The 60996-nt window shown below is 35.6% G+C and overlaps 5 protein-coding genes across 5 annotated transcripts; 3 read left to right on the top strand and 2 right to left on the bottom strand.

Moving 5' to 3' along the window:
* The first annotated feature begins 3450 nt into the window (after positions 1-3450).
* On the top strand, positions 3451-7797 carry LOC141667035 (AT-rich interactive domain-containing protein 1-like). The gene is made up of 3 exons (XM_074473341.1): positions 3451-3624; positions 4041-5210; positions 6621-7797. Exons 2-3 carry the CDS (start codon positions 4059-4061, stop codon positions 7467-7469), a joined length of 2001 nt encoding a protein of 666 aa, XP_074329442.1. The 5' UTR covers positions 3451-3624; positions 4041-4058; the 3' UTR covers positions 7470-7797.
* Positions 7798-11298: 3501 nt separating this feature from the next.
* LOC141667670 (ubiquitin-conjugating enzyme E2 5-like) lies at positions 11299-15695 on the top strand. The gene is made up of 6 exons (XM_074474244.1): positions 11299-11456; positions 11559-11638; positions 12434-12548; positions 12663-12715; positions 12805-12933; positions 15349-15695. The coding sequence occupies exons 1-6, from the start codon at positions 11413-11415 to the stop codon at positions 15480-15482; spliced, it is 555 nt and encodes a 184-aa protein (XP_074330345.1). The 5' UTR covers positions 11299-11412; the 3' UTR covers positions 15483-15695.
* Positions 15696-38949: 23254 nt separating this feature from the next.
* Positions 38950-41066, top strand: LOC141667123 (cytochrome P450 86A8). Its single transcript, XM_074473493.1, has one exon. It carries the CDS (start codon positions 39077-39079, stop codon positions 40688-40690), a length of 1614 nt encoding a protein of 537 aa, XP_074329594.1. The 5' UTR covers positions 38950-39076; the 3' UTR covers positions 40691-41066.
* A 1805-nt stretch (positions 41067-42871) lies between these two features.
* Positions 42872-45415, bottom strand: LOC141667326 (transcription factor MYB17-like). The gene is made up of 3 exons (XM_074473768.1): positions 45050-45415; positions 44761-44890; positions 42872-44407 (listed from the first exon to the last, which is right to left on the bottom strand). The coding sequence occupies exons 1-3, from the start codon at positions 45180-45182 to the stop codon at positions 43726-43728; spliced, it is 945 nt and encodes a 314-aa protein (XP_074329869.1). The 5' UTR covers positions 45183-45415; the 3' UTR covers positions 42872-43725.
* A 2400-nt stretch (positions 45416-47815) lies between these two features.
* LOC141664371 (U-box domain-containing protein 33-like) lies at positions 47816-54218 on the bottom strand. Its single transcript, XM_074470310.1, has 8 exons — positions 53234-54218; positions 52661-52782; positions 52219-52340; positions 51612-51716; positions 51030-51450; positions 50006-50536; positions 48736-49497; positions 47816-48555 (listed from the first exon to the last, which is right to left on the bottom strand). The coding sequence occupies exons 1-8, from the start codon at positions 53403-53405 to the stop codon at positions 48373-48375; spliced, it is 2418 nt and encodes an 805-aa protein (XP_074326411.1). The 5' UTR covers positions 53406-54218; the 3' UTR covers positions 47816-48372.
* Between the last annotated feature and the right edge of the window lie 6778 nt (positions 54219-60996).

Genomic DNA, 60996 nt, shown 5'->3' with positions numbered 1-60996 from the left:
CTACTAATTTTTTTTATTTAAACAGAGAAAATGTCTTCAAAATTAAAAATAAATAGTAGACAAATTTTTAAAATCTTACTATATTATCTAAAATACTAGAATTCATATATTTTTATCTTGGTTGTAATATTTGTTCAAGAAATATATATGGAACTCCATAAAATAATTTTTAATTTTCTTTTTTAAGTCTAAAACACAAGGTTGGTGCTATAATACTTCTCTCCGATTCAGGAAAAAGTATAAAATGGAATCGCCCTTCAAAAATAGGGTAAAAAAACAAAATATCCACTATTTGGGAAGATTTGTCCAAAATACCCACCGGCGGGAAAACCGCCCAAAATACTCACTGAATACGCATTACCATCATGCGTATTCTATTTTTTAAAAAAAATACAAAGAATACGCATGTGAGACATGCGTATTTACTCATAGAATACGCATGTCCCACATGCGTATTCTTTGCGTATTCTTTGTATTTAAAAATAAAATAAAATACGTATCTGTAACATGCGTATTCAGTGGGTATTCTGGGCGGTTTTTCCGCCGGTGGGTATTTTGAGCACTTGAAGCTGGAAAGTGGTGTATTTTAGCCATTATTTCTCAAAAATACAATGGAATCTGAAACATGAAATAAATTAAAGATTATGATATCAAATATTTACAGTTGTCCTTAACAATATTATATATTAAATTTAATAAGTACACTATTTTTTACTTCTGAGAACTTTGTCGTGGGCCAAATATAGAGCTGGGTTAAACAATAAAATTTCAAAGGGCCTTTTTACTTTGATTTTTTTAAAGAAATTTAAGTAATGAGTGAATATTCAGTTTTTTTTAAAAAGAGAGTGAATATTCATTATTAACCAAAGTTTAACATCTTTCAAATTAATAGGACCAAATGACCAATAGTGGCTTAGCAAAAAAGTGAACGATCAATAGTGTTAACAAAGTATTAGCGTAGTGATCGAGCATGTATCGTCTCTGCAGGAAGTGACCAGTTCGATTATGCGTGTGTGATTAATTATATAAAAGAAAAGAATAACAAAAAAAAGTAGGACCAATAGTACTTAGCGAACAAAAAGACCAATAGAGATGGAATTTTGAGCCCCGCTTATTGGGCCCAACTTTTACAAGTAAGGCTCGAATCAGGGTTGAATAATTACTAAAAAGGCCCGTTTAGGTTACTTTCTTATCGGAGGCCCATGAGAAATTTCCAATTGTTAGACACTACTGTATTTTTAATTTTCCGTAAACTTTATTCAAATTAGTTATGATTTTGACATTAAATTTTTATGGGATATTCTCTAGGCTACCCGTAGAATTGGCTTCTCCTATTGATACCATCAATTTATTGGTTTCTATTCGAGTAACTTTTTAGATTTGTTTTTTATCACTTCGGATACCCGGTGTTAAGTAAAATGTAATTGAATTGATTTCTGACCGGAAAACAAATTGTTTAATTGAAATCTTTGCAAAAGACCTTTAAATCATGTAAAACAAAGTTAAAATGAGTGATATATATTTAACTTCGTAACAAAACTTTGACCATTAATATTCCAATCATATTGATTCCATTTTACATGATTGAAAAATATATTTTACGTATTTTTTCATAAAGAATTCAAATCGATAAATTGTTTTCCAAATCGAGAACAATTCTATTACATTAATACAGGGGCGTCCAAAGTAAAAAACCAAATATATAGGAATACCACGGGTAGAAGCCAATAAATTGATTGTATAAACAGGAAAAGTCAATTTTACGATGGTACTATAGAGAATATCTCAACTTCTTTCGATACAATTTTTTTTCTAAAAATTGTAAAATAATATTTATATACAGTTTTTGAATATAAACTTTTTGTTTTAATTATTATTATACAATGAAAAAATTATCAAAATACATTAATTTTAAATTTCAACTGCCCAGAATATTTATAAGCATGAATAACCGTCCGAAATATCCACGAAACCGGGGATTGAACGGGTTATATAGGTTCTATTTCAGTCTCAGATCGGTATAAGGTTGTAAAATGATTCGGGTAGTACCGGGCACCCTTTGCTAAAGTAAAATATTGTTCTATTTGTAGTGTATCTAGATTTGGACCCAGAATTATATTATTAAGATATAAACTAATCTCGTGTATATGAAGACCGGATCTAAACCGAATATGAGCCGGTATCGTATTTTCATTTTTAACCGGATAGTTTATAATTCACAGGATACGAGTCAAGTCAGGTATGATCCACCGACAGTAAGCATCATTTTTATTTCAACTTTTCATATGATTACCAATTAATATAAAATAAATATAATATTATAAAAATTATAACAATATTCGTCAAAAATTATATAAAATATTAAAATTTATAAAATAATTATTTACCTACAAAGGTAATGGGTTAAAAATATATTTTACATATGAGGTCGATCGAATATGAGACATGGATCATATTTGAATATTCAGATATGATTATTTTATTAAAAAATAATATGAGGCCTTATTTGAGCGTATATGAGTGTTATCATATTTTATCCGAGTTTAATTTTTCCGTCAAATATTAAATATTTATAAATAAATATAAAATATATATCATATTCTCGAATCAAATATAAAACGGGATACCGAATAATCCGAATCAAATTACAAACCCCAGGTAAACCTGCTTGATCTAGTTCACAAGGAAGAAGAAGAATCACCTCTCAACATCCTAGTTTTGTTGTTCCAAAGAACAAACCATTCTTTCAATAGATTACTCCATTTATCAAGATTCAATTCAAATTACCCTTCATCCAACTTCACATGGCCAACCCAACATCATAGTTAAGCAAACCATGGTTAAACACAATACCATATTAACCATGGTTAAACACAATACTATATCATCTTCATTCGAAAAGAACTTCTAATTGCGAAGAAGATCTATTCAATCTCAATCTTCAAATTTCAACCCAACTTTGAGTCCCAAAACATGTACTATATTTTAATTCATTTTTTTGCGAGCGTTTTAATTAATTTAAAATAAAAAAGAAAAGAATTAATATTTCAACAAAATCAACATGAATTCCTCAACATCAACTTCTTTATCATTGAACTCGATACCGATTTTCACCATCAGCTTCTTTATCTTCAATCTCGATGATTACATATATTCTTCGTGTTAAATTTATAATTGAATTACATAAAACTTAATTCATCCAAAATTTCATTTTCATAAAATCTTAATATTTGAGATTTTCACCTCATAGATCTACCAATTATTAATCACACAATTTCAAAACCCAAAAAAACCATACCCCAAATATCAAAATTTTTTAAATTCCCAAAATACCCTTATCTTTATTTCACACAAACTCAAACTCACTACCATGGTTAAAAACAAACCATAGTTAAACCACCCCAAAATTCCCAATATAAAAAAATTGTAAATATCGAAAACCCTAAAATCTAAATCCACATACATACCATAATCTTCAGATCTCTCTCTCTCTCCACCCATCATATTCTACACAAATCCCAAGAAAATATATAAATACACTCGAAAATAAAATTACAATTACAATTACAAAAAAGAGGCAAAAACTCAAGGGGGTCTGGTTCATTTCCAAGTCTTCAATTACTGGTAAGACTTTCCTTGTTTTTCATGGTCACAAATTTAAATTATTTTCAAGATTTTTTTATTTTCAAGATTTATTTTTTCCCGATTTTCAAGAATTGGGTCTCTGTATCTTCTGTTCATTAACTTAACTCACATAAATATGTTTCTATGTGTATCTCTTTTTTCACTATCTGGGTTTTTTATTTCTTGAATAATGGTGGCCTAATTTAATTTAATTTAATTATTTTTTAATTTTAGTTTAATTTAATTTTGGCCTTGATCAATGTTTTCCCGCCAGAATTGTGGTAGCCCATGAGAACCCAGAAGTTGGATTTTAGTGATTAGTGTTTGATTTTGTGTTGTTATGTTTAGTGTGTGTTTTAGTGTGTGTTTTTTTCTTTTTTGAATTTTGGGTGTGAATGAAGTGATTTTGGTTTTAGGGTTTGAAATTGCATTACATGGCAGGGTTTTCAAAGATAGCTGATGGGTTTTCTTTAGATTCTCCTGAAAATGTCGAAAATGGTGATTTTTCAGAAGATTTAGGGGTGTGTTTAAAAGGGTGTTTTGAGGGTGGTGATAGAAAGGAGGGTGTTGAGTGTATGTTTAATCAGATTGTTTCGGCTTTTTTAAGTGGAAGTTGTGGGAGTGAGTGTTTTAGGCCTTTGCCACCTATGCTCGGAAATGGGCAGGCGGTTGATTTGTATAAATTGTACTTGGTAGTGAGGGATAAGGGTGGTTATGAGGTTGTTTCGGAGAATGGGATGTGGGGTTGTGTTGCGAAGGAGTGTGGTTTGAGTTTGGAGTTTGGTTCGTGTTTGAAGTTGGTTTATGTTAAGTACTTGGATTCGATTGGTGAGTGGATGGAAAGGACTGTTAATGGTAAGGATTTGAAAAATAAGTTAGGAGGTAGTGAAGAGGTTTATGGTGTTAATGTGATGGACTCGGAATCGGAGAAAGACGGGGAGCGAGTGCATTTGGATTTGGAGGAGAGTAAAGTAGGAGATAGTGAAGCGATTCAGAGTGTGCGCGTGAGGGACTTTGAATCGGATACTAGAGGTTTTGTTTTTGAAAATTCTGTTAAGGATGAGAAAGACGGGGAGCAAATGCATTTAGATTTGGAGGAGACTAAATCGAATTTTACTAGTGGTGAAATGTTGTGTGAAGGTAGCAAGTTTTGGAGGTTTGCTGATTTGGATGAAGCCAGGAGAAGTGTCATTAACATGCTCTTTGAGTCTAGTGAAGAAGGTGAGGTGGATGAGAATAAGTGCCAGAATGATGAGGTTCAGAGTATTGTACAATTGCATGAAAATGAAAGAATCAAAAATGACAAAATGACTGGTGATGCCAAAACATGTGATGTAAACTTCAATGGTAACAGGACTGAAGATGTTCACGATCGGAAGAGAAAACGTGAGGGTATTCTGGGAATACTTAATTGGGTCGGAAAAGTTGCCAAGGATCCCTGTAGTCCAGTCACTGGGTCTTTACCAGAAAGGTCTAAATGGAAGTATTTTGGGAACGATCACCGGTGGAAGCAGATTCTGTTGGTTCGTCAAGGGATGATGGTGAAAAGGACTGCTAGCTCAAGTGTTGAACAGTCTATCTGGCAGGTATATCTGACAATCATCTATATTTCACAAATACATAATGGTGTTCATATTTTCTTAGCTTTAATTTGCTATCTTATAAGTTTGGCATCATTTTGTTGTAAAAGTACTTAGTCTTTATGGATTGAATCAGGTATTGGATTCTCTGTTTCTGATCATTTTCCTCTTTTGTTCCAAAAGGAAAATTATTTAATTCTAAAATGCTGTGTTTTGTTAATGTGGTAAAAAGAATGTCTACATTGACAAGTGACAGTAAAAATGAGAAAGTAACAGTAAGATGAGCCAGATGATAATAATTGAGCGCCAACAAAGTCTCAGATCAATTGTAAGATATAAGCTAGTAATATTGGATATATCTGGTTTGATACCTTGATAATTTGAAAACCTTCAAATTATCTTTTGAGTTCTAATATCAAGTCCCCATTCCTTTCCATTGTATTTGTACTCAGCTTCAAAGTCTAAATAAAATTATACTTCCTTATTGTTTGTAATTAGTTTTATGTATTAACATTTTAATTTCTTCAACATAAAATTGTAGGGTGCTGTATTTATTTGACTGGGTGTGAATTTTAAATTACTGTCAATCCTAATTCTTCATTTTTCCTTGATATCGTCGTGTCTAATTAAATGTGTTACCGTAACACAACCTCTTATTGGACCCGTAATCTGGTGGATCGATAAATGTCAAACGCCGTGGTCCATGAAACCATATATTAGGTGTGTTAAAACATAAATGGCTCAAAATCTTACAGAAAATAATTTGCGCAACCAAAAAGGGAAAAATGAATCTGAATCAGACAGCTTCCTCTAACTAGATTCAATCCCCCCGTCCCCTGCTATTATCTCTAATTCTTTTATTGCATAATTTTATAAATTCCTGTTTTTACTATTTGAAATGTTTTTGTTTTTTTACTCAAAATGCCAGATTTTCTTATGCTGATATTTTCTCTTTGTTCACTTTTCACTGTATTTTTTGTGTCAATGTGTATTTACTCACATTAATTACCAAACAATACCATAGTTTTCAAAACTTATTATAATATACTTTGAGGATATAAAGTGATCCTAATAAAGTAATAATTTTGAATATTGGATTATGCGCCTTGTTCATTCTATGATGCATAAGTATAAATATTTGGCAATTCTTGTTTTGGGTTATTTTAGAAACTAAACACTTATATTTATAAAATAAAGTACCAATAACTCGCAGTTTTTATTGGAAAGATAGGTGTTTCTATATTGAAATTGGTCTAAAACAAAGATTTCCGATATTTTATGAATTGCGATAGTTTGGTATACTTTTAGAATGCAAGTATGATGCCATTCTGTTTTGTTAATAGAAAATTGTGTTGAGAATATGGTGTAAACTACACTGGCAAATTACTAAAGTTAATTGACTCTTACATTATATAGAAGAAGCAAAAGATGCATCCGTCAATGTATGAAGATCATTCAGTTTCTGCAAGAATATCTAGAGGACTGTCCTTTAAGAAGTCACAAGCACAATCATGTTCTGAGACCGCATATCCAGGCATGCAGGGTGACTTGGAGGATACCTTTGGTAGACAGAATTTACGGTTGGCTGAATCAATTTCTGGCTTATGGATTAAGAATTTTAATCGCAAGCGAGTTCCAGTGGGGGAATATTTTCAAGTAGAAGTTCCAGAATGGGATGGGAAGCCCTGTGAAAGCGATTCTAAGTGGTTAGGTACACGTGTTTGGCCACAGGAAACAGAACTGAGTTGTAACAGTTTGATCGAAAGGCAATGCCCTGGATTTGGGAGACATGATTCGTGTGGTTGCCAGTTCCAAGGTTCCTTTGAATGTGTCAGATTTCATGTTTCTGAGAAAAAGATTAGGCTAAAGCTTGAATTGGGCATGGCCTTTTACCATTGGCACATTGACAAGATGGGTGAGGAAGTTGCATTCTCTTGGAACAAAGTAGACGAAATAAAGTTTGAGGCTATAATAAAGTTAAATCCTCCTTCTCAAGGCAAGTGTTTCTGGGAAGAAATACATAAATTGTTCCCTTACAAAAAGAGAGAACAGTTAGTGAGTTACTACTTCAATGTCTTTCTTCTCCGACGAAGAGGTCAGCAAAACAGGTCAATACCAATCGATATTAGCAGTGACGATGATGACTTGGAGTTTGAAACAACAACAAATTGCAGTGGACAAAGGGCAGTGAAGTCTCTTAAACCCAATTATTGTTCCCCAAAGAAGACTCATTTGAACTTTAGAGGAAATTCAAAGACGGGCTAGTGTCAAACTCTGACTTCAGCTGTAAATTGCAGCATTTTACAGGCACACAAGTTACAAGGTATCTGAAAGTTACAAATCTAGATTTTTATTTTTTTTCATTATCAGTAGTATAGACAGATGGATAAATAGTTTATAGGCGATGGTGCAATTGTTTCTGGTTGCAAAATTTTCTAGATTTGACCGATATGCTTCATTCTGCCCATTTATCATGCATACGGAACCTAGTTCAAGTGTTTTTTTTAAAGTCATGTAGCTCATTTATTGTTAGACAAATACAAAAATGTGCAGACCAGTTTATGATGATGAAAAAACATATATTTTACTTTTATGCTCCTTGGGTTATATTGTCTGTCTTGAAGTTGGCCTTTGTCTTCAACTTATTCTGTTGCTTCACTTGAGCTATTGATATACAACAGTCTAGCTATTGACATGTGAAATTGTGAACTAGTTACCCAGACCGACACTGTTTTATAGACCAGCACTTTGTAAGCATGTGTTTGATTAGATTAAAAATGAGGTTATATCTCTGCTATTGAGATCTCTACTCTGGTGAGTCCTATGTACATATTACTCTCCTGGTTTCGCAGGGATACACCGAGTATATTTGGTTTATTTGTTCTGCGTTAGATAAAAGGACAACTACTAGCCGGTGTGCTCGAGGCACATTGTTTCTGCATGTGTCAGTAAATTTGCAAAAGAACTTTCAGCTTGTATATAATTTCAATTTTCTGATGTAGTTCTTTAATCTGATCTGATTGTTTAACTTTGTTGATTGGAGGGGTTGTTGTTCAATAATTATTAACATAATTATAAATTATTTATTTTATCAGATATGTGTCGATGGATGGTTGTCTAGAGTATAATCTATGATGCAAAATAGAATAACAAATATAATTATAAATAATTTGCAAACTAATATATCTTAGTTTTCAACGTAATTAGTGAGAATGAGATTTTAATACAATTTTACATGTAAAATAGATTTCCATTTCGATTTAAGTAATTGAAATCTCACGATTCAAACAACTATCGAAAATATATGTATCTTCTTCTCTTTTTGTTTGTCCGGCCCGGACTCTTAGGCGTGCGAACATGGTGCGTTTATTTACATTGAAGCAATACTCTTATGGAAGCAATACTTTTATAGCCGAACATGTTATAACAATTGCATGATCATGTAAACAAGAATTGTTATCGTTTCAGAGCCCTTGTTTGTACGGACTTATAAGTTACTTATAGCTTATAAATCCGCAAGTACTTATCTCGAACTGTTTGTCGACCCAACTTATAAGTCGAATTTAGAACTTATAAGCGGATAAGTTGAATGTTAGTAACGATGTATTTTTTCTTAACTTATTTTGTTTTTTCACTTTTTTATTAATTTTAGTTTTTAAATATATGTTTTCAAATGTTAAGTTAATTTACAATTTATGAATTAAGATAATAACATTTAAAAATTATTTATTTTAATTCATTTAAGTTAAAAAAATCTGGCTTATAAGTAAAATTAACCAAACACTTACATAACTTATAGGTATTCATCTACTTATCACTTTTAAGTTACTTATTAATTTTAAGTTATAAATTACTTATTTTAAAATTTCCCAAACGGGTACTAAAGTTACAATTCTCTGAAATTTTTAATAGGTACGAAATAGGAAATATCAAATATTGTTCCCTTACGTATTCTCTTATGAAATGGTACCTAATTATAATATGTTTAGTCGTTGAATGTTGTACTGAATTTTCTGTCATTACAACAACACTTACAACACTTTGCTTACCACAATATATAAAATTTTTAGAATATTCTAACCCATAATTCAATAAGTTATGGAGGAGAAGCTAGATGAGTAACTTTAATGAGAATACAAATTTTTAAAAAAGTTTAACTTTCCTTATTTTTATTAAGTTATGGAGGAGAAGCTAGATGAGTAACTTTAATGAGAATACAAATTTTTAAAAAAGTTTAACTTTCCTTATTTTTATTAATCAAACAAATCAATTATACGACACTTTTTCGGTATTTCGAGTATTTGCTTATTTTATTATCAACCAAACTACCTCGAAGATTTAACGGATTGAACACAGTGAAACCTAATTGAACAACAATAATTGGGGTCACCCACTTGTGGGGGATATTAAGCTACCATCATCACCGTCATCACCACCAAAGAATTTGGACTGGTTTGGTCAGTTTGATTCATTGCCTCAACATGGAATATTTCCCGGTCTTTTTCAATACAACCCCAACCCACTAGTTTACAAACTAAGCACTCAAATATGTTAATTGGGTTGTGCTTGGCTGAACGGTAATTTCTCCTTCCCAATTTATCTGTCCTGTTTGGGTTTTTTATCGTGGGTAATCTGCAGCTGCTACCTTTCGGGTGCACACGGGGTAAACCCACGGACTCATGCAATAGGCTGCAAATTACGCGAATCAAGGTAAACCGCATTTAAGCGACATGCTCTGGCTCATGAGCCATAATCATAAATTCTCCTCCCGTGGGATTCGAACATGTGATCAAGAGCATAGTTTAAATTTTAACTACGAATTTCATATAGTATATAATTGAAAATATTTATAAAAATTATATCACTATAAAGTAAATTTAATTTTCTGTAATATGTAATTTTTAGTTTTTTTTAAAATAATGAAATAATGAGTTTTTATTTACAGTAAAAGTTGAACAAATTTGACCTTAAAAATATAAATAAGATAGATAAATTGGGACAAAGTGAGTATATAGTGTATGCAAAGGAATCGAGGAGAATTTGGACAAATAAATTGTAGCTAATGAAGCTGAAATAAATTGATAAAAAAAAGTTAGTTTTGTTGCTGGTCAGATTTTATTAGGGTTAAATATTAAACTGGTCATGAATATCATATGTAGTATTAATTTATTCACTAATTTTACCAGAATATTATTTTGATCTTTAAAATCATATAAATATCGCTTGATAAATTTATTAATTTGTAAGTAAATTTGTTTAGCTGCACAAAAATCAATACTCACGATGAGATAACTCAAAATAAATTAGAATCCGTCAGCAAGGGTTGGCTACGGAGAATTTATGATTATACCTTCTGAGTCAGAGTCTGTCCCTTAAATGAGTGGCTACGGATTAACTACGATAAAAAAAAAATTAGAATACGTAAGATAACTCAGAATTTATTATATATATTATCTTAAACTTTTGATTCGATTCTCGCTTATCATGGAATTTATCGGAAAATGAATACTAGATAGGGCTTACAAGTCATAGTCAACAAATACCATGTACACCAACTCGATGCAGTAATTTTCGCAGGTATATTAAATACATAATTAATCCCAGTCAACAAAACTTACGTGCAGAATCAATTAAAGTTTGAAGATTAAACAAGGAGATCATATAATTAAGTTTATTAAAATACTAATCTATGGTTAGACAAGGATTGTGCTGTGGTTTATCCAGATTCATTGTGCACAGAATCTTCAAATGGAAGGTCCCCATTAAAATGAGTTGTATTCCATTTTCACCAACAAGATGACGATAATGCAAACAAACCTTTGATGTTGATATTTACACGAGTATCCGAATCCGTTCTCATAATCTTCGATAATATTATATTTGTTATATTTTAATTTGTGAAGACATGTTGATAAACTTAATTAAATATTATTTTTAACTTTCTATTTTATGATGTAATAAAATTATATGTATGATAAATTATAATTCTGTCATTTATAATTTGTACCGTTTTCGTGAATCGTTCGGAATCTTGAATAGAAACAAACTGATCTAAATCAACAAGGAATATTTTATACTTATAGGGTCTAATCAAATTGTGTTGCCTACCTAGTTCCACTCATTGCTGTCCTAACACATATTTCAATCTCTTTTAGTCTCTCAAGCAACTCTCTCTCTCTCTCTCTCTCTGTTCATCTAAAGAAGGATCATGTCATCACCAAGCAAACGCAGAGAAATGGACCTAATGAAACTGTTAATCCTCTAAACTTATCTTCTTTGTTGTTCTTTTGATCAGTTCATATTAGTTGCTTTTTAAATTTTATATATTTGATTGTTATTTGTTGGTTGTTTTAGGATGATGAGTGATTACAAGGTAGAGATGATGAATGATGGCATGCAGGAGTTCTATGTACATTTCCATGGACCAAGTGACAGTAATTTCTCATACCCTTCTCTCAATTTTTGATTTTTATGAATCTTTTTAAGAAAAAGATTGGATTACTTGTATATTTTTATATGTTCTTGATTGTTAATATGTGTATTGATTGTTCTTGATTTAACTGTGTTTGAGTGTTTGACTATGTATGCAGCTTTTGAAATTGTAACTTAGCTTTGAATTGTATATTTGTAAGCTTTTTCTGCAAATTACTTTGAATAGAAAGAAGCAATCTATATTGGATTTCCACCATCAACTAATTTTTTTATCAAGAATAGAAAGTTTTAAAACCAATTTGTTTTTTGCTAATTGATAACACGCACACGCAATGTCGAACTCTTGACCTCCCGCAAGAGGTACAAGAGCGGGAGGTACAAGAGCTCAACCACTGCACCAATAACAGAGTTCTCAAGGTTTTCCTTTTTCTGGAACTTAAGGTGAGTTCTGGAATTTTCCAGTATGTATATCATATATCCCTCTTCTGTTGGTAAAATTAGTTTAGACGGTTTGACCCTTGTGGGTGCGAGTGCTTTTATCTTCTTTTTTTTGCGATCTTGGTGCTTTAATGTCCCGAGTCTAGAGCTGAATTTGGGTCAAAATTAACTGTAAAACAGAAAAAAGGTTTCTAGCTGTTTTTGTGTCTGACTGGTTGTTTTTTTTGTTACGTTGTGTCGACTATACAAGTAATGAAGTCTTGCGATGGATTGGTAAAATGGATATTTCAATTCTTGAAGGATTTTACACCTATTAAAGTTTAGCTTTTGTTCTTTATTGTTTATTTTCATCTTGTTAGGTCCTTACCATGGTGGTGTGTGGAGGATAAGAGTTGAGCTACCAGACGCTTATCCTTATAAATCTCCTTCCATAGGATTTATTAATAAGATCTATCACCCGAATGTAGATGAAATGTGAGTATTAAATTACTACTTTTTTTAATATATTTCATAATTGGCAATTCAAAAATCAAAATGTTCTTATAATGGTACTTCAAAACTGATATTTTGTTTCCTATATTATTTCAGGTCTGGCTCTGTTTGCTTAGATGTTATTAATCAGACTTGGAGTCCCATGTTTGGTAAAGTATCATTCGGACAATTAAATAGGCTTGCATCCAGTTACACTGCTGAACTTTGTTACAACTGATGTTGAATTCTATCCCTGCAGATCTGGTAAATGTGTTTGAAGTGTTCCTTCCGCAGCTTCTCTTGTATCCAAATCCATCAGACCCTCTCAATGGTGAGGCAGCTGCTCTGATGATGCGTGACCGAACTTCCTATGAACAAAGAGTTAAAGGTAATGAATTTCCTCGTATATTTTGCATCTATCAAATCATTTTTTCACTTTAGTTTAGCAAGTCATTTGATTCTCATAATGGCAGTTGTGGTAACGAAGGAACTTTGCTAAGCATAAATAAGTGATGTCCAATTTCTACCGAAAAATAGTAGGATCGCAGGGGAATTTTGTTAAAAATAACTAATCGGTATCCAAATTCTAGCTAAAAATGTCGGAATCACAGGGCTACATCCTTAGGACCTTGCCTTATGAGATTCCAACAAAAATAATGGTCTTGGAGTGAATTGAACTTGTAAACCCTTAGACTTGTGCTCTGAGCTAGGTGCATAATAATAGTTGATAATGGTTAAATGCGAAATTTCTCTTAAATTCTAACCAGTGCATATAACTGATGTTTAACCATCATACCTTGATCGGTACAAAGTACCGGATCAATATGTCTGGCCAGTTAGATGCCAAGACCATAACTAGTTTGTTGAAAGCACAGCTGGTAAAGGAAAAAGGAAAAACATTGATACATTGTTGGCTGTTGCTTAACTCAAAAGAGCTCTTGCATCTATATGCATCAGGATCCCGATTCATGGATCTCTCGGTTCGAGAAATCAAAATAAGAGGATCGAACCATCTCTTCTGACTCTTTTTCAAAAGTGATTCTGAGAAATACTAGGAGCTATAGGTCTAGTTTTGCCGGGCGATTAAATCCGTCTCCGATTTACTCACTAAAGTCTTCCGACCTAAGCTTTCGATTGGGGCTAGCTACGTGACCGCACTCTCTTCTTTCGTGTAATCCCTTGCCAGACGCAGCGAATAAAAGCAAGAACGGGCTTGCCTTTCAACAAGCTTACTTCTCGGTGGCAGGATTTGAACCTACGATCCTCAGATCATGAGTCTGATGAGTTAACCATTCCTCTACTCCGATGGACAAGTTCTACGAATAGAATCAGAGAGGAGAAGAGCTTGAGAATTTCTTTATTTCTTACGATATTTTCTTTTTGCACCTTAGCCTGCATTAGCTACACTTGCCGTAGGGCTACAATAGCTACTTTAGGGCTCTAGAGGCATTGAGTGAATGTGAATCAACCGTAGAACTGCTCTTGCGGAAGGCCATTTGTGTACCTAATTAGGGGATGTCGTTGTAGCACTCTTTACCAGGAAACCAACCAAGTACCGCATTCGGGGAATCGAATCTCGTAGTAAGTATGCCTATCAAAGGTATACCAGCGATAAAAGAAATAGCGTATATAATGCAATGGTGTTAGGTAGTTTCCTCCCTTAGTGCTTGCATTATGCTAGTTTACCGCGTATATGATGTTGTCTACGGATCATCTAGGTCTTTGATCCGCTTAAAAGGTTCTGAAAGAGCATCGTCACTCAAAACAAAAGACGAGACTTGGATCGAGGATCTACGCCTTCCCATCCTCATTCCGAAACAAAGAGAGTAAGGCCACTTGTGACCTATCTTCTTGGTCCAACCCCTACTTTAAGAGGAAAGCACAAATCCCTTTTCGTTTAGCCGATATCTCTTGAAGTATTTGTTTTGAAAAGCCTGCGGTAAGCCACTCTTCCTTATTTTGCTGCCTAGTTTCAAGCTTCTTAGATCTACCTCGCTTCATTCCCTGTCGGAATGGTGACTGGGAAGGGAAGCACAGCAATAACGCCTTTTTCCTTTTTTCTCCCGATTAGACGAAAGTATCATGCCGGGCAAGAAAGGGGACAAGAACTAACAACTGAACGAGTGAAACGGAGTTCACAACGGAAGAGTGATGGCATGCCATGCCGGGCAGGTGAGATCAAATAGATGATAAGTACTAAAACAACTGGGAACCCCCATCTCCAACCGATGGAAGAGGGGCAGCGGCCCAAAGGCAAGAGACGGCATAGCTCGAGTAGAGCTAATAGTTCCGGAACTTCATCATTATTAATCCTAGCCGGGTTAGAGCCATACATAGGTAATAGCATGTCCCAATGCTATCTCCCTCGAAGTTGTTGTTCAATATGATCTTGTTTTTGGGGGAGGATCCACTAAATGGACCAACGTAGCACTGTCGGGTCGATAGCCCTTGATCCGAGTTTTCGCTTGAAAGAAGCGCAACTTTTAGGATTTACTATTCTAATTTATAAAGGTGAAGGGAGCCAAACATGTAGTCTCATTGTGTAAGTTGGCACCCCCTTACTTCGTTCTCTGCTTGAAACAGTATTACGCAATGCTAATTATTAGTGATGCAAATTCCATGTCAGTTCCTATTAACTTGCTATACTTTATACTAGGATTATCAAGAAAGCTCAAGAAATGTAGTAAAACGTTACTAAAACCGTATCTAATTGATACTTTAGTATGAAATTAAACTCAACTTTTGTTTGCTGTCCTTTTCCTGCATAACTTTTAGCATTATATGATGGCAAATACTTTTTCAGAATATTGCGAGAAATATGCCAAAGCAGAAGATGCTGGAGAAGCTCCAGAAGAAAGTTCAAGTGACGACGAAATGAGCGAAGCCGAATATGACTCTAGCGACGAGGTACTGGCTGCTGGTCCAGTGGATCCATAGCGTCATGTCACGTATATTTATGTACATCCTGCTCAATGATATCATGACTCTAATTAGAAAGACAATTTATCCGGAGGGAGCACATAAGAAGACTCCCATCCATGCAATCTATCAATGTAAATATGTTTTAAATAACCAGTCGGACGATGTTGTAAATCTTGCTCGTTTCACCGTTATTTTAATGCAAAGTATGTAATTTGTAATCTTGCAGAAGCTGCATACTTTGCTTTCCTCTTCATATTTCAGCAAGTATAAGAAGTTAGAACATATTATAACAAATAGCAGGTGCATATTAAGTACTAGTAATTTATGAAATGTTTGTTTTTTATAAGGTTCGAACCTCAGATGTAGTAATTCTGGTGCCGGGCTTTTGAAAATTTATTATTGACACTATTATCAAGTCGGCCCAACTCTAGCCCAATAGCTGCAGGTATATGTTCGGCCCAAAATATGGGCCTCATTGCTTGAAAGTTCAAACTGAGGTTGGTCTGGTCTCCTCTATCTTTTCTAAATCATAATCGGTCTTATTAATTTTTTCTAATTATTTTGTTTTAGTTTTGGTAAAATGTTTGGCTCTTACATTTTGGAGAAATGGACAAAATGTTGCTATTTCAATAAAAAAATTGCCTAAAATGTCACTTTCCTAAATTATGGTCTAAAATATCATTTTATAACGGGATATCGTGTAACGTTTTGAAAATTGGACAAAACGCTACACGAAGTAGCGTTATGCCACCTTCTATTTTTTTTGCAAAAGTAGACCACACGCTGCTTGAAGTAGCGTTAAGTTTTTTTTTTTGATTTTTTTGTTTATTTTACTTTTTAAGCTTTTATTGTGTATCGTCTGGGCTGGAAACAACACTTAATATTATATTTTTAATAGTCATTTTCAAATTAATATTTTTAAATTTAAAGATGTACCCTAATTTAACAATTTTTAAGTTTTTAGGGCTCAATAATCCCCTTTTTGTTTTAGAAAATTAAAAAATTGAATAAAAACACACTTAATTTAACAATTTTTAACATATTAGGGTTCACCAATCCCCGTTTGGGTTTTAGAATTATTTAAAAAAAGAAATTAATAAAACGTACACCGATTTAGGATTTAGTGTTTAGTGGGTAAGGTCCTAAACTCTAGAGCCTAAACCCTAATTTAATCTAGGGTTTAGGGCCTTTAGGATTTAGTAATTTTTTATTTGGGTTTAACATCAACTTTTTCTGGTTTACAACCTTCAAAATATTCCTTTCTGGTGTGCTTGTAGTATAATACCTAAGTTCTAACACCAATGTAGATCACTTCCTCTCCAGAAATGAGTTCAAACCTGCAGCATTTCAGTCGCAGTGGTTGCGAAAATTCGGTTACAAGCTCCCTTACACGTGCCTGCACTAGTCCTCGTGATCTAAATTCCGAAAAATTCTACTTGCACAAGAGCTGTGCAGAGCTTCCTACACAAATAAATCACCATAAGCTCCTACCATGCCCTCATTGCTATTGAAATGATTGTCAATTCTACGTGTGCGCGATTTGTGCATTTGAACAGAGAGTGCTTCGTCATGAAGGCCACCAGGAACACGCGCTGACATTGATGCAGAAGACGGCCTTGTTGGTCTGTGATGCGTGTGTAAGGACAGCTGAAGAATCTTCAGACATATGCGCCACCTGTGAGTTCTGGATCCACATGGAATGTGCTTTGTCGGAATCTGTTATTGCAGATCCTACTTATCACCATCACCCTCTCAAACATTGTCTTCTCTGTTCCTGACATGCATCGCTATTTTGATCAACCTAGAGAAACTCTTCATTCTTGGAGGGAGTATTCTACTGTGAAATATGTGAAGAACAAGCCAACAATCAGTGGCGGATCTATCATTGAGGTGAATGTGATCATTCTTTTCACCACGACTGCCTTCAAATTTACGAAAGCATTAGGTTAACTATCCTGAGGATACTTGCAGTGATTAGTGTTAATGTGTTAATATTCTTTTTAGCAGAAACTTCGTTGATAAAATTTATGCTTCTTCTAAGAGATCGAGCAAATAAGAACTGGTATCTCGATGTAGCTAGCCTTGATCATCAGACACAAAACGAGGTTGTGTCGAGCTGCACAGAATATATTGTTAGAAAATTAGGATTTTAGAGCTTAATTTAATTATGTTCTTGATGTTAATCCTAAAATCTAATGATTGGAAATTGTTCAATGATATTTGAACTTAAATTTTCATGTATGGTTTTAAGAATTTTCTTAATGAAATCCATATGAAATGAGAGTTGAAAGTAGCTTGGAAAAGTTTGGAAAATTTGAGAATGTTTGTCCCACATTGAAATTAATAAAGGGGGTTGTGTGCTTTATATGGTATTACCCACATGAGTAGTATACAACTACTAAGGTGTGTGATGGTCCATTGTGTTGTTGTGTGCTTCACGCCCGCCCCGCCCCGCCACGCACCGGACCGGGTCGGGTAGGGTCGAAGGGCGATTTGGGCGAATGTCCTCGGCGTCTCGCGTACGCGAGGCGACCTGGGCGAGGATTTTATTTATTTGAGAATTATTTTAATTCGAATTTATTTATCGGTGATTGGATTATTGGGCTGGGTTCTGTAACAAGTTCTGATATTAGAATCAGAACTTAAGAACTGATGAATAAAATCAGAACTTAACAAGTTCTGATATCAGAATCAGAACTTAAGTACTGATGAGTCGAATCAGAACTTAAGTACTGATGAGTTAAATCAGAACTTAACTTAAGTTCTGATAATAATGTGGGTGTTAATGTGAAAAGCTGTTATAAATAATTTAAATTCAAAAGCTGATCAATTTTGATTTTTTCATTAATGAATTCAAAATCTGATCAGTTTTTATTTTTTATTAATGAAGCAGTTTAATTCAGACATTAAGTGTGTTGACAGTTTCATTTTTCCTCTCCTATAAATAGAGGCTAAACTGAATGAATAAATAATACAATACACTACATTCTCATCTCTTCTCTTCAACCTCTCTGCATTTCTCTCCCACAAGAACTGAAGTGCTGATATTTTCCGGCGACTGAGGTGCTGGTCGAAGTGGAGGTTTTGTTGCTGCTGTTAACATAAACTCCGAGCTGTTTTATCCTGGTGGAGATATTGCGCACATCCCAAACGCAGCAGGTAGGGGGCAATAATCTCTTCAAGAGCAGCCAGGACTTCAAGCAAGGCCTGGTGACTCAGCTGTAATCATTTTCTTGGCGTTTTGTATCTGTAAACCTTTATTTCAGTCACTGTTGAAAGCTATGGTTTCGGGTACATCTTTCTTTCTCTCTACGTTATTTCAGTTACTGATTTTGTTTACCTGCATGTTTTGTTTTGTTAACTGTGGTCTTGGCCTAAACTTGTTAAATTCTTTATACACTTGCCTCTATGTTGCTATACTTGTTAGTGAGATTCTCAACATTCTTGAAGAGATTATTAGTTATTTAGAATTTAGCATAATGGTTAACGAAAGTGAGGTTATCGTTGGTGGTGGTAGCAGTTCGGGTGTAACTGCTGGGGCCATTGATTGGACCACCTATAGTTTCCCACAGGCTGTTGAACTAACCGGTTTACCGGAGAAATTCAACGGTGGCATTGGCTTTTCTCGCTGGCAGAAAAGGATGAAGCTGTGGTTGACTATAAAGGGTCTGTGGCCGGTTGTGGAATATGAGAAACCAGTAGTGGATCAAGAGAAGGCTGACACAGTTAAGGCTTTTGCGAAGTGGGCTGAGAAGGATGGAGTGGCTAGAGCGGCCATTCTTGCGGCACTAACAAACACTTTGTTTGATGTCTATTCTTCTGATGCCTACTCTGCAAAACTCTTATGGGAGAAGCTGGACCAGACACATAATACTGACTCACAAGGTCTAGAAAAGTATTATGTGGCAAGGTTCCTCGAGTTCAAGCTGGTGGACAATAAGTCCATGACTGAGCAGGTGCATGAGTTCGAGATGATAGTGCATGCTTTGAAGGAGTCTGGAATGAATCTCCCGGAGAAGTTCAAGGTGATGAGTGTGATTGAAAAACTCCCGAAGTCTTGGGAAGAGTTCTCTCTCTCCCTGAAAAGACAGAAAGGAGAGATCACCTGGACCAACCTTATGCTGGACATCTCGGTACACGAACAACACAAGTCCAAACAGGGACATGTGATGCCAACTGAACACGGTACCTCGAAGGTAAACATAGCAACTGTAGGACAAAAGAGGAAGGCTTTTGCTAAGAAAGCTAATAGTAATAAACCTAAGAGTGACAAGGACAAGGCCAAGAAACCCAAGGCAAACAAACCATGCTGGTCTTGTGGGCAGGTTGGGCACTGGAGTAAGGACTGCCCTACGAAGAAAGCGAAGAAAACCGAGGTAGCACAAGCAAATGTTGTGCTTGGAACCGCAAGTGGGCCTGTAGTGAACATGGTTGTTGGTGAGGCTACGGCTTCTGAAACCAACGTTGACCGGTATGTATCCTACAACCCTGTGATATTTTCTACCTATCTGTCAAATGAATGGTTGATAGATACTGGAGCTAATGTACATATTTGTGCTGATTTGTATCTTATCAACAGAGTCATAGCCTGACTGTGAAGATGGGGAATGCTAGTGCTGCTCAAGTACATGGAGTTGGAAACGTGGATCTGAAGTTCCCTTCAGGACGTATTCTATCTCTGACGAGAGTGCATCATGTTTCCGACATGCGTAGAAATATAATAAGTGGAAGCTGTTTAGTTTCTAGTGGTTTTGAAATTTCGTTCAAGTGTAATAAAGTAGTTCTTATTCACACTGGTACATTCTTTGGCAAGGGTTACTTGTCAAATGGTTTATTTGTTATTAATGCGGATCCCGTTTTGGGAAGTTTGAATAATAATGTTATTCCTACTGTTAATTGTATTGAATCCTCAAATATATGGCATGCTAGACTAGGTCATTTCAACTTTGGTGCTCTTAAGAACATGATGAACTTAGAGTTGATTCCAAAATATACCATAGAAAAGAATTCTAAATGTCAAGTATGTGTGTCTGCTAAACAGATAAGGAAACCTTTTCATAACGTTGTTAGGGATTCAGACTTGTTAGATTTAGTACACACTGATATTTGTGAATTTGGTGGTGTGTTGACCAAGGACCAGTTTAGATACTTCATTACTTTTATAGATGATAGTAGTAGATATTGTTATGTTTATTTACTTAGACATAAGGATGAAGCACTTAGTAAATTCATTATATATAAAACTGAAGTAGAAAAACAAACTAGTAAGTTACTTAAAAGATTGAGATCTGATAGAGGTGGTGAGTATACGAGTAATGCTTTTAATGAATTTTGTGCAAACAATGGTATAGTTCATGAAGTTACTCCACCATACACACCTGAGTCTAATGGGGTTGCTGAGCGAAAGAACAGAACATTTAAAGATATGATTAATAGTATGCTTATTAACTCTGGGTTGCCTAAATACATGTGGGGAGAGGCTCTAAATACGGCTTGCCATATTTTGAATAGAGTCCCTCTGAAACACATGGATAAAACACCCTTGGAGTTATGGAAAGGCAGGATGACTAGTCTTAAGTATCTTCGTGTGTGGGGGTGCCTTGCTAAGGTGCTTGTTCCTGAACACAAGAGAAAGAAACTAGGTCCAAAGACTGTTGACTGTATCTTTCTGGGCTATCTTGAAACCACTACAGCTATGAGATTTTTAGTGTTAAAATCTGACATAGATGGTATAGTGGCAAATACGATAGTTGAATTTCGAGATGCAACATTCTTTGAGGATGTCTACCCTATGAAGACTGGAATACCTGAAACGACTTCTGAGGAAGATCCTACTCACACATCAAGTTCTATTCCTGATCATGTGGAAAAGATGACAAATGTGGGGGCGGAACCTAATAGTAGCTCTATTCCTAAGGAATTAGAGGAACCAAGGAGAAGTAAGCGTGCAAAAATAGTCAAGGATTTTGGAGGTGATTTCATCACTTACAATATCGAGAACGAACCTTTAACTTTCCGGCAAGCTATGGATTCTTCTGAGTCAAGGCACTGGAAGGGCGCTGTCAAGAGTGAAATTGACTCTATTGTTTCCAATGGAACATGGGAGTTGGTTGATCTCCCTCCTGGGTGTTCTACTATTGGGTGCAAATGGGTCTTTAAAAGGAAGTTGAACCCTGACGGCTCAATAGATGAGTACAAAGCTAGACTGGTAGCTAAGGGTTTTAAGCAAAAGGAAGGAATTGATTATTTTGATACATACTCTCCGGTTGCAAGAATAGTAACAATCCGAATGCTTATAGCATTGGCTTCAGTCCATGGTCTTATCATTCATCAGATGGATGTAAAGACGGCTTTTCTTCATGGTGAACTTGAGGAAGAGATTTATATGGATCAGCCTGATGGATTTGTTGCATCAGGCAATGAAAGGAAAGTATGTAAGTTGATCAAGTCCATCTATGGCTTGAAACAAGCTCCCAGAGATTGGCATAAAAAGTTTGATGAAACTATATTGCCTTTCAGTTATAAGATTAATGAAAGTGATAAGTGTGTCTACACTAAAGTTAAAGGTAATGAGTGTGTTATCTTGTGCCTATATGTGGATGATATTTTATTGTTTGGAACCAATATTGAGATTATTAACGAGACTAAAGAATTCTTGAAAAGGCATTTTGAAATGAAGGATATGGGTGAGGCAAGTGTGATTCTTGGAATCAAATTGATTCAGTCCACTGAAGGAATAACCTTGACTCAATCTCATTATATAGAGAAATCTATACTTGAGAAATATGGTTATTCACAGTGTAGAATCGCTAGTACACCTTATGATTCGAAAGTTGCCCTTGTCAAGAATACTTCAGGAGTGCATGTGTCTCAGTTAAGGTATTCTCAGATTATTGGGAGCTTGCAGTATCTTGCTAACTGTACTAGACCAGATATTTCATATTCTGTGTCTAAATTGGCGAGATATACAAGCTGTCCAAACAGAACTCATTGGGATGCTCTTGATAGAGTACTTAGATATCTAAAAGGCACAATGTACCTTAGTTTACACTACAGGAGATTTCCTGGTGTGCTTGAAGGGTACAGTGATGCAAGTTGGATAGCTAAGAAGTCTGGTTCCAATGGAGTGACTGGATACGTGTTCACCTTGGCTGGTGGAGCAATATCCTGGAAGTCAAGCAGACAGACTATTGTTACTCGATCTACTTTTGAGGCTGAGTTGTGTGCACTTGATGCCACAGGGACGGAGGCTGAATGGTTACACGGACTTATGTCTGCAATACCTGTAGTAAGCAGACCGCTCCCTGCTATTGCTATTCACTGTGATAGTCGAACAACTATCGACAAGATTAGCAGTAAAAAGCATAATGCTAAAACTAAGAGACACATCCAAGTTAGACTCAAGTCTATAAGGGGTTTAGTGACTGATAGGATCATAGCTATAGAGTTCATAGGAACTCAGAATAATATAGCTGATCCTCTTACTAAAGGACTGGAACCTGCAGTGGTCCTTAAGTCAAGGTTGGGGATGAGATTGTCAACCCATCATAATTCATCAACAGTGGGAACCCAATACACATGAGAGGAGATCCCTCAAAGTGTATTCAATGGGTAATAACAAGCTGTAAGGATGAGTTGGTAGTACCTTTGCTACATAGATGATACTATAGTATCTGAGTCTATCCCCTGTAAACCTAGAAGGTACTGACACTGCCAGAAAAGCAAGAGTGTTAAAACTCTGAATGGGATCAAGTCATTTGACGATATAGAGGCAGTATATCTCTGGAGATGCCCAGCTAAGCGAATGTAATTGTGTGGTCGCAATTAGAGGATAGGGTTAATCCTTGAAGCATTCGACGAACATGATCGAGACATGACCATTAATGTCTCAAAGCCGTAGATTGGCACCATAACCTTTGACTTGTCGTCGTCTATGGAATATGGTTATACTAAACGGATTAAGATTCAAGGTGAAACATTCCATCTGAGTCCGATAGCCATTGAAGTAGAGGAATTAGGAGAGTTCAAACCCGGAAGGGTACCGACTATGAAAAATAAGTCATGATGGGAAATTGATCACATTTCTGTATGGATTTGTGGGGGATTGTTAGAAAATTAGGATTTTAGAGCTTAATTTAATTATGTTCTTGATGTTAATCCTAAAATCTAATGATTGGAAATTGTTCAATGATATTTGAACTTAAATTTTCATGTATGGTTTTAAGAATTTTCTTAATGAAATCCATATGAAATGAGAGTTGAAAGTAGCTTGGAAAAGCTTGGAAAATTTGAGAATGTTTGTCCCACATTGAAATAAATAAAGGGGGTTGTGTGCTTTATATGGTATTACCCACATGAGTAGTATACAACTACTAAGGTGTGTGATGGTCCATTGTGTTGTTGTGTGCTTCACGCGCACACACGCACACACACACGCGCGCCCGCCCCGCCACGCACCGGACCGGACCGGGCCGGGTCGGGTCGAAGGGCGATTTGGGCGAATGTCTCGGCGTCTCGCGTACGCGAGGCGACCTGGGCGAGGATTTTATTTATTTGAGAATTATTTTAATTCGAATTTATTTATCGGTGATTGGATTATTGGGCTGGGTTCTGAAATAGGCTAAGTAGTCTAAATATATTGAACCTGCAAATAATCTGATCTGTAACAAGTTCTGATATTAGAATCAGAACTTAAGAACTGATGAATAAAATCAGAACTTAACAAGTTCTGATATCAGAATCAGAACTTAAGTACTGATGAGTCGAATCAGAACTTAAGTACTGATGAGTTAAATCAGAACTTAACTTAAGTTCTGATAATAATGTGGGTGTTAATGTGAAAAGCTGTTATAAATAATTTAAATTCAAAAGCTGATCAGTTTTGATTTTTTCATTAATGAATTCAAAATCTGATCAGTTTTTATTTTTTATTAATGAAGCAGTTTAATTCAGACATTAAGTGTGTTGACAATTTCATTTTTCCTCTCCTATAAATAGAGGCTAAACTGAATGAATAAATAATACAATACACTACATTCTCATCTCTTCTCTTCAACCTCTCTGCATTTCTCTCCCACAAGAACTGAAGTGCTGATATTTTCCGGCGACTGAGGTGCTGGTCGAAGTGGAGGTTTTGTTGCTGCTGTTAACATAAACTCCGAGCTGTTTTATCCTGGTGGAGATATTGCGCACATCCCAAACGCAGCAGGTAGGGGGCAATAATCTCTTCAAGAGCAGCCAGGACTTCAAGCAAGGCCTGGTGACTCAGCTGTAATCATTTTCTTGGCGTTTTGTATCTGTAAACCTTTATTTCAGTCACTGTTGAAAGCTATGGTTTCGGGTACATCTTTCTTTCTCTCTACGTTATTTCAGTTACTGATTTTGTTTACCTGCATGTTTTGTTTTGTTAACTGTGGTCTTGGCCTAAACTTGTTAAATTCTTTATACACTTGCCTCTATGTTGCTATACTTGTTAGTGAGATTCTCAACATTCTTGAAGAGATTATTAGTTATTTAGAATTTAGCATAATGGTTAACGAAAGTGAGGTTATCGTTGGTGGTGGTAGCAGTTCGGGTGTAACTGCTGGGGCCATTGATTGGACCACCTATAGTTTCCCACAGGCTGTTGAACTAACCGGTTTACCGGAGAAATTCAACGGTGGTATTGGCTTTTCTCGCTGGCAGAAAAGGATGAAGCTGTGGTTGACTATAAAGGGTCTGTGGCCGGTTGTGGAATATGAGAAACCAGTAGTGGATCAAGAGAAGGCTGACACAGTTAAGGCTTTTGCGAAGTGGGCTGAGAAGGATGGAGTGGCTAGAGCGGCCATTCTTGAGGCACTAACAAACACTTTGTTTGATGTCTATTCTTCTGATGCCTACTCTGCAAAACTCTTATGGGAGAAGCTGGACCAGACACATAATACTGACTCACAAGGTCTAGAAAAGTATTATGTGGCAAGGTTCCTCGAGTTCAAGCTGGTGGACAATAAGTCCATGACTGAGCAGGTGCATGAGTTCGAGATGATAGTGCATGCTTTGAAGGAGTCTGGAATGAATCTCCCGGAGAAGTTCAAGGTGATGAGTGTGATTGAAAAACTCCCGAAGTCTTGGGAAGAGTTCTCTCTCTCCCTGAAAAGACAGAAAGGAGAGATCACCTGGACCAACCTTATGCTGGACATCTCGGTACACGAACAACACAAGTCCAAACAGGGACATGTGATGCCAACTGAACACGGTACCTCGAAGGTAAACATAGCAACTGTAGGACAAAAGAGGAAGGCTTTTGCTAAGAAAGCTAATAGTAATAAACCTAAGAGTGACAAGGACAAGGCCAAGAAACCCAAGGCAAACAAACCATGCTGGTCTTGTGGGCAGGTTGGGCACTGGAGTAAGGACTGCCCTACGAAGAAAGCGAAGAAAACCGAGGTAGCACAAGCAAATGTTGTGCTTGGAACCGCAAGTGGGCCTGTAGTGAACATGGTTGTTGGTGAGGCTACGGCTTCTGAAACCAACGTTGACCGGTATGTATCCTACAACCCTGTGATATTTTCTACCTATCTGTCAAATGAATGGTTGATAGATACTGGAGCTAATGTACATATTTGTGCTGATTTGTATCTTATCAACAGAGTCATAGCCTGACTGTGAAGATGGGGAATGCTAGTGCTGCTCAAGTACATGGAGTTGGAAACGTGGATCTGAAGTTCCCTTCAGGACGTATTCTATCTCTGACGAGAGTGCATCATGTTTCCGACATGCGTAGAAATATAATAAGTGGAAGCTGTTTAGTTTCTAGTGGTTTTGAAATTTCGTTCAAGTGTAATAAAGTAGTTCTTATTCACACTGGTACATTCTTTGGCAAGGGTTACTTGTCAAATGGTTTATTTGTTATTAATGCGGATCCCGTTTTGGGAAGTTTGAATAATAATGTTATTCCTACTGTTAATTGTATTGAATCCTCAAATATATGGCATGCTAGACTAGGTCATTTCAACTTTGGTGCTCTTAAGAACATGATGAACTTAGAGTTGATTCCAAAATATACCATAGAAAAGAATTCTAAATGTCAAGTATGTGTGTCTGCTAAACAGATAAGGAAACCTTTTCATAACGTTGTTAGGGATTCAGACTTGTTAGATTTAGTACACACTGATATTTGTGAATTTGGTGGTGTGTTGACCAAGGACCAGTTTAGATACTTCATTACTTTTATAGATGATAGTAGTAGATATTGTTATGTTTATTTACTTAGACATAAGGATGAAGCACTTAGTAAATTCATTATATATAAAACTGAAGTAGAAAAACAAACTAGTAAGTTACTTAAAAGATTGAGATCTGATAGAGGTGGTGAGTATACGAGTAATGCTTTTAATGAATTTTGTGCAAACAATGGTATAGTTCATGAAGTTACTCCACCATACACACCTGAGTCTAATGGGGTTGCTGAGCGAAAGAACAGAACATTTAAAGATATGATTAATAGTATGCTTATTAACTCTGGGTTGCCTAAATACATGTGGGGAGAGGCTCTAAATACGGCTTGCCATATTTTGAATAGAGTCCCTCTGAAACACATGGATAAAACACCCTTGGAGTTATGGAAAGGCAGGATGACTAGTCTTAAGTATCTTCGTGTGTGGGGGTGCCTTGCTAAGGTGCTTGTTCCTGAACACAAGAGAAAGAAACTAGGTCCAAAGACTGTTGACTGTATCTTTCTGGGCTATCTTGAAACCACTACAGCTATGAGATTTTTAGTGTTAAAATCTGACATAGATGGTATAGTGGCAAATACGATAGTTGAATTTCGAGATGCAACATTCTTTGAGGATGTCTACCCTATGAAGACTGGAATACCTGAAACGACTTCTGAGGAAGATCCTACTCACACATCAAGTTCTATTCCTGATCATGTGGAAAAGATGACAAATGTGGGGGCGGAACCTAATAGTAGCTCTATTCCTAAGGAATTAGAGGAACCAAGGAGAAGTAAGCGTGCAAAAATAGTCAAGGATTTTGGAGGTGATTTCATCACTTACAATATCGAGAACGAACCTTTAACTTTCCGGCAAGCTATGGATTCTTCTGAGTCAAGGCACTGGAAGGGCGCTGTCAAGAGTGAAATTGACTCTATTGTTTCCAATGGAACATGGGAGTTGGTTGATCTCCCTCCTGGGTGTTCTACTATTGGGTGCAAATGGGTCTTTAAAAGGAAGTTGAACCCTGACGGCTCAATAGATGAGTACAAAGCTAGACTGGTAGCTAAGGGTTTTAAGCAAAAGGAAGGAATTGATTATTTTGATACATACTCTCCGGTTGCAAGAATAGTAACAATCCGAATGCTTATAGCATTGGCTTCAGTCCATGGTCTTATCATTCATCAGATGGATGTAAAGACGGCTTTTCTTCATGGTGAACTTGAGGAAGAGATTTATATGGATCAGCCTGATGGATTTGTTGCATCAGGCAATGAAAGGAAAGTATGTAAGTTGATCAAGTCCATCTATGGCTTGAAACAAGCTCCCAGAGATTGGCATAAAAAGTTTGATGAAACTATATTGCCTTTCAGTTATAAGATTAATGAAAGTGATAAGTGTGTCTACACTAAAGTTAAAGGTAATGAGTGTGTTATCTTGTGCCTATATGTGGATGATATTTTATTGTTTGGAACCAATATTGAGATTATTAACGAGACTAAAGAATTCTTGAAAAGGCATTTTGAAATGAAGGATATGGGTGAGGCAAGTGTGATTCTTGGAATCAAATTGATTCAGTCCACTGAAGGAATAACCTTGACTCAATCTCATTATATAGAGAAATCTATACTTGAGAAATATGGTTATTCACAGTGTAGAATCGCTAGTACACCTTATGATTCGAAAGTTGCCCTTGTCAAGAATACTTCAGGAGTGCATGTGTCTCAGTTAAGGTATTCTCAGATTATTGGGAGCTTGCAGTATCTTGCTAACTGTACTAGACCAGATATTTCATATTCTGTGTCTAAATTGGCGAGATATACAAGCTGTCCAAACAGAACTCATTGGGATGCTCTTGATAGAGTACTTAGATATCTAAAAGGCACAATGTACCTTAGTTTACACTACAGGAGATTTCCTGGTGTGCTTGAAGGGTACAGTGATGCAAGTTGGATAGCTAAGAAGTCTGGTTCCAATGGAGTGACTGGATACGTGTTCACCTTGGCTGGTGGAGCAATATCCTGGAAGTCAAGCAGACAGACTATTGTTACTCGATCTACTTTTGAGGCTGAGTTGTGTGCACTTGATGCCACAGGGACGGAGGCTGAATGGTTACACGGACTTATGTCTGCAATACCTGTAGTAAGCAGACCGCTCCCTGCTATTGCTATTCACTGTGATAGTCGAACAACTATCGACAAGATTAGCAGTAAAAAGCATAATGCTAAAACTAAGAGACACATCCAAGTTAGACTCAAGTCTATAAGGGGTTTAGTGACTGATAGGATCATAGCTATAGAGTTCATAGGAACTCAGAATAATATAGCTGATCCTCTTACTAAAGGACTGGAACCTGCAGTGGTCCTTAAGTCAAGGTTGGGGATGAGATTGTCAACCCATCATAATTCATCAACAGTGGGAACCCAATACACATGAGAGGAGATCCCTCAAAGTGTATTCAATGGGTAATAACAAGCTGTAAGGATGAGTTGGTAGTACCTTTGCTACATAGATGATACTATAGTATCTGAGTCTATCCCCTGTAAACCTAGAAGGTACTGACACTGCCAGAAAAGCAAGAGTGTTAAAACTCTGAATGGGATCAAGTCATTTGACGATATAGAGGCAGTATATCTCTGGAGATGCCCAGCTAAGCGAATGTAATTGTGTGGTCGCAATTAGAGGATAGGGTTAATCCTTGAAGCATTCGACGAACATGATCGAGACATGACCATTAATGTCTCAAAGCCGTAGATTGGCACCATAACCTTTGACTTGTCGTCGTCTATGGAATATGGTTATACTAAACGGATTAAGATTCAAGGTGAAACATTCCATCTGAGTCCGATAGCCATTGAAGTAGAGAAATTAGGAGAGTTCAAACCCGGAAGGGTACCGACTATGAAAAATAAGTCATGATGGGAAATTGATCACATTTCTGTATGGATTTGTGGGGGATTGTTAGAAAATTAGGATTTTAGAGCTTAATTTAATTATGTTCTTGATGTTAATCCTAAAATCTAATGATTGGAAATTGTTCAATGATATTTGAACTTAAATTTTCATGTATGGTTTTAAGAATTTTCTTAATGAAATCCATATGAAATGAGAGTTGAAAGTAGCTTGGAAAAGCTTGGAAAATTTGAGAATGTTTGTCCCACATTGAAATAAATAAAGGGGGTTGTGTGCTTTATATGGTATTACCCACATGAGTAGTATACAACTACTAAGGTGTGTGATGGTCCATTGTGTTGTTGTGTGCTTCACGCGCACACACACACGCGCGCCCGCCCCGCCACGCACCGGACCGGGACGGGTCGAAGGGCGATTTGGGCGAATGTCTCGGCGTCTCGCGTACGCGAGGCGACCTGGGCGAGGATTTTATTTATTTGAGAATTATTTTAATTCGAATTTATTTATCGGTGATTGGATTATTGGGCTGGGTTCTGAAATAGGCTAAGTAGTCTAAATATATTGAACCTGCAAATAATCTGATCTGTAACAAGTTCTGATATTAGAATCAGAACTGATGAATAAAATCAGAACTTAACAAGTTCTGATATCAGAATCAGAACTTAAGTACTGATGAGTCGAATCAGAACTTAAGTACTGATGAGTTAAATCAGAACTTAACTTAAGTTCTGATAATAATGTGGGTGTTAATGTGAAAAGCTGTTACAAATAATTTAAATTCAAAAGCTGATCAGTTTTGATTTTTTCATTAATGAATTCAAAATCTGATCAGTTTTTATTTTTTATTAATGAAGCAGTTTAATTCAGACATTAAGTGTGTTGACAGTTTCATTTTTCCTCTCCTATAAATAGAGGCTAAACTGAATGAATAAATAATACAATACACTACATTCTCATCTCTTCTCTTCAACCTCTCTGCATTTCTCTCCCACAAGAACTGAAGTGCTGATATTTTCCGGCGACTGAGGTGCTGGTCGAAGTGGAGGTTTTGTTGCTGCTGTTAACATAAACTCCGAGCTGTTTTATCCTGGTGGAGATATTGCGCACATCCCAAACGCAGCAGGTAGGGGGCAATAATCTCTTCAAGAGCAGCCAGGACTTCAAGCAAGGCCTGGTGACTCAGCTGTAATCATTTTCTTGGCGTTTTGTATCTGTAAACCTTTATTTCAGTCACTGTTGAAAGCTATGGTTTCGGGTACATCTTTCTTTCTCTCTACGTTATTTCAGTTACTGATTTTGTTTACCTACATGTTTTGTTTTGTTAACTGTGGTCTTGGCCTAAACTTGTTAAATTCTTTATACACTTGCCTCTATGTTGCTATACTTGTTAGTGAGATTCTCAACATATATTTCTAGCAAGAATGCTGGTGATCTTAACAGCATAAACAACATAAATAAAATTCGATCCATTGTGAACCGGGGATTTCAATATTTGTTTTCAAGTGTTCTTTTACATTAAAAAAAGTAGTGTTGAAAAGTATGTAAATTACGATGCATATTAAATAGAGAAAACTGGACATGAGGTTGTCATCAGGTAAATTACGAGATTAGGACATTTTATACTGTAATATTTTCAGGGCAAGTATTGTATGCTACACATATTTAAACTCCAGCATGTCTTGAGGTCATCCTCGGAGCCAGCAATCCCTTAAATTTAGCAAAAAAAAAAAACTGGATACGAAAAATTGAAATTGCCTGCATGAGTTTAATGGGTGGTGTCATACCCACTGTTACAGAAATCGGTCGATTTCTCAAAAATCGCGGATAAATCGCTCAAAAATCGGTCAAAAATATTAATCCGATTTGACCGATTCCCGATAAATCACCGATAAATCATCCGATTTTTTAAAAATCGTCCGATAAATCGTAAATCGGTACCTTAACCGAATAAATCCGATTTCCGAAATCTGTAACACTGGTCATACCTGAGAATAATCAAACTTTATGACCAACAGGCCCAATGTTATAACGGACAAGATAGGCTTAATAAGGCCTTGATAAAAAATATTGGCCCAATGGTTCATAAACCATGGCAACTTTGGGGTCAACAACGGGCCTATAACTACAACCATGCTATAAGATTGAGAATGAATCTTACTTGAAACTTAAATAGAAAAAAAATATATAATTCAAATATTTTTTTCCTATAAAAATATGTATGTAGTATAATATATATTACATAATCACATACAATCCTATAAATTAATAGGATATCAAAAATGCTACCGGGAATTATTTTTCCCGGTAATACCGTCTTATACTTTTCAAACACCTAAACTTTACTTTCGATTTGTTAGTCTTGTGCTTTTGTTATTTTTCAAAGTAAGACACTTTTTAAGACTATACTAACAAATTAAATAAAAAAAATAATTTGGAATAATAACTTTTTAAATACTATAATGAGAAATACTATTTTTTTTAAAAAAATCAAAGTTTGAAATAGCATTGTTCATGTATTATTTACCTTCTTAGTGACATATTTAAAATATTAGGTTAATTAGGTGTTTGGGTCGGTGTACGTGCACCTCCACCAAGATCCTGTAGATAAGGGTGTATAATGAGTTTAATCGCATAGCACCCCCGAAATTATTAAATATAATTTTAACGAATCACAATTTCGGGATATTTTTAATATATTTAATCATGAATTATCCTGGTAGTATTAACCTATGTTGAAATTGTATCTATTATTTTATTTTAATAAATTTTTGGTGAGCTACTCAAAATATTAGGTTAATTAGATGTTCGGATATACGAGCACCTCCACCGGGATCCGTAGACAAGGGTGTGTAATAAATTATACCGCACAGGGTCTCCAAAATTATCAAATGCAATTTTAACATGTCACATTTTTGGGACATTTTTAATATACTCCGTCATAAATTATCCCAATAGTAGTTAACTTACGTTGGAGTTGTATTTATGATTCTATTTTAATAAAATTTTCGTATATAAAATAATTATAAATGTCTGTTCAGTAACCAGCTTATCTAAAACCTTAACGTGTTAGAGGAAGGCCCCAATATGATCATATATTTAACACTCCCCTTTCCTTTGTTTGTCAAAAAAAAAACACTCCCCCTCACTCGAAAACCTATTTATGGGTCGAATAGTGGAACACCGGCACCCATCTTTGGGGTATTAATTGTCTTTAGTGTCCACAATAAATTGTGAGAATATTAGGGGTGGCTGGGAATTGAACCTTAGTTCTCTCGCCAGCCTAAACTCTGATACCATATTGAGTAACCATCTTATCTAAAACCTTAAGGCCTTAGAGGAAGGCCCCAATAGAATCATATATTTTTTTCACTTTTATAGGAATCATAATTTTTTGTTTAGTTTGGGGCGTTCAAAATTGTTGAGACAGTGTTGACCTCCACTAGAGCCGACAATTTCATACACGACACGATAACACGACACAAAAATAACGGGTTCGGTTTCACATTTTTGGTATAAGAACACGAAAATACACGAACACAAAAATACATAGATGAATTTAGTGTCCGTTTTGGGTTTATACCTGGGTACACGACACGAAATGAAAGTACATGAAATAAATAAATATTTAAAATAAATTTATCAAAATTATATGAATACATATATCTTACAATAATATTATACATATAATATTTACACAAAATAGATTCAAATTTAAATTTTATAAGACTTGACTGCACTTGAGTGTTTATGACTTATTGACTTAATACTCGACTAGTAAAAACTTAATATTTAAATATATATTTTATTTATCTTTAGTTTTATTATTAATTTTAAATTGCACGAAACACGACACGAAACATGACACGAAACATAAACGAAATGAAGGTACACGAACACGAGACAAAACGAATCCTTAACGGTTTGGGTTTGGGTTAGACATTCATGACACGAAACACGAAAATACGCGGCATGAAAGTACATGAAACGAACGAATTGCCAGCTCTAACCTCCACTAATCCTTTTTCTTTCACTAATTCGGTCGAGTTTATGAGCACCCCCAACTGATCACAGATAGAATTGGCACAACATCACATGTGACCCGGCGGTATACTACTTTTACGCATTATTTCCGACATTGATCGTAACATCACATATTGATAATAATAGGAGTATTTGAGACCTTTATGAATACAGTCAACAACTAATTAATGTATATCAAATTACTAGCTCTCTCGAGTTGATCTGTGCTGAATTATTGGGTCCGATATGCATTCAGTTGTAGGTTTTGGATGTTATAAATGATATCAGAGTTATATCCAGCCGGAAGTGCAGAGTCAATGCCCGAGTTTCATATTTGTATTTGTGGGCTCGACTAGAACATTAACCCAGTAAGATGGACTCTTTGTAACATCCTAATTCCCACATCGATAATAATAAGAATATTTGAGACATTTATATATACAAATCTACGACTAATATATATCAAATTACTATTTTTTTTAAATAATTTGTATCAAATTGTTGAATCTGGTATGTATTCGATTTTAGGTTTGGAATGTTATATAGATACGTATTCCCAAAGTTGGATAGGAGAGTAGTATCTAACCTTTTTTAATTTCTCCCAAATTTGTGTCAGTATATACATTATATACACATCAGTTGACTTTTCTTACCCTAAAATTCATGAAGTTACGTTGACTTTCGTCAGAGCATTGAAATTTGTAGTCCAAAGGCCGTCATGATATATGTTTCATAGTGGTTAGGCGTTGACATATCCTCCATAATATAACTCATTTTTTACAAAATATTAATTTTATATTATCTTGCTTAGTTCTTGAGTACTTTTGTGTTAATTACCTTGTTTGATGAACTTTTACAATTATATAAAATATATTCCTTCCATTTCATAACAATATTGAGCTTCTATTAGAGAATTTTTGATAATACATCTGCATTTCAAAATTTCAAACGTGAACATTATCCTTAATTTAATTGTCTTGAAAATTGTATAACGATAAATGATAATATATAATTTTTTTAGATTTTTTTAATAATATATCTTCATCGCTAAGTTTCAAACTGAACATTATCCTCACATTATTTTTCTTGAAAACTATATAATGATAAATGAGAAGAATTACTATATATAATCGTTTCAAATTGATGCATTTATAAATAAACAAAATTGAAAAATACATTTTCAAATTAATATAAATTGAAATGAGATTATTATTATAAGATGGTGGAAAGTATAATTAACTCGAAATTATTTACTCCCGCTGTCCATTTTTAGTTGTCACATTTCCTTTTATAGAAGTCAAATTGACCAATTTTTTACCGCATATTAAACATTAATCTTATATTACTTAAAAAAACTAAAAATTATATATTAACATAGATTAAATCTACTTTTCGGTGATGTAATTTTTTTATTTTGTTCAATTACAAAATATTAATAAATTTCAGTCAAATTTTAGTCAATTTGACTGGATGAAAATCAAATATGACAACTAAAAAGGGACGGAGGGAGTATTTATTTTCAAAAGAAAGGCATCAACATTGATTATGTGGTGTAAATATACTAATTTTGGGCATTGGAATGGAGAATTGGATAACTATATTTTTATTTTCTCCAAAAGTGTGTCAGTAACAGATTGATTCGCACCTTTGACTTTTGATTTTATCCAAAAATTCATGACCTAGTTGACTTTCATCACTGCAGATTTCATTGCATTGAAACAAGCGAGTATAGAGTCAACACCATAAAATTCAGGTAGTTAAGTGTTAGAATATGAAGTTCTTTAGTGAGTTGATTTCAGAAGTTAGATGGTAGAAGGATATAAACATAAATTTCAATAATGTCAGGATCCGATCCCTGACCCAAATCCGACTCGAAGTGTAATTTAAGAGAAAAAATTCGAAAGTGCTCGAACACGTCCTATTCAATCCAAAATGATTAATTATTAATATAAATTATTAAAAAAATTATTCCTTTGCACTGATATAGTTAATTAGAGTTGTCAAACAGGTAATTCAGATACGGATTTGCCTATATCGGTATCCGCATCCGCAATTGTCGGATTCGAATACGGATAATATCTGCTTTATTACGGATACGAATAATATCAGTTTTTCTCGGATACGAATGCGGATATTTCGGACGGATATCGGATTTTTTGAATTTTTTTGATGGACCTACCGTATTGACGATGATTTTATAACATTTTTTAGATTAAACACATATGATATATTTATATATGTATAAAGTATGTCTACAATCATATAAAATTTATATAAATGTATTTATTTAATGCATTTACACACACTATAAACTAAAATAATAAATTTTGTATTATATATAATTATATGTTTATATAATTTTAATATCATATATGTATCTAGTTTCAGATTCGAATCTCCCGGATTCAGATACGGATAATATCCGTTTTTTCTCGGATACGAATGCAGATTTTTTGGACGAATATCAGATTTTTTGAATTTTTTGACAGCCCTATAATTAATTTCATATAATTTTAATTTAATTCAAAATTAAGACATTTACAAATACGAACAGGACTTGAAATCCGAAATTGCCGGCCCTAAACACAACCCTAGTAATTGCTACATGTATCATATAATTTTACACATATGTATGTGTATATTGGTAGTAGGCAGTTCACCTAACTATGAGCTGGGACATGAATAATCCCCATGTTCCATTTATGATTTTCAAACCAAAAATTGTCTAAGTCCGATTTTAATTTAGTTGATGAATAATAGCATGAAAAAGAAATGTTGATACAAGTTTACGCAGGTATAGGCATACAAAACACATATATTGGATTCTTAATATAGAAATGTGAAAATGAAAACACACTGAATAAGGATTTTTATTCAGCAAGGAATGCCAAGTACATGAACATATGTCTCATGCTTAAATTTCTGTTACATAATTACCCCTTTGTTTCTAGTAATATTATTTTTTGATTTTCAAATATACCTTCGTTTTTTAGGAAACTTTTGTTTGGTTCTGGTTCGGTTCTCGTTCAGCTCCGAGATTAATTAAAATCAATTAATTTTTATGCATGGTAAAAAATATGAGAGGAATGGTATTTTAGAACCATTATTAGAGAAATTGGCTGATTTTTTAAAAATCGCCGATAAATTGCTCGAAAATCGATCAAAAATATTTGTCCGATTTGGCCGATTCCTGATAAATCATTCCATTTTTTAAAAATCGTCCAATAAATCATAAATCGGTACCTCAACCGAATAGTTTCGATTTTCGAAATCTGTAATGATGGCTAAAACATATATATGCTCTGTTTGTGATTGCTCTTAAAAATTGTTGTGCTGTAAGAAAAAGTGCTGCTGAAAAAAGTGTTGTTGTAAAAATCAGATGACTGTTTGATAATTTTTTTGATAAGTATATGTTTTGATGCAAAAAATTAAAAATAATAATGATTTTGGTAAGGTTTGATGGTGAAATCAGCATCTGCTTCCCGCAACAGCTAACAAGCAGTTTTTTCTAAAAGCATGGGCTTTTAAATTTTATCAAACAGTATTTTAACTGTTTTTCAACGAAAAGCTGTCTGCAACGGCAATACCAAACACACCCATCCCATAGTAATTAGAAACTTGTTGCTGACCCATAGTAATTAGAAACTTGTTGCTGCACAATTTATAGATTAAATTAAAACCAAATAGGTTTTATGCATAGTAAAATACATGATGGGACTAGTATGTTATAACACACATATTAATTAAAAATTTGTTGCTGCACAATTTATTGCCACCTAATTTTGAGTTTTATTGCATTACTTAAAATAAACACAAAAACCACTTTGGGGCTCAATCATTTTCCTCATTTATAATTCCATAATTTTCATTTAATTTAAGGAATGAAACAAAAGTCCTTTTCTTAAAGCCATTGTGAACAATAAAAAGTGTAAGTGCATGATTATAATGTCCTTTACATTTCACAACCAGTCTTACTCGAACTCTTCATTTTATCTCCGAATATCCGTGTTAGACACTCGACACTTGAATATGGACATGAACACCGGAACTTAGACATTTATTTTAAGCGAAAAACATGTATATTTTTTAAAATATTACCGAGTTCGATATCTAGACACATGTCCATGTCGAACACTTATAGCCGAGTCACAACTCCCTCTCACACAATTTGTCTAATAGATTTCAAAGATTCTCAACTAATCTCATTTATTTCCACTCTTCAATGAATGAATGCATTGAAGAGTTCCAGCTCCTCTTTCTGCAGAAATTAGTTGGAGAGAAGAAAGAGTTATATTATACTACTGTTTTATAGCTACTACTTGTTTCATGTATTATATTTTTCACAGTCCTTTGTTTGGTATTGGTTTGGACAACCCCACTTTTACTAGCTTAGCTATTTTTGTAGGGTAGTTTGTGGTTCTACTCCTTTTTACCTTTTTACATCTTTTAACTTTTAATCATGTAAAAATGGGGAATTGTAATTAATCGGTTTAGGTACTGATTAGAAACTAATCGAAATTAATTTGAACAAAAATTGGATTTTTTTTACTAAAATTAATATATTTGTCTTGTTTATAATAAGATATACCATTTTAAAATTGGGATTAATCAGATTTTAAAATCGAACGATTCAAGTATTTTTTGCAAAATTAATAGGAATTTTTAGAACACTTTTTTAATCACGTTTAACTATGTTTACAGATTTCGAAAATCGGAACAAATTTAGTTGATTTACCGATTTGTGATTTATCGGCTATTTTTAAAAAATTAAATAATTTATCGGCAATTTTTTAAAAAATTAAATGATTTATCGACAATCGATATCAAAAACATGAACGACCCGCACCCGCATGTACATCTTGCGTCTATGGGCTACTATAACTATCCAAGAAGACATTATCTAATCGGTCAAATAATTTTGACCGATTTATGATCGATTTTGAAAAATTGGCCACCTTCTAAATTGTAGCAAGTAAATTTGGTTATAAAAATAGATTCTTGAAAACGCGTTTCCTCCATGTAATCTCCATAACAATCCAGACTCATGCATGCAGTAAATTCACATCAATGATACCATCTCCTCTTGACTTTTCTCAAAATCTTACTATCACATTTAGTTGATAGATATCAAGATTTATTCAATTACTTCAACATTTTCAACTCCAATAACTTATTTAATATCCAAAAACTCTCATCTTTAAACTTGAAAACCTCCAACAACCAGCTCTTTAGTGCATTAATGAGTTTGCATCTGATGGTTAGAAAGAAAGAAAGAAAATAAATTTGGAGGTGAGTGATGTAATTCAAACAAACAGTCTGTCCTTATTTATTTCCCCTCCTCCTCAACATTTTCTTACCTATAAATTTCCATCTACTCTCTTTCTCTTCTACCCTCAATCCTTAAGTTAAGCCTCTTTCTTTTGCTTCTCTCAGCTCAAATATTTTACATACATTGTGTTTTTTCAGTCTTTAGTGAAAGATATGGATGTTTCTGTAGCCTTGTTGGTGGTTACTTGTGTGACAGTCTATCTGATATGGTTCACCTTCATCTCGCGGACTCTCAAGGGTCCGCGAGTATGGCCTATTGTAGGGAGTTTACCGGGACTGATCGAGAACTGTAACAACTTGCATGATTGGATTGCGGAGAATCTTAGCGCGTGTGGTGGTACGTACCAGACATGCATATGTGCTATACCTTTCTTGGCGAGGAAGCAAGGGCTGGTTACGGTTACGTGTGATCCGAAGAATCTAGAGCACATTTTGAAGACGAGGTTCGATAATTATCCGAAAGGACCGACTTGGCAAGCTGTGTTTCATGATTTGCTTGGTAAAGGGATTTTTAATTCGGATGGTGAGACATGGCTGTTTCAGAGGAAAACTGCTGCACTTGAGTTCACGACACGAACGTTGCGACAGGCTATGGCTCGGTGGGTTAATCAGGCTATTAAGTTGAGGTTTTGTCCGATTTTGAAAACGGCTCAGGTTGATGACAAGCCGGTTGATTTGCAAGATCTTTTGCTTCGACTCACTTTCGATAATATTTGTGGCTTGGCGTTTGGAAAGGACCCGCAAACTCTGGCGCCTGGCTTGCCTGATAATAATTTCGCTTCGGCTTTTGATCGAGCCACTGAGGCTTCTTTGCAGAGGATGATTTTTCCTAAGATTATTTGGAAGTTCAAGAAATGGCTCCGGCTCGGGCTGGAAGTCAGCCTGAGCCGAAGCCTTACCCACGTAGACAAATATTTGTCTGAGGTCATCGACACCCGAAAGCTCGAATTGTCGAATCAGAAGATAGGGGATTGTAACAAGTATGATGACTTGTTATCAAGGTTCATGAAGAAAAAAGAATCCTACTCGGACAAATTCTTGCAACACGTGGCACTCAATTTCATCCTCGCTGGACGCGACACGTCATCCGTTGCAATGTGCTGGTTTTTTTGGCTGATTATCAAAAATCCATCAATTGAAGAAAAAGTTGTCCGCGAAATCTGCACCGTTTTGATCGAGACACGTGGCAATGATGTGGATAAATGGCTCAACGAACCGCTCGAATATGAGGAAGTCGATCGTTTGGTGTACCTCAAAGCTGCATTGTCCGAGACTCTTCGATTGTACCCATCGGTGCCTGAGGATTCCAAACATGTCGTCGCAGACGATGTTTTGCCCGATGGAACGTTCGTTCCAGCGGGCTCATCAATCACCTACTCAATTTATTCATCTGGGAGAATGAAGAGTACTTGGGGCGAAGACGTCATGGAATTCAAACCCGAAAGATGGCTGAGCCCTGATGGCAAAACATTCGCAATGCACGACATGTACAAGTTCGTATCGTTCAATGCAGGCCCGAGAATTTGCTTAGGCAAAGATCTCGCCTACTTACAAATGAAATCAATCGTAGCAGCAGTGCTGCTACGACACAAGCTGACCATCCTACCCAATCACAAAATCGAGCAGAAAATGTCACTCACATTGTTCATGAAACACGGGTTCAAGGTGAATGTGCATCAAAGAGACCTGAACCAAATTGTGGCTGGAATCAAACAGGGGAGTTTAGGTGGTGGAGAAGTAACTGAGCCGGTTGAGGTGGTTGGCTAATTTATTCGAGTTATAAATACTCATATTTATGTTGCAGTGAAAAGGTACGTGGGAGGGGGGCATCAATAACTGAAAGGCTGTGACGGTGGTAAATGATGCGTATCATAAGAGTTATTTGAATTTACAGTTTCTTTTTGCTTCTTGTATGTAGGCACATTTGATTGATTGTGACCAGAACTGAATAGAGAGAAATGAGGGTTCTTGATTACTTTGTGAAGCTTAGGAAAACTCCTTTCTATTATTACTTACATTATTATTTTGTTCATATATGTTTTTCTCATTTCTATGTCTAATAGTAATAGTTGTATTGCTTTGTTTGTATCCTTTTTACATGCTTTTGTATGGTTGATGTAATAAAAACTTCATTTTGATTAAAGGAAGCTCGTCCATAGACGACATAACAGACAGATGATAACAACAATCGCTTTTCTCAGTCAAAAATTATAGCAGACAGATGATAACACCAATCGTTTTTCAGACAGATGATAACAACAATCGCTTTTCTCAGTCAAAAATTATAGCAGACAGATGATAACAACGATCGTTTTTCAGGGACAGGACCGTTGAATAAACTATGTATAGCTTTTTACAAACTTCTAGTTTCATGCATATGGTGTTTTTTGAGTTTAGATGAGCTAGTTTGGTGAACTAAGCTTAGTTGTTTGTTCAACAATTACCAACAACAAAGATATGTAACAACAATTAAGCATAACTATAACCTACATTCTCTCTATCAATTTAGGTGATGCTGCAAAAATCATTATATTGTCATAATCGTGGAAGACATTTGTCGAATATCTGTCATTCCAAAAGATTACTACATGTTTATTGAATAATTAGTCTGTCGCAATCACATTCAATTGATTAAATATCACGATGTTTCAATCAGAACGCGAATGATCACAAACATACGAATTATCACAATATTTGAATCAGAACGCGAATTTAGAACGGGGAATGGGGAAGGTACACAAAAATTGAGTATCAGAAAATGAAAATATCAGGAACATTCTGCAGAATTTGTCCACAGATCCGCAACAGATTTTGACTAACTCCGATCAAGTGAATTTTCAACACTGATATGAATCTGGGTCTTGATCTATTTATATTTCCAGTGTACTATACACAGGCCACAGTGAGCCAGTCACAGCATACACTGAGTATGCAAGATTAAATGTTTGACAGTTTTGAAAACTTGTCATAATTCATTTCCTTTTGTTTTCTGAAGGGACCAGCAAAGACAACAACAAGTTGGCAGGTGGTCTATTTAGCACTATGTACATAGCCCGACCCTGAGGTTTGGGGGACCTTAGTCGAAATCATTTTTAGGGCTCTAAAGTACATACACACTACATCTTTTATGTGTTAGAGATTCTAAAATTTTAGGCCTTTAAATATTGAGGATCCTAGACGCAAATCTTGCTCATCTATAGCCAGGACGAGCCATGCCTAATGTCTACATTAAAAAAAACACAAAAAAAATTAAAACAAGTTGATCACAGACCACTTATCAGGAGAAGTAGCATCTACATTCGACGATGCCAGACCTATTAAGACCCCTGAATCAAGACCGAAAACTTTTAGAATTTGTGACAAACCTTTCTTGCCTACTGACTTGCATGCAATAGACTTGAAAATTCACAATGGTAAATGGAACGAATAATTTGTAAAGAGTGTCAATTGTGTTCATTGAAGATGATGCAAATTTGGACCTCGAGTTTCTGCAAGTTCCTCTTGCAGATCTTTATTGTTTAGCTTTATTGTTTAGGTCAATTTTCACCATGGATTTTTTTTTGTGTTATGCAACCATGGATTCTTTCGCGTGTTTGTAGAAAGGATACCTTTGATCGTATGCACCGTAAAACATCTGTTAACTTCATCAAGTTCGGCAAGTAGACACAGGCCAAAAGCATTTTTTTTCATTAGAGTATAATTCTTAATTTATCCATCAGAGGATGATTCTCAATTTTCAGAACTTAATCAGTTAATGCCATAGAATAGTCATGCAGAAAAGTTTTGATCAGTTTCTAGTTCATTTTAGGGATATTTTGTAATCTCTCTCTCTCTCTCTCTCTCTCTCTCTGTGTGTGTGTGTGTGTGTGTGTTATGACTCAATGATTTTATAAAAATGACAATGACTTATAATAGAACATTGGAGTCAATATGCTAATAGTCCGGTGATTAAGTAATCCCATGAAACAAAACAAGGTTAATTAGAAAACACTGAAATGCTTGAAGGAGCAGAACTTTCTCTGTTTACATTTCCATGTATCTGATATCTGCTCTAGGAATTGCTCAATGAGAAACAAGCAGCTGTTTGATCTGTCGAAGCTCCACGTACAATCCATAACATGTTGATGGTTTTGAGTTGCATCAGAGATTGGAACGCTTTCAGGAGCTGGAGATGGTTGAATCTCTGTAACAAGTGCTGAGACTGAGTCACGAGAGGCTCAGTCTGAGTCAAGAGCTCAAGCTCCGTTTTTGACTCGAAGACACTTGAAAGGCTAATGGAGCGGTCAAACTTCCGTTTCTTCAAGGTGAGTGTCTCGGATCTGTTATCAGATGGGGAGTGAGCTCTTGGACGTCTGCATCGCTGATAACAGATCCGAGACACTCACCTTAAAGAAACAGAAGTTTGACCGCTCCATTAGCCTTTCGACTCAGACTAAGCCATTTGTGACTCAACCTCAGCCTCAGCCGCTCGTTATGGAGATTCAACCAGCTCCATCTCGTGAAAGCGTTCCAATCTCTGATGCAACTCAAAACCATCAACATGTTGTGGATATCGAATGCTTGTACCAGGAGCTTCGACAGATCAAACAGATGCTTGTTTCTCAGACTATACTACCCTTCTTACTCCTTAATAGGAAACAATGCGATATTTGGTTCCAATGCATACTAATAGTGTAGAAGATATAAAAACTCTCTAAATCTTTACTAGAGATGAACCACCACCCTCATTTGCAGACAGTTTTAATCTTGTAGAACAGCTCAGTACTACAAAATAACTAATCTGCAAATTTAAATGGAACAGCTTAAGTTCTATAATCTGAAAATGCACTATAAATATCATAGTTATCTGTGTGCCCTTCCAGAAAGCTCATGTCATTGTTGCCAGGAAAATCCCAAAGCAATTGCAATGCGGTGCTTGATGGATCTTCCGAATCATCAGGGCTTGAAGAATACGATGTCGCTGTATAGTAATGATCAGTGTTTGACTTGATGTTTTTGTAATCATTGTCTTCTTTGTGTTTGTTCATGAGTGAACATTCTGTGGCAGCTGCTGTGAGGCATATTTCTGTTGTTATGCCAGAAACAGATCCATTTTTTGCTGAAGATGCTTGAGAAAATGGACTTGAACAGTTTTCAGTTTCTACTCCTTTGTTGAGGTTTCGAAATGATTCTCCTACTTCAGACTTCCACATTCTTAAGAAAAAATCAGCATCAGGTTTTGTTGCATGAGATGGTGGAATCACGAGTGAGGACTCCTTTGAAAGGCGAGATTCTGCTTCTAGCCTGGCAGTCTCCCATTGTGCCATATGGCGCGCAGAAGGGGATGCAGATGGTCTTATAACTGAACCGTGCAAGGAATTGCAGGACTCATGAGTTTGAGGGTCAATGCCTTTGGAAATCAAACGCTTCTTCAGGTGCGTATTCCATAAGTTCTTGATCTCATTATCTGTTCTTCCTGGTAGTTGAGATGCAATGGCAGCCCATCTGAATCAATGCATTTAGACTTTAGTAGTTAACAAGGTAGCCTTATACTATTGAACTGCATATCTTAGCTTGCAGTGTAGCAATTTGTGCGTCGTGGTAAGAGGTTGATAGTTAACGATTCACTGAAAGTATGCGCGTGAGTATTTAAATTTCTTGAACTTAAAATTCCAACAAAACCAAGAAACATTGAATATGAAATCTGAGACCACAGAAACAGCAGACTATATTGGGATAGCTAGCAGGGATTAATGGAAATTCGCACTTGATGATCAACACAAACTAAACATTTTATACAATCACTTGCACTTAAAGACTTAAACATTAGAAATTTAGAATGCATCATTCGAGATTACCTATTGCCAAGCATTCCATGCAACTGAATAACAAGCTTCTCATCCTCAGGAGTAAACGGACCTCGTTTGATATCCGGCCTCAGATAGTTTGTCCATCGCAGACGACAACTTTTCCCACACCTCTGAAGACCTGAAACAACAAAAACTTCATGAACCTCATTTCACTTCAAACCTCTAGCTACACATTCATACTTCAAAATTTTCTCTGTCCTTTGAGGCATCAACTTAAAACATACAAATCCGCAAGCAAACAAATTTATCGTAAAAAATCTTTTTGCAGAAAGTTCACCAGCAAGCTTAGGAAGAGCCCTCCAGCTTCCAGGGCCATTTTTGTTGATGTACTGAACAAGAGCTTCATCTTCCTCAGGAGTCCAAGGCCCTCTCTTCATTCCCTCCTTTTCGCAACATTGTTTTCTTCTCATTCTCTCTTCCTTTCTTTCAACAATCCTCAACAGATTCAGAATGTACTTTGCATTCAAATGTAACACATAAACCACAGTTTTATATTATTGAGATGACTATTTTAGCTACTCTTCTTGGGGGAAATATTTTAACTTTTCCTCATCAAACTTACCGCGTTTTAGTTGTGAAAAATTTGACTGCAACAGACCATTTTTCTCAGACTTTTGACACAGTACACATAGATAATGGATCACATGCATTTGTATAATGCATGAATGTGTAAACCTACAGGTGAAAAGACAAGACAATGAAGAATCTGCATTTATTTTGATAACGATGGAAATCGAAACAAATGATCTGAAGTTAGAACAGATGAAAGCACACAAAAAATCAGTTTTAATTTTAATTAGGTGTCTGCTCTTTTCGAGCTAGTCAAGTTTCGAAATTAATTCATGCACAAATATGTGCATTATGATCAACTATCGTATGTGTGTTTTATCTCTGTTTATATATGAAAAGAAGTTGAACGAGAGAGAGAAACATGGACAGATGGATGTACGCATGTCTTACCTCTACTGACTCTACGCCAATCAACGAGAATAGTTTGAATCATACGTATTTTGTTGCATGTCTCGCGTGAAAATCTTGACTCGTTGGCCAAAAGGTGTATTTTTCCGTACACCTCAGCTGGCATCACGCCAGATCGTCTTAGACCCAACACGTTGTTGGAAAATATGGGTATTGAGCCCCACATTGTCAAGTCGTTTTGAGCCGTTCTTGAGTGGGTGACGCTTGGAGTATGTTCTCCTCCGTGAGAGCTTTCCGAGGCACTTTGAAACACCAAAAATGGTTAAGTGATTAATGAGATGTGATTATCTAAAGTTGGTCCCTTGAAGGTGAAAATGTTGTAAATAAACTACTATCCCACATTGAAATGGAAAAGGGGTTTTCATTGCTTTATATAACATAACACTTTAATAGTGTCTAAAAGTGTTACTAAGGTATTGCTCCATCTCCTATGTGCGTGTGCATGGGTGCAAATTGTGCGGAAGGTTATCCGAGCAACGTGCAGACACGAATCAGAAGAAGGTGTTGTGTTTTTGTATAACTCTATTTTCTCTTTTTCACATTTATACTCGCGCACTGTTATTCGCACACACTGTTTTAATTGCATGTATTGATCGCAAATCGTATTAACATGACATGTAAATGTAGCAGAAGTTTGTATAACTCTCATAATCTTATCTCTTTCGTTTATTTTCTGTTTTTCACATTTATACTCGCGCACTGTTATTCGCACACACTGTTTTAATTGCATGTATTGATCGCAGATCGTATTAACATGACATGTAAATCGGACTCACAGAGCGACGTGCGGACACGAATGTAGCAGAACATCGGCGTTTTTTTGCTCTGTTCTAGCTCGCCGAAGGTGCTGTTTGTATAACTCTCATAATCTTATCTCTTTCGTTTATTTTCTGTTTTTCACGGTTATACTCGCGCACTGTTATTCACACACACTGTTTTAATTGCATGTATTGATCGCAGATCGTATTAACACACGTGACATGTAAATCGGACTCACAGAGCGGGAAGACCACGCTGATGGCCCTTTAACCTGGAGTGCGGGAAATATTTGCCATGCCCCCAGAAATTAAACCTTGAAATTCTTTAATTATATCTTTCGAAAGTTTTTAAATATGTTAGATGATCACAATATTTTAAGACAGTTGTAAATTTATTCGAAAAAGAAAAAACTGCTCCCTACAAGTATCTTTGACTTTTATACACCTTAAATTACATGTAAAAAGTTATAAGAAACTTATATTTTGGGATGGAGAGAGTAAAACACGTGAAAGTCTATGCAGTGGACTGGTGGTGGGCACCTAAAAATTACAAAGACTTGATGATAAATGCAAGGACACAGATTGCAGGTAAGATCAGTGGAGATGAATTAAATGTAGAGAGAACTCAAAAGGAGAAAGCATTAATGGCGGTTCCGAAAGAATGGACTAATGGTCTTATCTTCTTTCTTCCTCTGTGCAATGTCTATGAAAGGGGAATGCCTGTACGGACAGTAAGAAGAAGGAATTAATGGGAGTCATTGGTCTAAATTTTTGGAGATCTGATGAGCCTTGAGTCTTGACCTGCTGTACTGTTTCTTGAAATGAATGCTGTGTTATTTTGGTTTCGATGTTTATTTTCGAAAGATGTTTCGGTTACTGAGTTCCTGATATGGCTTCTGCAGTAGTTATCGAGATGAAATGATTGTTTGTATCATCGTCTTGTGCACTGGGTATGACTTTTGAATTAATAACAATGTCGAAAATAACATGTATACCCCTTGGATACAGACATATGAAATGCTAATCTTTACTTAGTTTGAGATGAAGACCTGAACTATATAAATTTGAACAATTTGATTTGTTCTTACGTAAAGTGAGCGTAAAATGAGTGCTTAGGATCTTCCCGAGCTCTGTTTGTGTTATCGTCTTGTGCACTTGGTATGACTTTTGAACTAATAAAAATGTCGACAATTACACGAGTATAAAGGGTCAAGTAATGTCTAGTTTGTAAATTAAAGAGAACATGATAACGGTCTCGTAGAGGGTAGTACACGAGATATGCAGCAAAAATTGAGGTGACACGGGTGTGATGATGAAGATTGAAGACCTTAAGTACTCTTCGGTTTGAACTATTTGATTTGCTCCAGTTTAGACTTTTCAACAAAAAATTGGTTACATGTAACAAAACACCTAATGTAAATATTTTCTACAGTAAGCTTCACTTCAAAAGATAATTACGGATTACAACAGATTACAAGTATACTGCTCTGGTACAAAGTCGTACCCCCTGCACAAGTCTCCTTCCTCAGTAGAGAAGGTTCTGGTGTAAGCTGCAAAATGCAATATATAACTTTGCATTTCATAGACGTCTTATAAGGTTCGAATACCTGTGACCTATTGAATGATGAACACACACCATATTATCGCCTCAAGCGCTGCCTTCTAAGTTCTGCTACTACGTACCCAAGCACGGCCTTCTACTACTACCCACAACAGTACCCTAATTTTAACAAATATCGTATGAAGATGATAATCTACCGCCATCTATGAAAAAGAACAAGCAGATTGGCTATAACAAAGCTGGACCTCGTATAAAATGATCACTAGACGGATGGACAATTCACCAAAAAGATAAAAGAGTGCTTTAAGGTCGATGCAGCCACTCCTGAATTGCAGAATGAAGAACGTGGTTGGGAACGAGAACATGATTGGCGAGCTTTTGACCTGTCATTGGTGACTTATTATTTTCGCTCTCAAGCCACCCTTTTATAGCCTCAGCTTCATATGTATATCCGTCAGCGGCCACTACAGGATCTTGCATAATTTCCTGCCATAATTAAGTCCGCGAAAGTATATAATCTTAACTCGTATTTCCAAGAAAACTCAATACTTTCAGCATAGAGAAGCAATAAAAACTTAACACAAACCGAGAAATATTGATAGATATTTAAATAAACATCAATGCAAACAGAACTTATACAACAGTAGATTTTAGCAGTGTACTAACCTGAAAGATTGGACAAATATAGAGCTGGGGAATCCGAGCATGTTCCTCTGAAACAAGCCGGGATGATGAGGCTCCACAAGAAACTCTCATTGGTTCAAGCATCCTCCATACTTCTGAAATCAAGTCCGGCCTTCTTTTACGACTCATCTCACAACAACTCAATGCAAGGAGAGCCAATTGTTTTGCTCGCACAAATGGCCAGTCTCCAGCGGTAGCATCCAGCAGGTCTTTCAGATTTCCGTTATCAAATGCAGATTGTACATCATTTGCTATTCCCAAGGCTGGTCTTCCAGTCAATAGTCTTAACAAAATTATTCCAAATGAATAAACATCTGATTTTCGAGTAAGCTCTCCAGTGGAAAGATATTCAGGGTCAATATACGAAAAAGTGCCCTTTGGATAATCTGTTCGGAAACATGCAGTTTTGTTGCTCGACATCTCATCTTGAGAGATTAAACAACAGATTCCAAAGTCACTTAATTTGCTCACGTGGTTGGCATCCAAAAGTATGTTGGCAGGTTTTAGATCACCATGTATAATGCTGCAGGGTTTGCAAGAATGAAGAAAGACAACTACAGAACACAACTCTGCAGCAATGCGGACCCGAGTTTGCCAAGATAGTGGTGGAGTGTTGTACTTGCAAATGAGACGATCCTCAAGGCTTCCATTGGGAAGATACTCGTATACTAGTATCCAAGCTGCTGGACAGGCTCCTATAAGAGTGATAAGGTTTGGATGCCTCAACTTACTCAAAACATTAACCTGTGTTAAGAATATTAATATAAGATCCTGGAAAGGGCCTTCCTGATTCAAAAAAATGATCAGAGAGAATGCAGGAATTATAATATTATTTATATCATAGATATATGTAAGATTAATATTTCTAAATTCAGCAAACGACGAGGGTTTAACCAGAACTAGAAAATTTTGGATCAACGAGAAGAAACACTATTTTTATGGGATGGAAACACCATTTTAGGGAAACATGAAATATCCTGTGATAATAACAATTGACAAACAATTCAAAACACGGATGCTTTGAGGTATGATAAAGTACTATTGATCTGCATATCGAGTCTGTCAGCCACATCATGTATAGAGAAAAGCAAAACATGAGATAGCAAAATTCTCTGAAGAAAATTTTCTCCATGAATCCAGACTCTCAAGTTTCAAGCTGTTCCTGTTTAAATGCCTTAAACTCTCTGTATGAGCTATTAGACCAAGACATTAGACTACTAACGTACGAAATTAATGTCCAGACAACATTTACCTCCCGTTCAAACTCCGAAGGTCCTTGTGAGCTATCAGAGTGCAGCACCTTTATAGCTACTTGAGAATGACGAAGGATGCCTCTATATATACTTCCATAACCTCCTTCTCCAATCTTCAAGGCTGGGTCGAAGTTGCGAGTGGCTTCTTTGATTTCTTTTAAAGAGAACTCTACACAAAATGCAGTCAGATGTTCAATTGAAGTATACTCTACTTGTTTTTTCCTCAATTCCTCAGCTAAACCAAGGGCATTATCACGCTCCACCAGCAATTCATCCTTTTCTTTCTTGTAGCTTTGCAATAATTCAACAGCCAAAACTATCTTTTGTTCCAGATCCTCCATCATTTTATCAGAATTTTTGACTTTCAACTCCAGAGATGATTTTTGTTCAAGGACAAGCTGTAATTCTTTCTTTACTTCATCTAACTCAGGCTTCAGCTTTTCAATTTCTTCTTTTCCACTAGCTATAGCTTCTTCTATTTCTTGCCTCCGTCTCAATTCCTCAGCATACGAGCTTTCTGAAGCTTTGGCCTGCGATAGCATTAAGAAAAACCACAAATGAGAGCTCAAAATTGCATGAATCGAAGGCATTGACAGTCTACCTTTGGCAATTGCAGATGGAAGCACAAATCATATCATTCAGCAGACCATGAGCCAAAGTTTAGACCATTATAATAAGATGACTCCAATTTCTCATCAAATAAGTGGTGAGACAAAAACACAATTGTGCAAAATAAACAAGCGTGGTTGTGTTTCTTTATATCCGTTCGTTTCTTTACCCAGAATAACCTAATAACCTTTTCTTAACTCAATCAATTACCGTGAAATTAGAAAGAAAATAAGTGAGAGCATAATGCAATCTCTTCCTGTTACATTTCATAAATCTTTCATCACGAACACTTTACATTTTAATTGACTGGAAAAGTACAACTTTAATTCGTGTGAGGGATTAGAGCTCGGATTATCCCTAAATGTAAGTTCACATGCGCAAAGTAGATATATTTGTAATGACTTTTGTATGTACCTGAGCACTAAGAGGCAATAAATTAGAAAGGCCGACTTCAGAATGAGAAAATGCCTGAAACTCTGACACATTTTGGCTCTCCTCAGGTCTTGCAAAAGATAGTAGACTTAGATCAGCTACCATTTCACTAGAAGGACTTTCACATGAATACATCGAAGCACTTCTTCCTGAATAAGAACCCCACACGTCGAAGTTTCCCTCAGTGCTTATGCTGCTGCTGGGACTTAGCGCTCCATTGGCATCTGGAGAAGAAAATGCCGACCTTATTCTACGAAGGTACGGGGTTGGTATAGCGATTTGATTATTTTTCCATTCTTGACCAATACTTGGTCTCAGAGACCTCGACTGTAATGAAATGTTTGAAATTGGTGGAAGTGGTTGGGATAGTACTTCAGAATCATCTTTCTTTATGTCCGCTCTCCTATACAAGTATTTGATTCAGTTAAATTAGTTGCATGTGAGAAATAAGTGAATTTTAGAATTGAAGGGTAACAATTAACAACACAATTGATCATTTTACCAATATGTAGTCTACCTTATCAAAGAACCAAGTTAATGTAGTGAAGCAAGATATAGTGTTACCTGATGCATATGAGGTTCCCGTTGCATACATACCAAATGTGACAGGAATCAGGTGCTTTCCAGCAAACATATATTGATTTCTTGGACTTTGGCTCCACCATTTTTCTGAAACATATATCCAGCAAGATCAGAAATCTGGACTGTGCATTATTAGCTTTCTGTTAAGTCAAAGAACAAGCTTAATAAGCTTTGTCGTAAATTTTCCAACAGTTTATTTTGAATTAACTGTATACAAGGCGCTGCCTGAGAGCAAATAGCTAGCTCACTGTAGTTAAGCTCAAAATTAGACATGGTAACTGGAGGGTTAGAGAAAACAGATATTTTTTCATGAAATGACAAATGATGCAATATCCTCGAGTTTTAATGATATAGTGTATATCTTAATTACTGTAAGAGCCCACAACACAAAACAATTACTTGCTAGTTTCAGATACCTAAAAATTAGATAAACGAATCTTGTTATTTTCAAATTATATGAATGGCAACATCTGGTTCTGGAATCAAGTATTGATAAAAACTATTGAGTTAGGATGTAAACTACATTAGCTTCAATTAAGTTTAAAAGCAAAAAACAACATAACTAATGACAACTCGTCATGTTATATACCTTGAATATAGTTTGTCGGCAGCAGCTCCCATTACAAGCTTCTTGATATTATGCATGGTTATGAGCTCCACGATGCCCTTCTCAATAGAGTCCCTTTCAATGTGCAGTTTCTCTGCCCGGGCCTGGAATAAGAACAATAGATGATTCATTTAAGAGAGAGAAACATGACTGCTAATATATTCCCAAAACTTCGTAATAAAGAAATCTACTGCATCACTGTCATTTTAAAACCTCGTGCTTATATCTATTATCTATTGAAGAAGAATGCAACGATGAAATTTAGCCTTTTGGTAGGAAGAAAAAGTATTTTCCATCAATATCTTATTATATGTAAAATATTTTGAACATCTATCTTTATTCTCAGCGATTATGAAATTTATACATTCTGCAATAAATGAAGTCTGGCAATACAAATGCAAAGGAGAACAGAAGAAAAGAATACCCCTGCTCGCTCACAAATAAGCTTGTATGTTTCCAGAAGATTATGCATATGTTGCCTCTCTGTATTATGGTAATCTCCGACTTTGTCCTTTGCTACAAGACTTATTGAGAATTTTGTACCCACTGCAAAAGAAAAACTCGTATAAGAAAAGCATCTAAACAACCGTAGAAATCAGAGAAGGAAAACTCACACTTTCAAATAAAAAATTACTGATTGCAGAAACTGGACTACATATATATATTACAGTAAGTACACAAGGATGCGCCAAGAAGCTCTACTTGTTTAATAAAATAACATCTCGTTGTAATATAGGGGTTCTCGTCTACCCTTAAAATGTATCATGCCAGTCCTCTCATTAGATAGTTAACATCTAAACAAACAATAAGCATGAAAATAGAACTGCTAACAGAAATTTGTCCACTAAAATAAAAATATTAGGCATGATCTTCAATAATTAATTCACAATAATTTTAGTCTGGGAATGGGGCAGTGGCAAGTATTCATCTGAAACACTGAAATCAATTTAATCACATTATAAATGACAGCTCACAAGATTATAAAGATATTTCATACTTGTGGGTATTTCTTGTGATGGCTGATGAACATGGAGGATGCACAACTTCTTTGCAGCGAAATTACGCAATGCCCATTTCAAAGTTGATCCACTCTCCTTCACATCTTTACCCACCAAAATATAGATCATCTCTTCTTCCCCTACTGCTACCTCTTCAACAATTTCACTCATACTTCCCAAGAGCCCTTCTAGTGCAAATCATGCAACCTTGTCATACTATGTGAAATATCGACAAATGGACTTGCCAAAAGTCATTGAAATTCACTAATTCATGAAACCCAAATCCCCCAATTTCACTCTTATCCTCTCTAATTGAACCTTTCAAACAAATTCAAGAAAACACCCTCCTACTACAGAACCAGTCCAAAAATCACATATATGTTCATACCATCAAATACTACAATTAACCAAGAAAAATTTGAACTTCACATTCAATATAATTCACACACACACACACATACCCACAAGCCACAATCTTTTGTACATGCAAACAAATACTCAAAACTTCTCTAAAATTAATTGCAATTATGATTCTCAAACTTCTGAACAAAACAGTAAAACCTCATAGAACTAATAAACCTCTCTCCCTCTCTCTCTCTCTCTCCCCCTCTCTCTCCCTCCCTCTCCCTCCCTCCCTTCCTCTCTCTCTCTCTCTCTCTCTCACACACACACACACACACAACTGATAAAAGCAAACAGACAGTAATAGTAAAACCGCAATAGAGGAAAGCCTATAAATAATAGTATAAACCATGAAGATGGAAAGCAATTACTTGGAAATAAAGATTTATCATCAACTATGTCAGCTGAGACTATGATGTTTGACATATTTACTTATTATTATTATGCTGTAACTACATATACTAATACCAAGAAATTGCCTGGTTCTTGCATGGATAAGATCATGGGTGGCTGGCACTGGCTGCATGTTAAGATCAACCAACTATCAAGGCCCCGTCTACATTGTCTTTATTTCATATGTCTGCAGTTCTGGTACATGTTTAGATTGTTGCACCTAGTTGTAAGATGTATAGTAATTAAATTCAAGATAGCTCAGTATTTGATTCCAGAATATTCTGATTTTTTGAACTGTAGTAGATTAAATTTTATAAATTATAAAAAATATTATTATTTTTAAGATTTTGCTATTGTTGCACCTAGTTGTAATATGTATAGTAATTAAATTCAAGATAGCTGGTATTTGATTCCAGAATATTCTGATTTTTTGAACTGTAGTAGATTAAATTTTATAAATTATAAAAAATATTATTATTTTTAAGATTTTGCTATTTATTAACTTAGAGTACACTCTGAAAATATACCTGAAAATATTTACAAAAATACGATTTGTAACCAAAAGTAACAAAAACATATAACTTTTTCTATGTTTTCTCAAATAAAATTTGCACTTAAGGTTGATTTTGAAATTCGTAGGCTCAATCGAATTAGTTAAAGTGCAACTGTTCACAAATGATACAGTCTATTTTGTCTTAGCAAATGAGACAAACTGTATCTAAATGAGACAAACACTATATATTCAGCACAATGTAAATTACAGAAATATAAACAAGCAATGCTGGAAATATGTTAATGCAAGAACACCAAATCTTTTCACTTGGTTCGGCCCTTATACCTAGTCTATAGCCTACATCCAAGTCCCCATGCCAACTAGCATAGAGAATGTATTATATCTAATTAAAACAAAGTATTTACAAACTTTCCTTGATTACAAACTTGGCCCACTTGAAAGAACCCTTTTCCTAGCACACAGCTACCTAGCACAAAGCTACTTGACCTTCCTGTTGTAATCAAATTCCCACAACCCGGGACAAGTGATATAATACACCTTTCTTTCAAATACAAAGATAATAATGTGAAAGATTACAACTCGATAAACTCTTAATTAACTGGATAATCAATAAATATAATTAAGAGGATATTTTTCTCAGAAAGATATAAGATGGAAAGTGCAGAGAGTTGTGTTGTTTCTGAAAATATCAAGTCGAGTATATATAGAAACCATGTAACAGATATATTGTATTTCAAACTCTTTTGAATATAATAAAAGATAAGATTAGGTTTGAAATATTAGAATATGTAAAACAAGTAATCCGTTAGTATTGTTTCTTGAAAGAGATAAACCTGAGAGAGATAAGGAATTTGAAATAGGTTAGGTTTATCTAAGATAGAGTTTGTTTTGAAAAGATAAGTCAAAGGTTATCCAGTTAACTAAGTTAACATTTAAATAAAACTTTAATACTTATCTAACTAATTAACAATCTGATTTGCTGTAGACTTCTTCAATGCATCATCAGAAATCACGGATTAACATTCTCCCCCTTTTATGATGATGCCAAGGGTAAAGAAGTGTTATGCTCCCCCTATCAAAAACACTTTAATCTCCTGTTGTAATATGTTAGATAGTAACAGTGTATATATGCAACAATCAGTTGATAATCATGAGAATATGCAAATGAAACATATGACTAATCAAATGAGACAGGTAAACAAATGGGACAGCAAATAAGATTAAAAACCAAGATTAAAAACCAAGCACCCAACAGTATTTAAAGTTATAAAACCTTAAATATTTAATCCAGCACATAAACCAGTGTTATCCAAACTAAGCAATATTAAAAACCAAGTCTTAACCAACACAAACCAGATAACACAAACCCAGATTAAGCGATCGTCTTAACAAACACATTAAAAATTCTCCCCCTCAACATCATAAAAGGCGGGTAAAGAAACTAGTCAGAATCATCAACGTCGACAGGAGCAGAATCTCGAGTCTTTCTCTTTCCCTTGTTTTGGTAAACTGGAGGATCACCATACTCGGAGAACAGCTTGTCCAACTTGCCTTCATCTGGAGCTTTCCCATCCCTCTTGCGAAGCCATTCCAAGATATATGAACGATATTCAGCACGAGTCATCCCAAAAGTTTCGGGTGGAGGAACTGCAGGCAGGGGCAAAGGAGAAGTAATCTCGGCCAGAGTCATATCACCAAGCCAGTCCTTTTTCTGGTGCCATGGCATGCTTCGAGTAGAGACTTGCTGAGATATGTACTTGGTTTCTGTACCAAGTTGATAGAAAAGCTTGACAAATTCTTCCTCCCAAGCCTTGGCAGTGGTAACCATTCCCTCATGAAGCGCACCAAACTCAAAATCTATAGCCCTACTCACCTTCTTATCATGGACATGTAAAATCTCCAACTTGGCATTTATTGATTCAAGAGAAGCAGTGACAGACTTATTAAACATCTCATAGGAGGCACGCATCATACTGACTTGTGAAGTCAGGGATGCCAAAGACTCGATAGAAGCAAACTGAGTTTTAAGAGACTCCAAGAGATTGTTGTTTTCAGAAACTTTTGACAACAATGATTTCAATAAAACAGAGTCCTCTTGATCAGGATCAGACATATAGTGAGGAGACTCAGGAAACGAACCAAACGACTAATGACCCTCACCAAAAATAAGAACACCAGACTCAATAATCTCAATATTATTAGCAGACAGGACAGACAGATCAAACATAGTAGACACTGGCTCAGTGTTATCATCATCAGAAACAATAGAAAAATGTCTAAAGATCTTTGTCAACAAAGCAGGAAAGGACAAGTTCATAGACTCATGAGACGCACAATGACTCATGTATTTGATAATCAACGAAGCAATATCACAAGGAGTTTTAGTCATGAAAACCGAAATTAAAACAACATCTTGATAAGTGACACGGTCACGACCACTCTTACGAGGCAAAAGATTTGTATGAAATAATTTAAAAAGCAATAAAGCAAGTGGAGTAAGATCATGTACCATGGGCTTAAGAGAAGTACCGATAAAGTTTTCACCAAGAATCACTTTTAGTTGTTCTTCATACTGTAGTCCTGGAAACTCCATGAAAGCTGCATGCGTGGTATACGGACAGACACCGGAGCACGAGATACCACAAACTCGAGACAACAAATTAGCATTAAACACAATCGGAACACCTTGAACCTCAGAATAAACCATATCCTCCTTCATCATCGAGAAATTAGAATAAAATTTCCGGACCAAAGAAGGGTAAATAACATCTGGTGGGGATAAAAGAGATTCACAACCGAGAGCGGAGAACAAATCAACAACACCCACTCGCTGAAGCAAAACAAGATCACAAATACGTTCTTTAAGAATGGGTTTTGACACGATCTTAGGCTGAGAAGATTTTTTGGGTGACATTGGAGTAGAGGTATCGGGATTAGTTCTTTGGCGTTTAAGAGAAGAAGATGATGGGTTAGGGGTTTTAGCGGGTTTAGATTTGGATCGAGTATTAGGGGTCGACATTGTTGAAGAGGAAGAGGAACGTTTGGAAAGTGGAAAAGAAAAAGAAGTTGAGATTAAATAGAACAAGAGAAGAATATGAAGAGTTAGAAGTGAGATAGAAGTAGAAAGGTGGAGTGTATCTCGAAAAACGAGGAGACGCACAGAGATTGAGAAGAAACAGATGGAGTAGTCAAATCAAAGTGAAAGACTTGAAGAAAATGCATGCAACTCGGTTCAGTTCCAAAGTTCAAGAGTCCCATCAAATAATTACATATAAAATATAAAATTAAGACTGAAACGCGCAAACTAATTAAACCAAACACGACAATTAATTCACAAAAAATCCATCAATAAATTCCATAGACAAATCAGCATTAAATTAATCAAATAATTAAACACTCAATTATGCAATTTCAGTCACAAAGATGAATTATGCAAATAATTGACATAAATAAACTAAATAGTATGCATGCAGGGATGTAAAAATAAATTAATGAGAGATAGTGCACATACCAAGTTCACGTCTCATAAGACAAAAACGGTCTTCACCTAAAGGTTTGGTGAAAATATCTGCTCTTTGCTTTTCAGTTGAGATATAAGTTAACTCAATATTATCTTTTGAGACATTATCTCACAGAAAATGGTGACGAACATCAATGTGCTTAGTACGAGAATGCATAACAAGATTTTTAGAAATATTAATAGCAGAGGTATTATCACAATAAATTGGAATATTTGTATAAGAAATACCAAAATCCTGCAATATTTGTTGCATCCACAAAATTTGAGCACAACAACTACCAACTGCAATGTATTCTCCTTCAGCAGTAGAAAGAGCTACAGATGTTTGCTTTTTACTGTGCCATGCAACCAAACAATCACCTAAATATTCACACGCACCACTTGTACTTTTTCTATCAACCTGTGACCCTGCATAGTCAGCATCTGAAAAACCAATTAAGTTAAAAGAAGTAGAACTAGGATAAAATATTCCAAGATCTCTAGTTCCCTTAAGATACTTGAAAATCCGTTTAACTGCATTCAGATGAGATTCTTTCGGTTGAGATTGAAAACGAGCACAAAGACAAACACTATACATAATATCAGGACGAGAAGCAGTTAAATATAATAACGAGCCGATCATACCTCGATATTTAGTAATGTCTACAGGTGTACCTTGTTCATCTTTAGTGAGCTTGACAGATGTACTCATCAGAGTAGCTTAAGCAGAAATATTTTCTAATGCAAATCTCTTAAGCAAATCATTCACATACTTACTTTGATGTATGAAAATACCTGCAGCAGATTGGTTAATTTGCAAGCCTAGAAAATATTACAATTCACCCATTAAACTCATATCAAATTCTTTATGCATGCAGTTAGAAACCACTTACACAAAGATTCATCAGTTGATCCAAACACAATATCATCTACATAAACCTGTAATAATAGAAAATGATGGCGTTTATGAAAAAGAAAAAGAGTTGGATCGAGTGTACCACGAGTGAAACCATTTGTTATTCCTAGAGGACTAACAATGAGATTTACAGAAGGGGGGTTGAATGTAAATCTCAAAACTTTTTCAGGTTTTGAGAAGTTTATTAAAGCAGTGTGTTCTAGATGAACAAGTGTATGAATTGCTTTGAGCTAATGCAGACAGATATATATTCAAACACAAAATGTAAAGAACACAACAAACTTTAAAAACTTTTCTGGTGGATTTGTTGTTCCACCAGAGATGGTATATTAGAAAATCTGTGTTCAACAATGTTGATCACAGCTGCATCCTAGTACAAACTAGATGAATTTTCTCTCAAGATATTTCTTAACAGCTCTGGAAAATCTCACTCTAATTACTAGCTTCTTCTTGGTTTATATATTACCAAGTGTACAAGTGAAAAACAATATAAAATTACAATAGTAAAATAAGTTCTTCACTTGCTTCTTTTCCTGTTCACTCAAGTACTTTGTTGACTATTGCATCTTTGTACTAAAGAAGAACGGCTGCTTTTTCTGTTGATCCTGAAATTCGGCTACCACATCTCACTTTTCTCTGTCAACCCATGTGCCTCTGTTTGTAGGTACAACTACCACTTATCAACGGCTAATTAGCAGAACATCCGTTGAAGCTTTCATCCGTTGATGACTTCATCCGTTGAAGGATGTTATCCGTTGAAGCTTTCATCCGTTGATGCTCTCATCCGTTGAAGGATGTTATCCGTTGAAGCTTTAGAGACATCCGTTGAAGCTTAGCTTCTCATCCGTTGAAGGTCTTTAAGTCATCCGTTGATACCACTTCATTTATACAAAATTACAAGGCATGAAATATTTACAATTGGCCTTCCTATCTGCATATCATCTAGTAGTCAACATGACTTATAGTTTCTCTCAACTTCTAAGAATTACATTTTAAATACAGAGACTGAAATATGCTACAATACTAGACTTATTTCTAAGTAAAGCTACACCATCAACGGATAGCCAAAGTGGTCTTATCCGTTGAGGCTACAGACACTAAATTTCTACTTAAGTGTTTTGTTAAACATATCATCAAACTAATGCACATATATTCCTAACAATCTCCCCCTATTTATGTCTATAAGAATTGTAGGCATAAATTCAGGGTTAACTTGATGATAACAAAACACTTAACAAATATTTGAATTGAAACTAAGTAGAAATATAAAAGTGCTGCAAAAGTGTATGTACTAGGAGGTAATTGAAGATTTACAGTATTTCCAAGGGTGCTCCTCTAGCCTGAGCAAATCATCATTTTCTTCTTTGTTCCCTGGTTTTCTTTCCTAGCCCTTTGTCATTTTCCTCAAATTGGAGTTGGAGTTGTCTGAAGAATTCAGCTTCATCTTCATCACTGATATCCAACTTAGATTGCATTTCCTTGAGAGTTTCATTGCTGGCAATCTTGAGTTGGTCTTCAAGTCTGAAAAATCTTCTGACTCCTTTGTCATCTCTAAATTCCATCAACCAATGAGGTGATTTGTGAATTTTAGTTCCCCTTTCTTGTATGAGTAAGGTTCTGGGCAAAGCATTTGGTTCCCTCCAAGTCTTCCTTATGTTGGCAATCTTGTTGAGAATTTCAGTCTTGGCTGTTCTGGTAAAGCCAGAATCCTTTTGATGGCTGAAAAGACTCTGATCAAGGTAGAGTAGCCTTCATTTAGAATCCTGTAGAGAGGCCATGTTCTTTCCCCAGCTCCCTTATATCTGAAAACCAATCTCTCTGGTAGCTGTCTGTAGGCAGCTATTCCCCTTACTTCCTCCAGCTCATCCAGATAGAGATTAATGTTTGAAGCTTCTTTTATGTCACAGATGTGAACATAATCATCTTTAGAAATGGGTGGCTTAGGGTTAGGTTTTTGTTTTTGAGTGAATTTCTTAGAGGTTAGGGGAGGTGTAGATTTAGATTTTCTTTTCTGTTTCTTTGGTAGTGGTAGAGTGGT

Source organism: Apium graveolens, chromosome 6, assembly GCF_009905375.1.
Source record: "Apium graveolens cultivar Ventura chromosome 6, ASM990537v1, whole genome shotgun sequence".
Taxonomy (NCBI): Eukaryota; Viridiplantae; Streptophyta; class Magnoliopsida; order Apiales; family Apiaceae; genus Apium; species Apium graveolens.
Note: the sequence above shows the minus strand (reverse complement) of the source record. Positions and strands in the feature narration are given on the sequence as shown.

Coding starts and splice junctions, on each gene's coding strand:
- LOC141667670 (XM_074474244.1), top strand. CDS start 11,413: ATGTCATCACCAAGCAAACGCAGAGAAATGGACCTAATGAAACT. Junction 11,639..12,433: donor TTTCCATGGACCAAGTGACA/GTAATTTCTCAT, acceptor TCATCTTGTTAG/GTCCTTACCATGGTGGTGTG. Junction 12,934..15,348: donor CTATGAACAAAGAGTTAAAG/GTAATGAATTTC, acceptor ATACTTTTTCAG/AATATTGCGAGAAATATGCC.
- LOC141667326 (XM_074473768.1), bottom strand. CDS start 45,182: ATGAGAAGAAAACAATGTTGCGAAAAGGAGGGAATGAAGAGAGGGCCT. Junction 44,891..45,049: donor GGCTCTTCCTAAGCTTGCTG/GTGAACTTTCTG, acceptor TTGTTGTTTCAG/GTCTTCAGAGGTGTGGGAAA. Junction 44,408..44,760: donor CATGGAATGCTTGGCAATAG/GTAATCTCGAAT, acceptor GCATTGATTCAG/ATGGGCTGCCATTGCATCTC.
- LOC141664371 (XM_074470310.1), bottom strand. CDS start 53,405: ATGAGTGAAATTGTTGAAGAGGTAGCAGTAGGGGAAGAAGAGATGATC. Junction 51,451..51,611: donor GGGAACCTCATATGCATCAG/GTAACACTATAT, acceptor ATACTTGTATAG/GAGAGCGGACATAAAGAAAG. Junction 49,498..50,005: donor CTTCGGAGTTTGAACGGGAG/GTAAATGTTGTC, acceptor TTCTTAACACAG/GTTAATGTTTTGAGTAAGTT.
- LOC141667035 (XM_074473341.1), top strand. CDS start 4,059: ATGGCAGGGTTTTCAAAGATAGCTGATGGGTTTTCTTTAGATTCTCCT. Junction 5,211..6,620: donor TTGAACAGTCTATCTGGCAG/GTATATCTGACA, acceptor TACATTATATAG/AAGAAGCAAAAGATGCATCC.
- LOC141667123 (XM_074473493.1), top strand. CDS start 39,077: ATGGATGTTTCTGTAGCCTTGTTGGTGGTTACTTGTGTGACAGTCTAT.